This window comes from Scaptodrosophila lebanonensis, unplaced genomic scaffold (genome assembly GCF_003285725.1).
Source record: "Scaptodrosophila lebanonensis strain 11010-0011.00,11010-0021.00 unplaced genomic scaffold, SlebRS2 tig00000043-arrow-pilon, whole genome shotgun sequence".
Taxonomy (NCBI): Eukaryota; Metazoa; Arthropoda; class Insecta; order Diptera; family Drosophilidae; genus Scaptodrosophila; species Scaptodrosophila lebanonensis.
In genome coordinates, this window is record NW_022060545.1 from 6,038,632 (window position 1) to 6,094,978 (window position 56,347).

The following is a 56,347-nucleotide window of genomic DNA, read 5'->3' on the forward strand; positions in this document are numbered from 1 at the left end:
AAATAGAAATTCCTAAATAAATGATTACAAAAGTTTTTTAATGGATTAAGAAAATATGTTGCTCTTTGTGGATCTGACTTTGAATTATAGATGTGAAAATAAACAAAATTTTTTGTAAGTATTGAGTTCAATATAGGTATTGTTTTATATAAATATAGCTCAAATGAAGACAGTTAAACAAAGATTTACTTTTAAGATAACGACTTATATTTTATTTTTGCCTGATATTTACTGTGAAACAATAAGTAAATAGACCGCACATTCTGAGCTGAGCTAATATTGCTTTAACGCACTGTACATTATTTAATCAAAATTTTAATTTTTTGAAAGCTAAATCTCTGCATTTTAGACCCAGATAATCGCTCTGGTCAGTAATGTCTTACAGATAATTTGTCTGCTTTAATGGCAGACAAATTAAAGCAGATAAGTGTAAAGAGAAAACTCTGGCCAGGGCTCACATTTATTGCTTGGCCAGCAAGGCAACGGAAATGTGACATAAGCCACTCGTAAGTGTTATTTGGCAACCCGCGGTGCGGATCGCAGCAAGAAATTAAAAATCGCATCGTATTCATTATGGGCATGGACTTCAATCAACAATGTCGCTCAGCCAGCCTCCCTCCGAAAAGACGAACTGCACATGCTGTTAATTGAATTTATATCCACTTTCGGTTTCATTTCGCTCTTTCCACTTCCACTTTCCACTTTCTGCTTTCACTCTGCGCTGGCTGCTGCAGTGGAGGAGAATACAAAGAAAGTTGAACTGTGCTTGCAAAGTAAACGGCGACCACCTGCGGGCAGCTCGCATTTGCATTGCGCGTTTAATTAAAAATGTCGTTTCAATATCTTCAACGCATTTTAATTAAGCCACATCTTTGCGGCTCTCACGCACCACGTTGCGAATACGCAATCCCGCAATCGTTCTCCCTTTCTCTCTCTCTCTCTCTCTCGCTCGCTCTCACACACACAGACATACACAGATATACACACAGACATACAGCGGGCAGAGCAGTTTCATTTGCATTAGATTCGGAGCACACCCTGCGTGAACGCAATCTTCACTCAACGCCAGGTCCATAAAATTTATGAGCGCCCCATAATTTTTTGACTTGTTTACATGCGCCCTGACAAATAATGATGCGCGTTTTTATGAATATGAATGTTGTCCCAGGAGTTACAGCTTGTATGCTTATATGCTGCCTGATGTTCCGAGTGGGAGTAACTGCGGCTCATAAAATCATAAGCAACTTCAGAACACCCCGCGTGTTCAATTTGTTGCTTTTTTATATGGTCGGATCATGTTATTACTGCACACATGTTATGGTTCTTGTTGCAGACGTGATAATACTTAGTTGGACAGATAAATTTCTTGCCCAAGTACCACATTAAAGGGTATACTCAGAAACTAGAACTACAAGTATAAATGAGACATCACAGAACTGGGGAAAATGCCTGGGAAGAGACACAGTTATTAAGAAATTCCAAAAGGAGACATGGCAAGCTGTATGTTGTACATATATGATCAGCATGCTGAGGCGAATCGATAACTCATATCGGTAAAATATCTAGAAGAAGTAGTCTTGTATATTAAATAAACATAGTAGCTTCGAAAGAATCGATCGGTGGGGAAAGTCGCTCACAGTGGAATTTTTATATGTTTTTATTTGATTTTTTATTGAGTTTATTTCAGCTTAAAAACCATGAGCAGTATTAATATTTTGGGTGTATTTAAATTTCAAAAAAAGATAAATATGCCTACATCTATGTGCACTTCAAAATATTAAAGTCATGTTAATATTGTCAATTGCTCTAACAATCACTATTGAAACAAGAGAGAACGCTACAGTCGAGCAAGCCCGACAGTGTAATACCCTGTACCCAGGTAAACTTCCCTCACTGAGTTATATGCGCCCAAAGCAGCAGCAAAAACAGGCAGAAGAAGAGCGAACTTGTTGCTGCAGTTTGGGGGGGTTGTACTGGCGCGAATTTGTTTTGCTAATAAATTTTCTTAGAATTGACAGAATTGAATAAAATTTTGAACAACAGTAGACAATTATATATAAATTGTGTGTGCAAAGTTTGGTTTAGGTAGCATTTGAAATGTGGACGCTATTGACGAAATTCTGTAGCGGGGGAAGGGGGGGAAAATTCCAAAAAATAAAATAAACTCGTCCTTACTCGGACCTAGGAGAATCTGGATGCCAACTTTGGTTATTCTAGCTTTTATAGTTTCTGAGATCCTCGCGTTCATCCAGACGGACGGACAGACGGACAGACGGACGGACAGACGGACGGACAGACGGACGGACATGTCTAGATCGATTTCTCTCGTCATGCTGATCAAGAATATATATACTTTATGGGGTCGGAGATGCTTCCTTCTGTATGTTACATACTTTGCACAAACCTAATATACCCTTTTTACCCTACGGGTACAGGGTATAAAAAGTCGATAGTTTTCAATTGTTTTTCTTATTAAATGGGAAAGTGTAAATATAGTAAGTGTTCAAGAGAAGAATTTTCGAAATTTTGAATATATGCTCATAAACCACACTTAAACTCATTTATCGAGAGATCAGAAATATTCGGAGTTGTTTCTATGAACTAAATAGAAACCCATTTGAGTGAGTTGGAAACCGGTCTGCCAGTAAGTATTACAAAATTCTTACATTACATACAACAGTTCATTTTTTTTTGGCTCACATGCATGCTCTTATATGTAGCTAAGCCTCTTTTTAGTTGTTTTCAAACACTTTCATAAATGTTCATTCAATTTTATTTATTTATTTTTAGGCAATGGCATATCACCCATAACCTATTGGAGCCTTTTGAGCTAGCACTCGTATCGTAATCAGAACTTCTTGAATATACGAACATAAAAGTAATTATTGCTTCAATTTCTGCAGCAATCATTTCTATCACAATCGTTTAAGTCCCAAAGCTAGTAGAGGAGTATTGCCAGCCATGTCCAAATTAAAATTAATATTTCACTGTACAACTGCAATCCTATTGAATATAGAAAAAATTTGACTTATATACGTACAGCTGGATTTTTGTGTAACTTTTCCATCAATTGCCAATCAAATTTAACTCCGACTCCAATTTCAATGCCCCTCTGTATGTCGCGATAGCTTACGTTGTGTAACGGGAATAACATGAGTTTTATTACAATTTTTATAAATTTATAAAGCTTTTTTCGCTTTGTTTATTTGTGCATAAACTTTTGTGAAATTTGTTTAAATGGAAATTTTCCGATGTGCGAGCGGGCGAGCGTGCTTTCCCTATGAATTTTTATTCATAGCAGCCATTTTATATTTGTGTAAAAGGAAAACTTTGTCGAGACTGTGCATGTGTGTGTGCGTGTGTGTGTGTATATATCAGTCGTATATCTGTTGGAAAGCTAGAGGAAAATTCTCGCGGGAAGCATAAAATACATTTTATATAAATGGATGAAATTGCACATTAATATGCGCAGCAAACTTTCATAAACTATATGAGCAAGCGGAATTTTTCAAACAACTCGCTTCCCCTCTTCTCTCCACCCATCTAGGAGGGAGCTGAAGCGGGGAATAGTTGAACCATCATGCAAAGTCAAGAAGCCACCGCGGCAACCACGCATGGCAGCCTTATATGTACATACAAGTATATACGTGGAAATGTTTTCATTTCGATTTATGCTCCACGATTTGCTAATTGTTAGTTATGCATTGTGGCGCAACTCGAGTTGTCAGAGATGATGCGCTGGATGCGCATACGAGCATTTGGAAATTTGTTTTCCTTGCTGAGTGCCGTTAAAACTTTTGTTGTCAACGAGCACCCCGAATTAGACAAAATTTCCATGATATAAATGCACAGCACTTGTCACAAAACAACTTCACCGTCAATAAGTCGCCAGTTAAAGAGTTGATAGTTGATAATAATTGCTGTCTTCAGGCTAACTTTGTTTAAAAACAAAGCACTCAGAAAGTGCAGAGCACGAGCAGGCAATTGTGGCTTCAGTTCTGCTATATACTCGTACTTTATTATACGTATGTCAAACTTTGAAATAAAGAACATGGCTGCCTGCCAATGGAGACCAGCTAATTTTTTACTCGGCTGCCATTCAAAGTTCTACTACTTGTATGTGTGAACTGAAATGTGACACAAAATTGTTTTTCTTCGCTGATTTGTTGCCAATCAGATATGCTATTGAAATAGACAATCAATGCAATTTATTTTACGCTACTGAGTATTGCTTTGGATATCGAACGTTAAGACAGTTGACACACATGCCCTTCGAGATATAACTTCATTGCAGCTATATACATAGCTATCTCTGTTTGACGAGCACCCAGCAATATTTTATTTGATTTAAAAAACGTAATTTCAAATTGCTCATACAAACTACTGTCTGATTTAATCATTGTATTATAAACTGAACAAACTGATTATTAAATGTATTATCAAAGTTCCGCTTTCGTTTCCAAAGTTAGCAATGTGTGCCATTTTATTTCGTTTTATAAATAAGTGAGTGTTTTGCCTTCGCCCTCTTTCGCAAAAATTATTCTCGCAGATTCCAATATTTATTTGTTATTTATTTAATTATCAAATGTGAAGTAGATGAATTTGTATTGCTTAAGTGCATGATTGTTGTGGGCTATCTATACTTACTTGTATGCTCTTTTAAATGACTCATTTTAAAAGCTATCGAGCTGGTTATAGCTTATATGAGTATAGTTCTAAGCAACTTTAACTTAAACCGTTGTTTGGTGATACTGTCTGGCTAATACAATTGGCCCAGGATCAGGACTATCCTTAAAAAGCACAGCACTTCATGGTTCTATGTGTATATATATTTAATGTACAATAAATGGCATGCATTAAGCTAACATTATGGCCAAACAATTCGTTGAGATTCGTGTTTATTTGTTGTTACAACAACTGGCATTCCCCATCTTGTCTTTGTGTTTGCGCGAGGATGTCGTTTCTATTGCTTGCTTCCTACACATAACTCACATCCGCTTTCTGTTTTCCTTACTGCTGTTTTCATTTTTTTCCTTTCTTTTTTTACCATCCATCCCTTTCCTAGAGCCGTGTGGCAACGACAACACCAACAATATGTGTCATGTTACGCGCTACCCTAATTCCTTTGGTGGCAAACGACAAATGCGTACAACTTGAGGCACCCGGCATCAATTGTTGTGCTTGTGGCAAACCCCAAATCTGATTAGGCAGCACACTACGCTTTGTGTGTATGTGTTTGTGCGTGTCTCGGAGGGCGTTGCAAAATCAAACTACCATAAATTGCCAAAACTTGTAAGTGATATTACGGTTTGAATGGCTGGAGCTTGTTGTCAGCCTGTTGCTAAATTCAGCGGCTGTTGTGGGTCTTCGTGACAGTTTTCGAGTACAAGTGCCAATGCCAGCCAAATTGCCGCATGTTTTGAGCTTCTTGGGGGTATTTCCACTGCTGGTCCACCGAGCACTCTTGAGTGGCAAATTATGAGAATGCCAAGTGACAGAAAAGGGTGCGCTTGTAATTGATATGAAAGCAGAGCATGGGTTGTTAAGTGATACATCCACCTGGTAAGCCTTAGAAGTGTGCCTCAAATCTCAAGCTACTTAAGAAACCAGGGTATTAGTGCGCTCAGACAATTGCATTTGAAAGTGAACGAAATTCAAAAAAAAAAAGAAGGAAACTTGCACTTTCATAAAACAGTTTAACTTATGTATTAAGTTTCATGTTTAGCAATATGCTCTTGGAGCTGAATTGAAAACCTTTCCTCCTGAGCTTTATGCATAGAAGTTGCTTGTCACTGATATATATGATTAAGAATCATTGGTAAATGATTACGATGTCGGAAACAAAGCCCCATCGTCTCAATGGAAGCACCCAAGAGAGCCAAGGCCAAAAAACTAGATAATCGAAGAGCGCACCAAAATACCCCTAACCTTTTTCAGTCAGTCAAAAATAAACTAATTTTGCTATGTACTTGAAACTTTGAACATAAGTCCGGGACATGTGTACCAATACAACAACAAATTTATTATCGAATTTATGTTGCCCGCGAAAATTGAAAAGTCACCTTACTTTTTTAATACCCCACGTTGTAGTGTGCGGGATGTGTTGTTATTGTTCTAAGCAAGCCCCTAAATTTGGGAGCTACTGGTGAAGAGGGAGCGGGTGAACGAGTGTGCTCTACCTTCTCTCACGGTGCTATGGAGGATTCGAGGCGTGCACTTCTTGCGTTGCTCTAACTTAGCTCGTCGGACGGGGTGGGGTTCTTTCTCCTCCTTACCATAGCGGACACACCACTACAAGAAAATAAGTGCACTAAACAGAAACTAGCAAAACGAACAATGGAGTATTTAGATTTGTTCCCACAATCAGGACAGAATCGGACAAACAGACTAATGTAGAGTACATTGATTCTAGGGTATTAGATGTAGGTATACCCTATTCTGTACCCACCCTACCTTGGCATACCGGAAATAAGAATAATGGTCGGTAGCCCCTATAGCAAATTGATCTTACTTTAAGTTTGGGTTTGGCGATGACATCTTGATTAGTGATGGACCAGCGAAAGGAAATTTACGAATTCATATCAAAGTTAAAGGTATATAATTTATAGTTCAAAAACATTCTCTTATATATATATATAGGTATATATACTAAATAGTTTGCAGCACATCAGTATCTACCGTATGTAACATTCCAAGAAAAAAGGCTCATATGTACATTATTCAAAAAAAACATTAGAGAAAATTCATTTAAATTTCAACATAAGAAGTGGAATCGAACGTAAATTGGAAATAAGGTCAGATTTGAAAGTATGATGTCAAAAGATCAAATAAAAATGCAAATCACTTACCATGCACTGCCGTCGTTGAGCTCAAGAGGACTTGCTGGCACAAAAAAAATGTTAATGATCTTAAACTACATACATACTTCCTAACTTTAACCTTGTAGTGAGGCGAAATTTAGGTTCGATTACAAAAAAACTAAAGGAAGTTAAACTAAATCATTATTTAAAAATAAAAAAAACAAAACTAATTTTTATAGACGATATGATGCTTAGCATTAGATCCATTACAGCATCATGGTCGCCGCCAGTAACTTTTAGTGGCTTTTTGTGTCGCAGCACAAATTTAATACGATTTATATGGCCACGTTTCTGCCTCAAAGAAAAACTAACATAGAGTAGTATGTATGGGCCTAACACATAGTGGGGAATCTAGCAGCTTGTCTTTGGAGTGGCAATGCGGAGTCCGTTCTTCGGAATCTGGTCACATAAAAAGCTTGCAGTCGTCTATGAAAATAGTGCAGCCATCAAAGGAAACAAGCGTGGAGAGTTTCCGAGGCACTAATACTTGGTCCAGCAAAAAGGATTTCCCAAGCACGGTATATTATTATGTCCGATTTTAAATCAGCCAAAATGGGTTTCCAGGCACGAGACAGGTGCTCTGCCAAAAGGTTTCAAATCCAGCAAAAAAGGTTTTAGTGGCCCAGCCAAAGGGGCACAGGCGCGAAGCACTGTGAATAAAAGAATTCACTTGACTTTTCTGGCCGACTTGAAAAAACTTCCCTTACCTGGCCAAAATTCACAAACTGCACAATACTGTTCTTCCGAATGCTCTGTTCCTCGGCTTAAATAAACAGGAACCACTTGCACTTAGATGTTGTGTAACAAGAACATGCGCTTTAACTTTTTAAATATATGTGTATGGTATACACGCACAAAAGAAATATTCGTCAGCACTGCTCAAAAGTCGCTGTACTAATGTTCGATCGGCGCGCCGCTAGTTAGCGTGAAGCTGCACTTAGCCGAAGCCGAACTTACTAAATCAACAACAATGCTATGCATATGCGTGGGTGCAATAATAAGATAAGTAACAACGGCATAATCATACGATGCTACGGCTGCTTATCCAAGGTGACCTAAGAGCGCGATAACGTTTGCTAAAAATAAATGCAACACTTGTAAAAGCTTGCTAGACCACCAGCCCAGTAGGAAACTGGACACTACACCACAGTCAAAGCGGCAAGAGTCTTACTAGAGACGTCTTTTACTGAAAATAAAAGAACAGTTTCCCACATACAAGTACGTCACTTCTTTATTTGAATGTCTTTCAAGTGGTAAACGCCTAAGGTTTTCCCTGACTTGTTTACGAGTTCGTAATATGCGGGACTAATTTTGCGTTTAACCTTAGCTTCAACAAAAACAGGGGCAAGCTTGGCATTAAACTTTCTGCCAGCGTTACTCTGTACAAAATTGCGTGCAAAGACAGAGTCACCTACTCGAAGTTGCACGGTTCTGCTGCGCAAGTTATAAATCCTAGCATTTATGTCATGGGATGCTGAAACGTTTTGCTTCGCTTTCTGCCTAACAACCTGCAGCGCCTGTGGTTGCCTTAAGAGGGTATCGTCGGTCAACAGATTCAATTTACGCAGAAGCTCATAGTCCTTGCCGTTCATTACCATGTTTTGACCAAACGCTAGGAAATATGGTGAAAATCCAGTACTACGATGTACATTTGCTCGTAGAGCTCCACTTATCTCATTTAAGTTCTTGTCCCAATTAGCATGATCAGTTCCGATATAAGCTCGGATAGCAGCTAAAACAGATCTATTCAGTCGTTCGCTGGCATTCGCTTGTGGTGAATAAATCGCGGTGCAAATGTGCAATACCCCAAAACGGGTGAGGAAGGCCTCAAAACAGCCAGACCGAAACTGAGAACCATTATCGGTAAGCACTACTTCCGGTACTCCGAACGTATAAAACAAATAGTTCTCTAAATAGTCGCAAATCCGATTTGATGTAAATTTCTTTAGAGGGAACAAGAAATGAAATTTTGTAAAATGGTCAACAACGATGAGAATACCAATATTTCCGCTTTTCGATCTAGGGTACGGCCCTAAAAGATCCAGATATAACTTTTGGAAAGGTCTTTCCGAAACCATTGGTTTACCCAAAGGTGGTCGTAAAACGATACTTGGACTTTTAGTAGACTTACAAACCGAACAATCTGTAACATACTTTCTTATCTGCGTCACCATTCCAGGCCAAAAGAAATATCTCTTCAATTTTTCTACAAGTTTGCCTGACCCACAATGAGCTGAATCCGGTGAATCGTGTGATCTAAGCATAATAACTTTGGTCAGACCAGATGGAATCCACAATTTCCAAGAATCAAATTCTTGAGCTGCGTCACCTGTAGCATGTTCAGTGCGCTTATACACAAAGTTATCTACCACTTTTAAGTCGGGCAGTTTCGACTGATTTTCCTGAATACGCTGAATCAAGTCCAAATATTCGGATGAGCTGAATTCTTTAGATGTTAGGTCTACGATCGGACCACTTGTGTCAAATTCACAAATCGCTGGTTCATCGCGTCGAGATAGGGTGTCGGCTACGACATTTTGTGAGCCGCCGCGATGTATTATTTCAAACGAAAAACTTTGCAATTTAATAGCCCATCGAGCCAAGCGTCCTGAAAGGTCTTTTTGGTTCATCAACCATTTTAAAGATGCGTGATCTGTGACCACTAGAAATACTTGACCTTCGATGTATGCACGAAACTTACGAATGCCTCTAATTACTGCTAAACATTCAAGTTCAGTCACCGTATAATTGCGTTGAGCTTTCGTTAATTTTTCCGACATATATGCAATAGGTAACTCTATACCTTCTTCATTCTTTTGTGCCAAAACACAACCGAGACCATGCAGACTTGCATCGCATAGCAGAACGAAAGGTTTCGAAAAATTTGGTGTATTTAAAATGGGTGCTGAAGTTAATCTAGCTTTTAATTCTTTGAATGCGTTCTCCGCGCCCTCGTTCCAGTCTAACTCTTTGGTCGTCTTTAAGAGTTCCGTGAGTGGAAAGCTTACAGAGGCGTAGTTTTCTACGAATCGCCTATACCAACCTGAAAGTCCTAAGAATCTCCTTAACTGCTTGACCGTCCTGGGGACAGGGAAATCATTTATGGCGTGTATCTTGCCGGGATCAGTTTTCAATTGCCCATCGCCAATGATAAAACCTAAATATTTAATTTCGCGCATGCAGAATTTTGATTTGCCAATATTAATTGTCAATTTTGCCTTGCGAAGATAACCTGCAATCTCCTGTAAAAGAAGTATGTGCGACTCAAAGTCGTCCGAGAGAACAAGGAGATCATCAAGATAGACAAAAACTCTGGTTCGTAAATGTGCAGGAATAACATGGTCCATGAGTCGACAAAGTGTTTGAGGTGCATTGCACAATCCGAAGGGCATTACCTTGTATTGGTATAATGGCCTGTTAGGAATCGTGAACGCTGTATATTGCCTAGACTTCTCTTCTAAAGGTATCTGCCAAAAAGCGTGCTTCATGTCGAGACCTGTTATAAAGCGAGCTGGAGGTAATCGACTTAAGATTCCGTCGATATGTGGTAGAGGATATGCGTCTTTGCGAGTAAATTTGTTAACAACTCTTGAGTCGAGACACAAACGTAACTTCTCTCCACGCCGTACTAAAACACAATTACTGCTCCAGGGACTTTTAGATTCTTCGATTATGTCCATGTCTAACATTTTATCTACCTCATCAAACATTTGCTTCTCTATAGCTGGGGAAACAGGCCAATGACGTTGCTTAACCGCTATAGCATTGCCAACATCTATACTATGCTCGATCAAGTGTGTTCGCCCTAACCCTTCTTTCTCGTACGAGGGAAATTTAGCAATCACATAATCGAGAATGTCCTTCTGAGTGGGGTTCAAGACATGCATATTTGGAATTTCTTCGGTCTGATCATAACCGATGTCGAGTTCGGATACTCGTTCCCCAGGTTTCAGGATGTGAGTCAATAAACCAAATGACTGCCAAAAATCTATACCCAAATATACGTCTTGTTTAAGATCTGGTATTATATAAAATTCAATGGGCTTTGTCCTGCCACGATATGTCACTTCCGATGTAAGTTTGCCAATCACCGAACACTCTGAGTTGTTAGCCGTTTTAATATTGCCTGAACATTTTTGGCATTTCGGACTAAATCTGAGTTCGCTAGCCGCTTGATTGCCTATGCAACTAATTGTAGCACCGGAATCCAAAAGAGCGATATATTCTTTGTTCTCCAAAGTAAGTTCGGTAAATAGGCGATTATCTGAGCTTAGGAAAATTGCGGAAATAAGTCTTTTCCGGGTACAACGAATCTTTTTCCAAAAAGTTCTAAGTCGAAGAGTTGAGCGTCTTGGCTTAAGGTTCCAGTTCATACCGTTCACCTGAGCGAAATTGCGTTGTCGCGCTGCTGCGTACTTGGCTAACCTTATATGGAAAGGTAAAAATTGGTTTGCACTCGAATGTGAATTAGATGAGTTGCGTGCGACTGGAGTATTCAATTCCATGGGCTGATCGGCCCCAGTCTGCAAGCGACCAGCTGGGCTTAATGCCTCGGATGCGACAGGAAGTTGTGGGCCTGCGCATCCGCATGCTGGTTTTCCGACGGGTTACAAGTCGGACACAGGGGCTTGAAAATGTTTTTGGCACCACAGCCAAAACAAAATATTTTCCGTTGCTCTAAACAGTCATCAAAACGATGTCCTGGCTTATCACAATTCCAACACACTAAGGGTTTACGTTGAATAGCTGATACATCCTCATTCAAAAGCTCTTGAGCTGGAACTTCTAGCTCTGCTACACGAGAACGGTGCTCAAATTTTCCTCTTGCAGTACTCGATCGGACTTGTTTGTAGAATTGCTCATGAGTACGTATTTCTTCCCTAAGCCTAGCCAAGGTGGTAATACCAAGATGCATGAGCTCATAACGCAAAGAAGTTTTAGCGTTATGAATCAGAATACGGACAAGAGAACGCTCTGAAATGTCCTTGCGCAATCGACCTATGAGTTTCTCCACTGCGAATTGGAAGTCTTCGAAAGATTCTTGCTCGCCTTGCCGACGCGAATTGATCATTTCCCAAACATCCATATCGTCATCTATGTCGTCGAATTTCTTTCGAAATTCTACACAAAATTCTTCCCAAGTAAATTGAGGATTGGAACGATGGAATCGCCAAAACCAATCGTTGGCTCTCCCAACGAATAGCATGTATAAATGGTCACATAAAAGTTGGTAGTTTCCATTCAAGTTTTGAACAGCAAGTGAACGAACTCTGTACAAGAAATCTTGGGCCTGCATACTATCTTTGCCACCATCAAACCTTATATGCCAGCTTTGTATTATGCTGGACACCTTCTGAATAGGGATAGAAGAATTCGATAAATTCAAAATGTTTGCTCCGTCAGGATTACGATGAACCGAAGCCAACTGGGTTACTTCACCAGGACGTCTAAACCTAGTCCTTTCTTCACTCTGTTGTTCGCTCGGCTCACTACGGCCTATCTGTAGTGCCGCTAGTTGCGCACGTATTGTTTTTTCAATTGTGTCCGCCATAACTGAATTAATGGTCTGAATCATTTGATTCTGACTCGACTGTATGGCCGTTTGTACCAAATTTGCTACTTCTACGCGATCTATAGCCCTGCCTTCTGTAGTATATAAATTATCGGGTAATGCATCTCCTTGCACACGACTCATAGATCGAGTTTGCACGCCCCGCCTTGGAGTTGCTCCTCTATTTCTTGAAGCTCTAAAAGTGCCGTGTGCCTGGGAAAGTACTTCCGTAGCCACGTTAGCTTGAGTACCACTGCTACCACTGGCTTCTTGAAGTTCCACTGCCAAATTGTTATTTATGTAAGTCAGTTGTTCTACAGAACAGACTCGCTTGCACACTGGACAAATCGATGACGCTTGAAGACATTCCACTATACATCGATTATGAAATTTGTGTTCGCAAGGTGCAATTGCCACTAATTCGTTTTCACGAATGGTTTCCTGACAAATGCCACAAAAGGGGTCTAAATCTTGTAAAGACTGCGCTAAGTTTTCGTTACTATGTTGCACAGCCATTATTATACTAATAAATACAAATTTCTGATTAAAAAAAGACAATCAAAACTTTTGGTCCACCACTTACTAGATATCAAAACCATAGCCAAAAAAAAGGACAATCTAATCTACAAAAGTTTTCGTCTGCCTTATCTACTATTGCAATTAATGAATTCTATTGTTTACTTGCGATAAGACTGAACAGTGATGTTGGTCAGACCACCAAAGTATCTCTAGCGATCTGCAATTCCAGCCATCAAAACTCACATCAAATGCAAGCTTAGTTTAGATATTATACATTTTCAGCGTGAGAGTTCTCGGAGAACAGATTCGCTCTGGTCGACCAATCCGAAACCACCGAATTGCAATCGCAGTTCCAAGAGACGAGGTTCTGAGCTCCCAAACCACTACGCTGTAGACATATAAATCTACTGAACATTCAAAATTGTGAAACTATATTGGATGGAATATAAGAGCATTCAGCCTAGATGGCTTTCGGGTATCTATCTTTCGGGCATCATCTATTCGGACGGCACCACCTGTTGAGAACTGGTGTTGCTTTTGGGTGCCAGCGGTCATGCCAGCTGACAGCGATGAGCCCCACGTTGGGCGCCACTTGTGTAGTGTGCGGGATGTGTTGTTATTGTTCTAAGCAAGCCCCTAAATTTGGGAGCTACTGGTGAAGAGGGAGCGGGTGAACGAGTGTGCTCTACCTTCTCTCACGGTGCTATGGAGGATTCGAGGCGTGCACTTCTTGCGTTGCTCTAACTTAGCTCGTCGGACGGGGTGGGGTTCTTTCTCCTCCTTACCATAGCGGACACACCACTACAAGAAAATAAGTGCACTAAACAGAAACTAGCAAAACGAACAATGGAGTATTTAGATTTGTTCCCACAATCAGGACAGAATCGGACAAACAGACTAATGTAGAGTACATTGATTCTAGGGTATTAGATGTAGGTATACCCTATTCTGTACCCACCCTACCTTGGCATACCGGAAATAAGAATAATGGTCGGTAGCCCCTATAGCAAATTGATCTTACTTTAAGTTTGGGTTTGGCGATGACATCTTGATTAGTGATGGACCAGCGAAAGGAAATTTACGAATTCATATCAAAGTTAAAGGTATATAATTTATAGTTCAAAAACATTCTCTTATATATATATATATAGGTATATATACTAAATAGTTTGCAGCACATCAGTATCTACCGTATGTAACATTCCAAGAAAAAAGGCTCATATGTACATTATTCAAAAAAAACATTAGAGAAAATTCATTTAAATTTCAACATAAGAAGTGGAATCGAACGTAAATTGGAAATAAGGTCAGATTTGAAAGTATGATGTCAAAAGATCAAATAAAAATGCAAATCACTTACCATGCACTGCCGTCGTTGAGCTCAAGAGGACTTGCTGGCACAAAAAAAATGTTAATGATCTTAAACTACATACATACTTCCTAACTTTAACCTTGTAGTGAGGCGAAATTTAGGTTCGATTACAAAAAAACTAAAGGAAGTTAAACTAAATCATTATTTAAAAATAAAAAAAACAAAACTAATTTTTATAGACGATATGATGCTTAGCATTAGATCCATTACAGCATCATGGTCGCCGCCAGTAACTTTTAGTGGCTTTTTGTGTCGCAGCACAAATTTAATACGATTTATATGGCCACGTTTCTGCCTCAAAGAAAAACTAACATAGAGTAGTATGTATGGGCCTAACACATAGTGGGGAATCTAGCAGCTTGTCTTTGGAGTGGCAATGCGGAGTCCGTTCTTCGGAATCTGGTCACATAAAATGCTTGCAGTCGTCTATGAAAATAGTGCAGCCATCAAAGGAAACAAGCGTGGAGAGTTTCCGAGGCACTAATACTTGGTCCAGCAAAAAGGGTTTCCCAAGCACGGTATATTATTATGTCCGATTTTAAATCAGCCAAAATGGGTTTCCAGGCACGAGACAGGTGCTCTGCCAAAAGGTTTCAAATCCAGCAAAAAAGGTTTTAGTGGCCCAGCCAAAGGGGCACAGGCGCGAAGCACTGTGAATAAAAGAATTCACTTGACTTTTCTGGCCGACTTGAAAAAACTTCCCTTACCTGGCCAAAATTCACAAACTGCACAATACTGTTCTTCCGAATGCTCTGTTCCTCAGCTTAAATAAACAGGAACCACTTGCACTTAGATGTTGTGTAACAAGAACATGCGCTTTAACTTTTTAAATATATGTGTATGGTATACACGCACAAAAGAAATATTCGTCAGCACTGCTCAAAAGTCGCTGTACTAATGTTCGATCGGCGCGCCGCTAGTTAGCGTGAAGCTGCACTTAGCCGAAGCCGAACTTACTAAATCAACAACAATGCTATGCATATGCGTGGGTGCAATAATAAGATAAGTAACAACGGCATAATCATACGATGCTACGGCTGCTTATCCAAGGTGACCTAAGAGCGCGATAACGTTTGCTAAAAATAAATGCAACACTTGTAAAAGCTTGCTAGACCACCAGCCCAGTAGGAAACTGGACACTACAACGTATAGTTTAAAAAACTCACCAAGACATCTTTTTAATACTTAAATGTTTTTAAACGGTTCCTTTTAATTTCACAATTGGAGTCAAATCATGCTAACTTAACCAATTTATAAATATTTGCGTAATAGAATTTTATTAAAAAAAAAAAAATTTTTTTTCATTAAACAATATATTTAAATTGATGTTCGCACCTCGACTTAATTGACTTCAAAAAGACAACTTTCATTGGAAGCTGCAGTGCACTCCAAGGCCTGCTGATCAAATATCGTGCCCTCGGCACAATCGACCGGATAAGGTATTGGATAATCGCATACTATATATCGACTGCAATTATTAGGATATGGCAGTCGAGTGCCTAAGGTATGTCCACAGCATATATTTGGGGTATCGGGGGGTATGGTTGCAGCTGTAGACGCCGGTGTACTGGGAGTTGTAGCCGTCGATTCGGTACTACTGGGCCTAGATTCTGGAGTAGATTCGGGTGGAATTGATGTTGTAGTTTTCGTACTAGGGGTTGGGATTGTTATGGCTTGACAGTTAGCCTGTTCTGGCTCCATACACATTAGCTCGGTCGGACTAAACTCTAAGTTATTATAGCAGTCATAGCCGATGGGTATGGGATCAGCGCAGACAATGTATTTGCTGCAATTGTATGGGTATGGGACCAGGGTTCCATCCAATTTACCAGCACAAAGACCACCGGAAGGTGTCTCCGTGGTCGTACTCTCTGTTGTCACCTCTGATGAAGTTGACCCTTCTGTAGTACTGCGTGTCGGCGGCTCTATTGGCGAAGTTTCTGTCGGTTTCGGGGTTGTCGAACCCGCTGTGGGTGGTGTTGGATAGGTGGCAGTCGATGCAGCTGTAGAGCCTTCAGTCGATGTGAACTTGCAGTTGGCTAAGGAGGCTTCCACACATTTGCCCAACTGCTCGCTAAACTCGTCTCCATCGTCGCATTCATAGGCGACAGCTATAGGTCTATCGCATTTTATGTACTTGGTACAGTCATTGGGATAAGGTACCAGAGCACCATCCTCGACATCATCGCAGGGTCCCTTTTGCGGAGGAGGTCGGGTGGCTGGTGTAGTGGATTCCGTAGTGGAGGTGTAATCTTCGCGGCAGGCATCAGGCGGCACATCCGCACCGCAAACCCCTGTCCAAGGATCGTAGTATTCGCCACAATTGCAGACATGCATCATGGGAACATCGTTGACGCAACGAATGAACCATTTGCAGTTGTCGGGATAGGGAAATGTGTCTCGATCACTTTCCGTGCACATTGGAAATTGTGGTGGCGGCCTGGTCGTTGCTGGACTCGGAGTTGTTGCTGTGGTCTCGCCACTGTTTTCACAGTCACTCGCATCCCAGGTGGTACACTCCTGCAGCTCGAGACTGAAGTAGAAGCCGTCGGTGCAGTAGAAGGCAACGGGAATTGGCTGAACACAAACAATATATTTGCTGCAGTCCTTGGGATAATTGATCATCTCACCATTGATCTTATCTCCACAAATCCCATTAGAAGTTGGGGGAGCTGTGGTTGGAACACTCACTGTTGTAGGGCTGGTAGTTGGTTCACTCGTTGTGGGGAGGGTTGTGGTCGTATCAGTTGCCAGATCTTTGCAGGCCGTTGGAGAAACATCTCGCCCGCAATCTCCCGTCTTTGGATCGTACCAAGTATTGGCAATGCAATTAGCAAGGAAGTACGTGCCATTACCCGTACACAGAACGTACTTTTGGCAATCGGCCTCATAGGGATAGGTGTCTCCCAGCACACTATTCACGCACTGTTCATTGGGATTGGGCGTTGTGCGTTGAGTTGTGGGAGTGCTGGCCGTTGTACTGATCTCTGTGGTTACTGGCGATGTGGGTTTCTCGGTGGTGCGGTCTCCATAACACAATACATCATCAGCATTATCGCAGATAAGCAGATCCGGATTGAATACCAGAGGAGTCGAACATTTTTGCATGACCACGTCTTGGTTCATGCACAGAATGAACTCGGCACAGTTGCCTGCATAGGGTAATATCGTGTTGTCCGGCTTATCTAAGCAAATGTTCGGATCAACATCCGAAGGTAAGCCCACAGTTGTGCTTTGTGTTGATGTCGTGGAACTACCAGTTCCAGCACTTGTAGGTTCGGAGTGCGTGGAAGAAACGCTGGAAGGTGTGCTTGTGGGATAGGAGAGGGGATTGCAGACAACAGAGTTGGGAGTATCGCATATGTGTAGTAGGGGATTGAAAAGCTTTTCTGGAATACAGTACTGGATGCCCGTGCAGCCGTTGTGACACGTAATGTAGGCACTGCAATCGTAGGGATACTCATAGAAACCATTTCCCAGGGGCTCGCAATACTGCTCCTCCACACCCTCTGGTGCAGCCCCACACTCTTCCGCCTCAGTTGTCGTCAGTGTCGTCATTGGAGTTGTGGGCGATGGAAGCGGTAGCTCTTCGCACTGAGCCGTATCAGGTGTATCGCATATCAGTAGCAATTGATTAAAAACCTTATCTGGCTCACAGTAATTGAGTACGGGCCAGCCGTGGGTGCAGTTTATGTAGGCGTTGCAATTGTACGGATAGCGATGAACCGACCCATCAGGGAGGTTTGCACAAAACGAGTCCTCAATTCCCGGTGGCGGTGGTGGTGGATCGTAATCCGTCGTCTGCGTAATTTCGGAATCTGAAGAAGATGTGGTCCCTTTGGTTGGTGTGGGCGTAATTTGAGTTGTTGGCCTAGTCGATGGAACAACAGTTAATGGGGTTCCAGTGCTGGCCGTTGGGAGAGAAGTTGTCAGATCGTAGTCAATGCATTTTGTATTCTGTGGATAGTCACAGGTCTTCATTTCGTTATTAAACCAGAGGTCAGCCGGACACCTTTTCACAGTCGGATAGACACAGTCGCATGTCAAATACAAATTGCAATTCCCCGGATACGGCATAAGCTCACCACTCGGCTGACCACGACACATTACTTGGTTTTCATATCTTTCCTCATTTTCACATGTACCCCTGCCAACAAGTTCATTCTCCTCAATGGGTACGGCCTGCAATTGAAGTGCCAAGATCGCACTCACAAGCAGCAAAGACAAAGGAAACGAGCGCCCTACAAGTATAATAAAATTTATACTTTCATTTAAAATATAAGCACATTTAAAAAAATATTTCTACCTTGCATTTTGAATTAATGTCTCTCGAAGCAATGGAATTTAACTAATTTTACAATTCACCTATCTTCATTTCGCGCTTACTTAGTACAACGTTTGGCAAGATACTGAAGAACTAAAAAAGTATTTTATAATGAATGGTTTTTGGCAAATAGTTTATCATATCGGTAAAGCTCTACGCTTGATAATTTGTGAATAATGTGGAAATTTAATTACTTTTCTACGAAAACAGTCTTTGGCTTGTTCATATTTTTGCTTTTTTAGCGATAAGCTATTTCCTATCAAATAAATTTAATGGGTGGTTAGATGTGGCCTTTACATTTCTACAGAAGACTGAATAGTAATTTAAAAAGGCTTATGGAGATAAGAAACGTCTTCTAAAGTGAAACACTCTTGGTTTCTTTCGACCAAACTAAACCAGATATTTCCGCAGATAGAAGAATTAAATATTTCAACAGAAATCGATTCACAGTATCATAATATATTTATGTTTAATTTAATTTTTGAAGACATTTTGAAAAAAAATATCATTTTTTTAAACTCTTTGGAAAAGCAGAGCAGCCAAGGGCGTAAAAATCGAATTAAGTTGATTTTGTTAAAGTTTTTCTGTTGCTCATATGTATAAATTATTAATTTAACGCAATCAATTTTAATTCTTTGGACAAACCTACGTACTCCATCGACAGCAACACTCAAAAATCGAAGACACCAGTGCATATGACAGCCTAAAAACTTGTCTACTTTAAAACAAAATCGTTCTGTCGCTGTCGCACACATTTTTAAAATGCTGCAAGTACTTGGCTTAAAGTTAGATTCCTGATTCATTTTTTCAGGTAAATCGTTTCATATCAGCACGTGTTGACGTGTGTACGTCTTATTGCTCTTGTTATTACACTTATTGTTGTTGTTCCCAGTTTTAATGAGACAACGTGACCTCTGCTGCTGCGAGATTTATGAGCGCACTCGTCGCGTAAATTGCTGAAATAAAAAACGAGCATAAACATAAATGGCGCTAGGAGTTTACGCGGCGCCATTAAAATTAAGCGACAAAACATGAGCTGAAAACAAAACAAAATCAAACAAAAAAAAAGTTAAATTCAGTTCAACAGAAGCATAAATAGTGTGGTTCCTTGGTTTAAAGAGTCGAAAGTTCTCAAATTACTAGAAAGGCATAAGTCCATGAACTACCGATTCAGCCATAAAGTTGCATTAAAATTATTTTTGAAGAAACTTTAAGTTCGGGAACTGCCACGCCACCAACTGTGGCAGCCATTTTGAGGCGGCATGCTGTGAAATAAGTTTCTTTGCATTTTTTCTCTGTAGAAGTGGCCGCTATATCAGCAAAATGGCAGAGTACTTGAAGGCAAATTAAATATAGTATATAAAAAAGGAGAGGGCGAGTGTGCCGAAGAAAACTGCGAAAATTTATGAAAAGTTGTCGGGCTTTATGCTGCACGCTAAAATGCAGTAGTGAGGCAACATCAGCGGGTAGTAGTAGCAGTGCAGTCTGCATACTCGAATGCCATTTGAATTGTGTGCGAGCATGCCACATAATCAGGACAACTGTATTCCGTTTGGGGGCATCAACAATCATTCAGCTTGATCTGTTGGCTGCTGCTGTCAAGCGTTTGATCTGCAACAGATTGAACTATCAATTATACGCTGGCGGACGTGCCAGCATCGGTCGGCTGAATGTGCTGTCTAACATATGGTACGCACACGCACACGCACACACACATAAACACACGTTCACTCACACACATAGACACACAAGGCAGGTGGCAAAGTTAAAATGGACGCTTAGTTACATCTGAGCGCCTGCAGCATGTGGAGCCAGCATCGTGGCCATTGAGCAGCCACATCAAAAGGAAAGCAGCAAGGAAGCGTACGATGTGTGGTACGTGTGCATGCGACCTAAGCTTGCCACACTTGCCATGGTTGTTGCTGTTGTTGTTGTTGCTGTTGTTGCTGCCACTTCTGCTGCCGTTGTTTGTGCTGCATGAAATTGACCCGCGTGCGTGGGAAGCTTCTGTATTTTCCAGTATGTGTGTGTGTGCGTGTGAGTTTACGTATGCATGTGCGCGCTTGCATAAGAAAATTGGTGTGGGAATGGTGGAAGGGGTGGAGGAGGGGAGGGAATACTTTGCATGATCCACTGGCACGTTACTAAACGTTGCCGAATGGGGTAATGTGTAGAAGTGTGTGAGTGCATCGGACATTGTTGGTTGAAGCAAAATGTCTGAAATTACCCAAAACTAGCAAGGTTTGTTGCATATAGTATGTATATAGACGATTCCATCAAAACAATCAGGCAGAATCAAATGGGCTCAGAAAGCGTTCATGTATGTCCAATAATTTAATGGCGTTTATTTATATTTATTCCTTTTTATAATTCATTTGAGTATTATTTAATTAATTTTGAGTTTAAGAAAGCGTTAATGTATGAGCAATCATTTAATTGTGTTTATCTGTATTTATATCTCATTTAATTTTGATAAATTTGTAAAAGTATTTTGCAGTTTTAAGGGTTCTTAAGGTTTGTTGTCATAAATTGTTAACTATGGATTATTAATAGATTCATTTTATGCTGATTACAACGAACTAATTGAAATAAAATAAAACCGAAAAACAGACAAGAAGGCTTGCTTTTATGCTTTGTAAATAGCTTGCTGGACTGGCAATGAAATTGTCCCCCACCGGGTTGGAGATTTTTCTCTTCCTCTTTATGCTGTATGTAGAATTAATTTTCCTTCTCTTCATTCTATTGCTTTTTAGTTTGTTACGTCTATGATGTCTCTGAATCGGAGCATAGCTGGCCAAACGGCAAATAAAATTCTCCCGACTTGTCCGAGGCATTAATAGATGTTATTGTACTGTTTTGCTTAGGCTTTCTTATCATTTATGTTGTATATATAACGATGTAATTTTACATATCTTTATTTTAATAGTTCAAATGTAATATATATCATAGTTTTTGTAAAACGTATTTACAGCACCATTTGTTGTTGTTAGCTGTTTAAAAACAGTTTTAATTATTATTCATTCCATTGCTTTAAAATATTTCTTAGTATTATTAGCCTGTATAAAAAAATCCGCACTGTTGTTGAAATAAATCATAACCATAAGCAACTTCTTTGTTTATTTTGTTTGACAACAGCAATTTTTAGATAAGAAACAAGTAAAACGCTAAAGTAGCGCCAGCTCAACACTTGTATACCCTGTTCCCTTCCTTTCTGATCAACAGACGTTCAACTAAAACATCAGCTATAATATATTGATGAAAGAGATGTGAGAAAAAAAATACAACTTTTAATACAGCAAATTATTATTATTGAAAAACAATAAAATGTTGTATATAATAATGAATATTAATATCGCTTAAGTGCCTACTGTACGGTAAGTAAATAAAAACTGACACAAATAATTCGTATGTTACATTTCTTAAAAATATATCATTAAAATTCAGCTGGCTTTGTTGATATATACAAGTATTTATTTCAATCTTTTTAGCTTTGCAGAACTTAGAACTAAGTATTTCTAAGAACGAACTCAAAGCCAAATGTAAATGAACGTCTATGTTTGGAAATCATTGAACTACATGTTAGTTGTCGAGGCATTTAAGTAAATAGAACTCTGCCAAAGGGAATTTGTTTCTTTTTGTTGTTGTTGTTCTTTACCTATTTCAGTTAATTAAAATCCAATGATTTTACCCTCTACTTGGTTTGATTTCGCTTCATTTTTGGCTATCTTTCTTTGTTTTCTTGTCCCTTTCGATTCAATGGAAAGAAAAAAAAAAGAACTTTTTCTGCACACATTTTTGCAAGCTCCTCGAATATATTTGATGCATGCATGAACGCTTGTTTGCTTAAATCTGCAATATTCCAAATATTTGTATACCTTTTCCTTTATTTTGGCTTAAAACAAAATTTGTTACGAAATTCTTGCCACACGCAGTTCATTTTTCATATGAAAATATTTTCACATATTATAAAACAAAACCAAACAGACATGTGGATTTGCGGGTTATTGGCAAAAAAAAAAATAGTTACGAAACGAAAAAGGGCTGGTATAAATCGGTTTTGTAGTTTCTTCCATGTTTGAGTATAGCTTTTAGCATTTGTAGGAAAAACTATGTGGCAAGAAATGGCTGCCCTTTACTTTATTTGCTGGTGAACTGTAGAATTTTTTGGCATTACTCAATTAGTAGCTGATTTAAGCAGAGATATTGGCTTAGATATGTATACTTGCACATTGCAGCTCGGTTACCATTCTTTCTCTGGCCCAAAATTTAGTTGCAATGATAACAATGACGACCTTCATAAGGATTGTTGAAGTTAACGAAGAATGTTGATGTTATGCATTCAAATGCTTGGAACTGGAATGAGAAGCAATAAAATAAATGTCAGATTAATATAATATTCCATATTAAGCGAAAAGCTGCAATAAACAAATATTTATAAAAATAATTTGCTACAATTCTGTAATTTAATAGAATCATAAAACGAACTTTAAACAAAAAAAATTTACTCACTACCAAAACAAACCTCATCAAATAAAAATTATATTTAATGTAATTTATTTGTTAAAAGAAATATAACTGTAACTATATACTATACATCCCACATAATTCAAAAGTTCAGTAAGATTTATCTTACTTAACTTCGCGTAAGTAACAACATTTACAAGAGTGAATACGAGAGTCCTTTAAAACTCTTATATTAACTACAGCAGAGCTAACTCTCTTTCAAAATATTACTCATCAGGCTGCATTCTGAGCCTGCGCAAACATTCAAGAACAGCAGTATAGAGAGTTTTAGGTCTTAGCTTTTGACGAAACAATCATTTGCCGATGTTGCTGGTCGTCGGCTCTCTCTGCAAAGATGTACCTCGTGGTGCCTCACGACGAGAGCAAAGTCGAGCTGAGGGCAGTTGCCTTTCAGCAGACAGCGAAGGCAAAAGCCAACGGCAAGAGCCACTGTGTCGCTTTTTGTTTAATTCCTATACCTGAATTGTACGTAATTATATGGCGCGCTTTTAAATGCCCTTTGAAAGGCTGCAGGAGCAGCAGTTGCAGGTAATTATTATCTATAGCCATAAAGTTGGAGTTCATTGATTTTTTGGTAGCACTGCTATTGCTGGTGGCCCTGCTAAATGACCTAAATTTGATTATTCACTTTATTTATGTTTTTGTTTATAGGTGTGAAAATCAAAGCACACGGACACACACACTTGGAAAATGCACAAAATTGCGGAATTTCGTGTGAAACTGCAATTAAAAATGCCTTTGAACGAAACATATTAATTGCCAGCGGATGTGGCTGCAGGTCAAGCAACCTGCGAGCAGGAAACCCTAACGAAAGATATTTTTTAATTGAGCCAGGAATATAAGTGGAGAAAACATGAAAAGCAAACAAAAGCGAACAAAGCTGCATTTCCTTCCCCTCCCCTTTCACTCCATTGGCTTGGACAAAAGCGCAATGCTGCAGAGGCTCTAGACTCTAGACCCTGAACAAGAACAACAACAACTGTTTGAGAGATTAGCTGAAGTGTGCGTGTGGATGACTGTATGTGTGTATGTATGTATGTGTGTGTGTGTGTGTGTGTGTGTGTGTGTGCTGGAGGAGGAGCAGACCCCCACATGAAACCATCATTCACTCGACGGCGATGAACGAGAATGGGGCTTGGCTGCATGCAAATGCAGTGATTTATGCCCGAAGCAGCCACCATGCCTTGCCACTAGTTATGCACTCGAGGCATTTGTTGCATGCAGCCGGGGCATGGCAAGCATTGTTGATTGTCTAACGATGGCTAAGGCACACATACAGTGTGAAAGATTGCCAATCGAGGTGGACAAAAGGAACTCATATACTCGAACATTATAAAGAGTATGTCTTGGAGACTTCACAACTCAATATACTTGTAAAAATACCAAAGCAGCGCATTCACTACAGTTGATGATGAATTTTAATCTAATTAAAATTTGCTTAAAATTAAATATAGTTGCATAATGTTTCAGATAAGAGAAGTGCCATGAATTCACTTTTAGCATCAGATTCTTAACTTTTAATTATACTTAGTTGAATTCTTAAAGGCAAATCAAAAGTGCACAAGGAAATAATTTGATAAACTTATTAGTTTTTAATATGTTTGTTCTAATATAACTTCAAATATTCTAATTTTTTCATCTCCATCATTTTACCCACTTGGGGTACAAAAAATGAGACTGTGCAAAGCCAGCAAAGGGTGATGTTTGGAGGGCATGCCCTTGCCACTGATTGTTAGCCACTTTTCTTTGGTGAGTTAGCGTTAACGAAAACAAAAAGGCAAGCTCTAGCGCTTTTGTGTCATAAACTCAGCCGACTTTGTTATTTTTGCGCCTGCAATCACACTTCATTCTGTTTCCCTTTCATTATGTTAAATTAAACCGACACGAGTGGAATGCTCAAACATATCACCTCAGCTTTGAGCGTTGCGCCCCCGAGGGTCTAAAAACACATTCATCACTGCAATTTCCTTGACAACGCAAACAAGCTGAAACCACGAGATTGAACGGGGGTCGGTGGTGATGCTCAAAACAGCAGTTTTCTTCCACTTCAGACTCATCAGAACGCTGACAAAAATGCAAAAATGACAACCGACAGTCGCAGCCACAGCAGGGAAAAAACAAACAAAAAATTGCAAAAAAAAAAAGGAAAGAGAAAAGGACAAAGCGAGCGTTGGAAAAACACACGGAAAACGTAGAAAATCGCTGTGGGAAATGTGTGAAATTTCCCAGCTGTAGTTGCAGCAGCAACAGCAACAGAGACGCCAACGTCGTTGCATGCCTCGCCTCGACTTGTCTCGGCAAAAACTGTTGAAAACTTTTGGCAACGCGTTGGTTAAAAATTTAAATTTTCATTTGCAGCAGCAAATTGAGAAAACCTCTTCAAAAAAAAAAAACAAATAAATAAAAAAAAACATAAAAAGACGAACAAAAACTGAAAATGCGCGGCGCAGAATGTTGGGGTGATCTTTTTTTTGTTTTTGTTTCTGTTGTGCGCTCGCCACAAAGCGTTTTGTCTCACAGTTGCTGTTCCGCTATTACTGTTGTTGGTGTTGTTGTTGTTGCCCCTGTTGTTGCAGCCGTAGTTTCAAGTGCGAATTGCATTCTGCTTTTGTCGCATTTGCGGTTTTTGTTTCGCCCAAAATGGAGAAAAGAAAGGCGAGCGGAAGTGTATTTTGTGTTCACACCGACACCTGCTCGAGTCCTAACAGTGACACACGTCAGTAGCTCCAGTGTGTATATGCGTGTGTTTGTGTGTGTGTGTGTGTATGTGTGTGCTGTAGACAGCCTGTTCCAAAGTGCACTTCAAGCTGTGTATGCCCAGGCCTTTGGCATGGCCCATAGCTTACTGCCCACCATCGGTTTGAAATTTATGAGGGGCTACAAAATGAAGTGCTCTTGGCGGCTTTTCTCGTTTGTTGCCTTGCCACAACCACCGCATGTCATTTGCAGTTTTTTAAGGTTTTCCGAATATTTTCCTCCATGAAACTACTCACCATTACTTTGCTTTAGGTTTTTGTCAGCAATTGGGAAAAGAGTCTGAACATTAATTTCTAAACATTACCATACTTGTATTGTAATTGTTTGTCTATAATATTAAATACTGAATGCGGCTTATAAATAAAGTTCGTTGTTGTAAACGGTTTTCGCTCTATTAATAACTAGGATAATATCGTGTTTCTTTTTCCATTCAGTATGAGCGGCTTGACATAACAAATCTTGCTGCTGTAGAAAGAATTGAATTTTAACTTTATTATAATACGATGACCTTAAAATAAAGCATATTAATATTTATACTCCGTTTAAATGTATCTTCCTTCTATTCGTTTACTACAAGTAAAGTATTTTTCTTTGATCTTAATTTTTACATTTCTACATAGAAACGAAACCGCTTTTTTCATTACAAGGGATAGGAAAATTGATGTTTTAACACAGCTCTGTGAACGTTAGTAGGCTTTTGCAAATATATTTTCGTATAATTTGAAATTAGATATAATATCAAGGTAAGCCTTGACTTTTCACTTAATTTCATATATGTACAATCAATTGGCTAACTGAACAAATCGTTAGTTCAATTCAGAACGCTCGCCTTTTAATTTGTTTCCAAAATATTATTTTTTCTGTTTTGTTTTTACTGTTTTTTATATTGATTTTAATATCTAATATCTAATTTTTACTTTATTTTGATACATTTTATATTTTTAAAACAATATTATTTTATTGTTGAGTATTTTGGTGACCTTCCTCATAGTTATTTTTATTGTTTGGCCGGCTCGAGGTCAGAGTAAGAAAAACCAATTTATTTAATTTTCTTTTCTTTTTCCGATATATTTCGGTTACGCCACGGTAACCGTCTTCAGGGCAACTACAAAACATATAACATAATTAACATATTAAAACTATAACACAAAAATTTTATATAATTACTTATTTAAGCAAGTCTGCTCTGTTTGACTTGGAGTTACTAACTAACAGGTGTCTGTAAATATGCGCGCAATTTTCGGTGTCTGCTTTGTAGTTAATTCTGTATTTGTTAGGTGTGTTGATAATGTGTAGCGTTTCGAGAGTGAATCGCTTACTGTAGTGTCGTTCTTGTTGAAGTACTTTCGTTTCTTCAAAGTTGGGGGTGTGTCCAGTCTCTATGCAGTGGGTTGTTAGAGCAGTTTTTTGTGTCAATGTTTGATGCCTTAGTTTGTAGTCTGACTTGTGTTGTGATATCCGTGTTTTTAGTTTCGACTTAGTGGTTCCAATGTAAAATCTCCTACATGGGTTGTCGCTGTCTCCGTCACATGGAATTTTATAGACTACGTTATTCAGGTCCATTTCTGCAATTTTTGCCTTAGTCCTATTAAAAATGTTCCTAAGTGTATTCTCCGGTCTGTGCGCAATTTGTATATCCTCTTTTTGATAGCAGTCTGACTGGGTGAAGCGTTCTGAGAACCCAGATACGTATGTCAGAGATTTGTAGATTTTTGGTGCTCTTGGTTCTTTTTTCTTTGGGTTCTTATGGTTCTTGATTCACAGCATTACTTGCTATGGGTCCAAAGTACGCTTTACCAACTGACCGAAAAAGCTTTCCGCTCTTTAAATGCATAGCGGACGGAGAGGAGTTGGTACAAACAATAAAAAACAAAGAGAACCAAGAAACAGCTCGCATAAAACTCTCTTTACTAATTAAGAACATGATGACAAACAACCGAACTAACACAAGAGATCGCGCAATATTAGACACAGTGGAACAAACCAAAAAATTTCTGAAAACTAATGACAACATTTTAATATTAACTTCGGACAAAGGAAATAAGACGGTAGCCATGGACAAGGAGGAATATAATATCAAAATGACGGATATACTAGGAGACGCAAACACATACAGAACACTCAGACAAGACCCCACGCTTAGGCTACAGAATAAAAACAACAACTTCGTTGACAAACTACTCCAATTGAACATAATCACAAAGACTGAAAGGAATAAATTAGTTACAAGCACTGCACTACCACCCAGGATCTATGGACTACCGAAAATACACAAAAAAGGAACACCCCTGAGACCGATTTGTTCGTCAGTCGGTTCCCCTTGTCACGAACTTAGTAGATACATCGCTGGGATATTAAAGAACCTGACCAATACCTCACCATATAACGTTAAAAATTCCTCAGAGTTTAAAGACAAGGTCAACAACACTTATATAGTAGACGATGAGATTTTAGTTTCGTTCGACGTGGTGTCTCTGTTCCCGAGCATCCCAATCGACTTAGCGATGGATGTCATCAGTAAAAACTGGACCAGGATAGAAAGCTTCACTAAAATCCCAAAGAGAATGTTTATGGACATCGTACATTTCTGCATCCGTGAAACAAGGTATTTTAAGTATACGGACAGAATGTATATACAACTTAAGGGACTACCGATGGGATCCCCGGCGTCCCCTGTAATAGCGGACATAGTCATGGAGGAGCTTCTGGAAAACACAACATCGAAATTGATCCATAGACCAAGACTCCTGACCAAATATGTTGACGACTTGTTCGCAATTATTGACAAGGAACAGGTGCAAAAGACATTAGACGCCCTCAACATATACCACAAAGACATCCAATTTACATTAGAGACAGAAAATGACGAGAAACTTAATTATTTGGATTTGACTATAAATAGATGTGGGAATACGCTAAAAACAAAATGGTACCAGAAACCGACGGCATCGGGTAGGCTGATTAACTATCACTCGAAACATCCGAAAAATATGATAATAAATACAGCCAAGAACTGTATAAGACGGATGTTCGAGACAAGTGACAAATTTTACCATAAACAAATAGAGGAAGAAATTAAACGGATACTGACACAAAACGACTTCCCTATCAAATTGACGTATTCCCTAATCAAGAACCATAAGAACCCAAAGAAAAAAGAACCAAGAGCACCAAAAATCTACAAATCTCTGACATACGTATCTGGGTTCTCAGAACGCTTCACCCAGTCAGACTGCTATCAAAAAGAGGATATACAAATTGCGCACAGACCGGAGAATACACTTAGGAACATTTTTAATAGGACTAAGGCAAAAATTGCAGAAATGGACCTGAATAACGTAGTCTATAAAATTCCATGTGACGGAGACAGCGACAACCCATGTAGGAGATTTTACATTGGAACCACTAAGTCGAAACTAAAAACACGGATATCACAACACAAGTCAGACTACAAACTAAGGCATCAAACATTGACACAAAAAACTGCTCTAACAACCCACTGCATAGAGACTGGACACACCCCCAACTTTGAAGAAACGAAAGTACTTCAACAAGAACGACACTACAGTAAGCGATTCACTCTCGAAACGCTACACATTATCAACACACCTAACAAATACAGAATTAACTACAAAGCAGACACCGAAAATTGCGCGCATATTTACAGACACCTGTTAGTTAGTAACTCCAAGTCAAACAGAGCAGACTTGCTTAAATAAGTAATTATATAAAATTTTTGTGTTATAGTTTTAATATGTTAATTATGTTATATGTTTTGTAGTTGCCCTGAAGACGGTTACCGTGGCGTAACCGAAATATATCGGAAAAAGAAAAGAAAATTAAATAAATTGGTTTTTCTTACTCTGACCTCGAGCCGGCCAAACAATAAAAACAATATTATTTTATTTAAAATAATGTATGAGTGGCTACATAATATGCCAGAAGGCCAACGCTTCAATTGACAATTCAGGTCGATTTTTGTTAACAAATTACGAATTATCATTAATAATTATTAATTAATTTAACATTTAATTTATTATTAATTTTAATATTTTATTCATTATAAGTACTAATAGTAATTAAACAGAGTAAATACAAGAACAAGAACCTTGTTATTATTCTCAACCAAATAGACTGTTCAAGTAGTGAGAAGCCCTTAAATCCCTTCTTGAGAATCTTAATGGCTGTTCAGAAATGCTCGAATGGTCCGAAGGGTCGCACTCCGCCCGTTTGCGTGTTTATTATTTAATTTTAATATTTTATTCATATAAGTACTATTATTTCTATTACAACATACAAGTATTATTATTGTGCTTGTTTTGTCGCATAATATATAATACAGGTTTATACGTTTCTGGTTTTTGGTTTCAGCATTTTTGCGTGCACGATCTGCCAGCACCCGGAGTCCAGATTAGGTCATGCCAATGTTTTCACTTACCATTTTTACATTATGCGATGTCTTTTCGTCAACGAACATTTTTTTTTTTGGGCCCCCTTTGGAAAAAGCTGCGTACGCCCTTGGCTTTTACAGCCAATAAATATATTAAGCTTTAAATTTCACTCATTTCCAGTGATTTAATATTGTATTTAATTCTCTTCATTACAACAATGCTGGACTTGGCAAGGCAACTTCAAATCTAACATAAGACAACATTAAAATAGTGTATGGGATATTTATTGAAAAATAAACACAACAGAATTCAATTGCCAAATCGTTTCGGAAACATGTTCCTTAAAGTTCAATTAATAAAATGGAAACTTTTTCTAGACCAGAGTCCTTCTCTGGTATTATCACAAGCGGATATGGCTATGAAACTCGAATCAGTGCTTGGTCCTCTTCGTAGCATACTAATTAATTGAACTAAAGCTGAATTATATAATAATTAAAAGGTTTTGTTTTGTTTATATATCGGAGATGCAATTATTCGTAACTCCACAACAATGTAACGCTACCTAAATAAAAGTTAGCCAATCAAGGTATGCTTTTTATACCCTGTACCCGTAGGGTAAAAAGGGTATATTAGGTTTGTGCAAAGTATGTAACATGCAGAAGGAAGCATCTCCAACCCCATATATTCTGAATCAGCATGACGAGAGAAATCGATCTAGACATGTCCGTCCGTCTGTCCGTCCGTCTGTCCGTCTGGATGAACGCAAGGATCTCAGAAACTATAAAAGCTAGAATAACCAAAGTTGGCATCCAGATTCTCCTAGGTCCGAGTAAGGACGAGTTTATTTTTTTTTTTTTTTAATTTCCCCCCCTTCCCCCGCTACAGAATTTCGTCAATAGCGTCCACATTTCACATGCTACCTAAACCAAACTTTGCACACATAATTTATTTATAATTGTCTACTGTTGTTCAAAATTCAATTCGGTCAATTCTAAGAAAAGTTATTAGCAAAACAAATTCTCGCCAGTACAACCCCCCCAAACTGCAGCAACAAGTTCGCTCTTCTTCTTCCTCTTTTTGCTGCTGCTATGGGCGCATATAACTCAGTGACGGAAGTTTACCTGGGTACAGGGTATTACCCTGTCGGGCTTGCTCGACTGTAGCGTTCTCTCTTGTTTCTTAAAGAAAACTTGAGAGAGCGCTTTAATTTTAATAATCAAACTCGTAGTGCTTTAAGTATTCACATTACATACGTATGCATATCTATTTGTAATTATTTAATGCATGATTTTTTCATTTCTCCATTGAATGTTTTCTTTCGCTCCCTAAGGCCTGTTTGCTTATATTCTTTTAGGCCATATTTGACGTTAGCGCTTTACCGGAAGTGCCTCACATGCCAAAACAGCCTTACTGCCATTCCCACGAAGTGTTTGTCTGGCATTTACCCAAGCTTGTGGGCTGCGGAGGGAGAAGAGGCGTTGGAGCGTGATGAGTGCTGCTGTTGTGGTTTGTTGGCACTTCTATTTAAACTTTTATTGCTGCTCACTTTGCCAAAAAGGTCGGTCAGCTATGGGCATGTTAGGCAGATTGTCCCCTTCCTCATTCTCGTTCTCTGCTCATTTCGTCTGGCGTCAATAGTCACAGCAGGACATCCTTAGCCATATAAGAGTGTGGGGTACACATGGGTGTGTGTGTGTGTGCGTGCTTCCAACGCGGGTGTGAATATTAATGTTTAATATTTTATTTTTTCAACTTCATGGTTTTTAGTTTTTACTTCATGCTCTTGGGCGTACGGCGCTGTTGTGCCTGACTGCGCCCAAGCCATTAACCAAATGTGTATTATTATTTAGAATATTTTTTCCTTCTGGTTTTATGAGTTGAAAAAGCTTTTATGGGCTTGCCGGCGTGATGGCACGATTAAGCTTAAGTTTCAATATTTCCTTAAAGAACACAAACACCTCTTGAACGTGTGGAAGACGGTTTCAAATTTTATTTAAAAACAGAAAATTGGGTCACAAGCAGGGCTTTAAGTAAATACTCACATACATATGGGTGTACATATATTTGTACTTCCGGTTGTTCCATACTTGTATTTAAAATACTGCAAATGCGAGACGGTGACATCGAGTCCTATATGCGCTGTGACTCAGCCCGACGTTTTATTTGTCTATGGGGAATGCTCGTTCAGATGTGGACACGTTTCCCACTCACTCGCACACCCACGCTGTCTGCTTACCGTCTTCCTTATAACATTCTATTTTTATCGGCGCCTACGACTGAAGCCATCGAGTAGATTAAAGTTTAAATATTTAATACAGACGTGTGCCTTTTTTCCAGATCTGTGTGATTTTTTGAAAGCACGAGCAATGCGTGAAAATGTAGCGTGTGGATATTTCTTTAACAAAATCGATAGAAAACATTTTAAGGTAGACTTACAACATATCCTCTTTAATAGAACACCAATGCAAGTGCATATAACGAATATCATATTTTTTGATAATTCCGGAAGCTAGAAGTTCTGGCACCTACGTAAAAACTTAATTGCTAATTCTTTATATTTCTGGCACAATTTCAACAAATAAAAGAATTTTCGAATTGCGTCATAAAAAATCTATGCATTCGTTGAACATACAGAAGCCTTTTATATAAATTTATTATCACTAACAAGTTTATTAACACAAAAGCCGGTGGATAATAAATATTTCATGACATATGATATATTGATAAAATTAACAATAATATGCGGCTTAGTGTCGATTTTTTAAAAAGATAATAGAATATGTTTCATAATCTCGCACAATCCAGGGACTAAAACAGAGTACAAACTTAACAAATTGTATATAGAATATTTCAATGTTCATGAATCATTAAGTGCGCCTTTCGGAATTTTTAATAATTTGATTTATTTTTCTACTGACAATGGAATGCTGTTCCCTTTCCTCTCCATCTCCATTATTCCGCAAATTTCAAGTTCATTTACATGGGGGACTAAAGATTGCCGACAACTAAATTAGATTAAATTTATATTAATTTTAATTAAAATATACATACATATACAAAATATAAGTTTGCACACAGTCTTCTGACATAAATGTTCGCTTTCGCTACCTTAGGGTTAATAAAATATTTTCTTTAAAAAACGTATTTGCAATTCAATTTAAATTCGAAGAGCCATGAAAACTGCATCAACAGGCAAACAAATACGTTGTACTTTAAGTTAATGTGCATATTCATATTTTTTTTACAAATTGTCGCATTTGGCGAAATGTACAAATTTTAATTAAATATTTATGGCATGCATTGAATTTTAATCGCGCACCCATGCCGGTACTACATTTGGACATTTTTGTTAACCGCGTCGAGTTAATGCATTTTACAGCTGTAATGGATTCTCCCGAGGGTGGGAGAGGGGAAGGGGATGTTCAACATACGCTCATCAATTAAATGAATTTTCCTGCTTTTTACGACACACGAAGGCAATTCAAAGTTGCATTTTACAGCTGGCCAAGTTTGCCCGTAGTTGTAACTTTTAATGGCGCACAATAACGCGGAAGGACGTATAAAGGACATTTGACAAAATTTTTTGGTAAATTTTAATTTCCGCTTTTACGTGCACCGCTCTCAAAATTTATTGGCTTGCCGCATTAATGCATTAAATTGTATTCCACATTTTATATTATTATTATTATTGGAATTTTAATTGATTTTAATAGACAAGTGTGTTTGTGTGTGCGTCTGCAACGGCACTCGGATTCGCTTTCAACGATCATTAATCGGCTTTAAATTGACATAAATATAAATGTTGAATTGCAATTTATGCCACTGTACGACAGGACGGCCTGACAGCATTGTCCTTGCTGGCCGTGTTAATTGAAATGCGGGCCACAATTTGGCACACCAGCAAAACTTTCCACCTGCCTGCTAAATATAAATAATTCATGGCATTTGTAATTTTTGTTTAATACGTGGGCAGCTGTGTGTGCATGTGTGTAGAACAAACATTTATTGAGCATAGTTTACTCTCATTGCTGCCTGCATATGTCACATTATAAAATGACTATGAGGACGTTTTCGTTTATTAAACTGGAAACATTGCTGAAAAATGTGCTACAAAAAAGACAGATTCTACTGACAATGTTAACAAATGAGCATATTCATATACGAGTTTATAAACAAAAGTATTCCTTTAAATTTAAATTTGAATGCAAATTTTACATGTGAACAAAAAAACGATTTATATATTTGCTTAAAAGTTCTACTTAATTAAATAGGATTAATTTTGGGGCAATAGTGCAAAAGGAAGACTATTTACAATAAAGCAGTGGAGCTAGAAATTTTAAAACTTATTTTAAGCGTGCCTCTGCCTCTGCTACGTTGAATATAGACTGTTATTACTTGTATAATATATTTACATAAGTAAGTCCTTATGGTAATTGCTGCCCAGACAGGACTGAATTCTAATCATTTAAAATTTGAATCACCAAAAAATTTTATGTTTTGTGACGAGTGAATTAATTTATGAAAATATTTTTTGTCGCACTAGGAAAAAAGTAATAAATAATAATATTACTATCACACATACATATTTACAAATTTAATATGTTGTTCCTATCTCGTACAACATTCGACAACATTAATAATCGCTTAATGAGCATAATTTAATTTTAGCTTAAGACTTATAAGCCTATTATTAAAGCGTTAATTGGACAAACCATTTAAGTTTTAATACGTCTTATTAATTATTAACTTTTTCGCACAATATGCGCTCTTTAGGTAAACACTTAACTAAATGGCCCATTAAAAACCCATATGCGTGGGAGTCAAGTGGCAAATTACTGAAGGTTCACAGTTTCAAGCACTTATTGTGGCCCAGCTTAATGAGCTTGAGGATGTTTGGAGGACAGACTAATGAAATATTATTACGAGTATGTTTAGCTTCAGAAACAAGCATTTGTTTTAAATTATTTTATTTTGTCATGGAAAACCCAGCTGACCATTAAGTGAGCCAGTGTGGAATCGTAAGCATGTGCCCCATTATAATGTAAAATATAATTTGCTTTCCTGTTCTTTTTACTATCCAAAGTTGCCAGCTTGCAAAGTGGTCTTAGCCCAGTGAGATGGCAGATCCTTGACCTGAGTAAACACGCCTGCTGCTCCTTATCTTCTATTCGTGCCATGCAAATGCTCATCTGTATGCAATTGTCGACTAGAAGATTTTAAAGTAAACTCAAATACCAGTTTATATTCTCCGAGCGAAATTTAGTTCAAATATTATTTGATCTCCTGCGGTGCTGGGCGACATTCATTGTTTGCTTCTGCTTTCGGAATCTACTTCTGATTTTGAGTAGGAAGGAAATGTCGTCAGCAAAGGCGTCTGTCAACAGTTGAAGCCGGTCTGTCACTTGCATTGTCACTTGGGCATAGTAACAGCTGTACGAGTGTCTGTGTCTGTGTCTGTGCGTGTGTGTGTGTGTGTGTTGGTGTGAGTGTGGACATGATGGGTCCTGGTACTCGTACCTCACCAGGCCAAAGGCAACGACAGCAACAAAACCAACACCAACACCATCGTTTGGCACATATTCCACAAGTGTGCGCTTGTTTTGAATGCTAATATTTGCACTTTCAATTCAAGCAGGGCAAGTGACAATTTATCTTATGGTTGTTGGTTTCAATTTCGTCCCTGCCCTGTTGTCGGTCAGCCTGGTATTAAGTGTCAGTTCACCAAGCGTGTGTTTTCTTTGATTTACAAAGTGTACATACACGTATGAGTTCATATGTGAAAATGAATCTTTCTATTTGCATAGAGTGCTTCAATAGATGACCTACATTTAAAATTCATTTTATATGCGGTTCTAATTCCTGTTACAAATGCAAAACCATTTTATTTCAATCTTAATATGTAATATTTTTCAATGCCAATTACTCATTAGAATGGGTATTGCATATTGCTGTTTGGGATTAGATTCTGTTTTTATGGGCCCGTTGGTCCATATAAAAGCTGCAGTGTTAATGCCAAATCCGTTCATGGGCTTATTGTTCAAGTATAAATAAATATTACTAGGATTATCTGAAACCACGCTCCGCATATAATGATTATTTTGTTTTTATAGCCTGTACCCAAAGGGTGAAAGGCTATACTAGTTTTGTGCGCATGTATGTAACACACAGAAGGAGGCGTGGCAGACCCCACAAAGTATATATATTCTTGATCAGGATGAGAAGACGAGTCGATATAGCCATGTCCGTCTGTCCGTCTGTCCGTCTGTCCGTCTGACCGTCTGTCCGTCTGTCCGTCTGTCCGTCTGTCCGTCTGTCTGTATGAGCGCAAGGATCTCAGTAAGTACAAGAGCTAGGATAACCAAAATTGGTATCAAGGTTCCTATAAGCCCTAGGCAGAACGAGTTTGTTTATTTTTTCTGATACACCCCCCCACTCCCCCGCAATTCGTATTTTTTCTTATAACTTCCGTAATTCTCGGAATTTAAAAATCAATTTTGGTAGGTACATCCAGTTAGTACTAATGTGTCCGTGTGCCAAATTTCATCATGATAGGTCAATTCTGAAGAAAGTTATAGCCATAAGTAAAATCGCTGCTCATGCGCTGCCTGCAGCTCTGTCGGCAGCGCTGCCCGCAGCTGTTGTTGTTGTTGCTGCTTCTGTTCAACTTTGTGCTGCATACATACACGCATATGAACACGCATAGGTACGTGATGTAAATGTATGCTGTTTAAACTGAACATAAACATGTATTCTAATTTAATTTAATTAATTATTTTAATTAATTAATTCATTCATTTTTTTTAATAATTTAATTTTTTTTAATTTTTTTTTTTTTTTAATTTTTCCTTTTTGTGGAGAGTACAGGCTATTTTACTGTCGGGCTTGCTCGACTGTAGCGTTCTATCTTGTTTTTTTTCGTAATGTTAAAATCATTTCCTTATAGTAACTTTGAGAAAGCGAGGAATTTACAGTTACCCATTGTTAGGGATTATCTATGCATTTTCACTATAATTTATACATTAAATTTATTCATTAAATTTATTCATTAAATACTAATTAATTACAAATTTTGCCTTAATCCTAATGGAACAGACATATCTACAGCTTGAGTTTTTTTTTTTTGCCCAAAAATAATGACTACTGGTTAAAAATTAAAGTAAAACTCAAAATGAATCATTAAATTGTGAGCAACTGCATAAAATTGAAAAATAATTATTTAGTTATTTTTTGTTTCAGTTTGTTTAAGTCTAAGCCTTATCAAATCTTGTCACGGGTAAATTAAATACTATATATACTTTTATAGAATCTCATATGAATAGAAAATTCACGCTTCTATTTAGAAATATTTGTAGTCATAAATAATAATAAAAAATAACAAAAAAAAGTTTATTGGGCTTATTATATATTTATTTCAAAATTATATAAATAGGCTTAGCATAACTTTTAAAATTTCTAATACAAACTTTATGTAGTTTTGCATGCTCACATTTTAATCCACATTTGCATTTCGCAGAATATTTTTTCCTTTTTTTCCAACTCTTTAGCAGCATCACTTCTAATAAGTCATTGTATTAACTGTATAAACATTTCTAAATTAATATTTAATAAACAAACAATTAAATTTAAATTCCCGCGGTTGTTTATGCAAATGATTTAAATTAAAGAGGGATGTGCCGCTTAGACTGTGCATTTTGTATGATTTGCCAATACAAATATTATTGCACATACACTTTAAATGCTTCTCCCAATCAAGCCAAATCCACAAAACATGTTGTTTCTAAGTGCAATGATTTGTGTGGTCAAAGAATTTGGAATTTGTGCTCTTTCAGCCCAAGCAGCTTTTGCCACAAGATAAGTCCGAGGGCTTCGAAAGCATTTCATACAAATGCGCAAAACTTGGGGAAATAAACCATGCAACAGAGGCAAACTTAAGAGTTTATTACTTGTGCACACATTGAAGCACTTAGCAACACTTTAGTTGAAATGGTTTTGTACTACACTATCTCGACCATTCGCAAGCCCATTCGAGTAGAGCACTTGAACAACCTGGGGGGAGCAAGAGCGGCAGTCAGACAGATAGACTGACATACAGTCAGCCATTCAAGCGTCATTCATTGCTGCCTTAATTGCGGACAAAAGTTGCTCTTAAGTGTTGCAAGCTCAAGTTGACATTTGTTCGTTAATTAAACCTTTTTGTTGGCACTGCTACAAGCAAATTGATTTATCTTTTCAACACCTTAAGCAAACCCAAAATGAGTGCCAGACTGAACTTTCAACAAACGACGGCGACTGACACACAGGCACACAAACCCTCAAGAACACTTACGCACCCACACATATACATACACAGTTGGCCACGTACTTGCAGCCATGCTACACCTGGAGAAAAACATTAAGCCCATTTACTAATTACATTTACAGATTAATATATCCACACATGCAATTAAAAATTATAAGCAAAAGGCAATTTTACTTAAAAATACATTTATTTTCAATATAAAACTGCATATTTTTAAAAGCTTTAGAGACACAATTTTTTCTCTTGACTTTTAAATGTAGCTACCACCTTCAGCTTTAAAAATTTGGCGAATGATTGTCCAATTTTATAAAAAGTTCAGAAGAGATATACGGATTTTTCCACGAAGCAGTAAGAGCTTTAACTTAAAAAAAAAACTTATTTTAAAGGAGTACTACCTTGTTTATGCTTATACTTTGAATCTAAACAAAAATGTTTACAATAATACAAATAAAATGATTGTTAATTTTTTAGTAATACAGTAATTTATTCCAGCGACATGAGGAAATTAAAGCAATAAGACTTTTCTTGCTGTAGATATATCTAAAATTGAAATTACCAGCATCATTATTATTCTCAACCCCCGAAATTCTAGCTGGCTGCACAAAAATAGCACGAGAGCAAAGTTTTAGTTTATTTTTATTAGTTTGGAAAACAAATTACTGTTCCTCTTTTAAATTTAGTTCGGCGCATTTACATATAAATAATAAATAAAGTTTTTTCTGAGTGCACTCCTTACAGGTTTTCACCTCTTCGGCTTTAATGGCAAAAGTTTTTCACTTAACGTTTACTCATAAATTGATTTTTACTTTTTAACGACTTTTCCACTCGTACGTACGCTCTACTAATGGGCGGTGTTCATGCATGTCTACCACTTTAGTTGCCGCCCACTCACACAAATACACATACACGCACACACTCACAGCCATCTCAGCTGCTTAACACTAATGTGTGAAGTCTGTTGCACATCTGTTGCAAACTTGTAAGCCATGGCTGTCACTCTACATCCACAGGATGTCTACAACGTTGGACAAGGCACAGTGCTTTGATTGCTTGCGAAACTCCATAAGCTCGTCGCTCAATTTGTTTACAATATAAGACGAGGTACATTGGTTTTTCACATATCAGTAGCTTTTTGAATTGTTCCCTTAATTGTTGAAATGGGAAGGTTTCCAAATGCGCTTTAATTTTCTATATTTTTGATTATACCCATCTATAAACGCGAAAGGAAAATATTTTTGGTGTGAACTATGATGTTTCTAAGCACTACTTATATAATTTGAAAGGCTACAAAAATATATTATATCAAATAGTCTACAAAAATTCTGCTCGAATGATTTCAATACTTGTATTATGTATTATTTTTGAAGAGATTGAACACAAAATTTAAAACAAATTGTAATTGTATTCAAAATGATATTCTTATACTTACTTATATATATTAGATCTTAGAACTTATATATACATACCTGTATAGAGTATGATCTTAAAAGATGCTTCATTTATTTAAGTATTCCCTCCTAACACATCGGAGGCACTGTGCGACGGGTTGTTTCATTTTATCAGCGTGCACTTGGAATTTTCAATTAGAAAGTCAAAAGGCTAAGTTCTCACACAAATTACATAATATGCTGTTGGGCCAACACCCCCTCAAGTCAAAGTTGTAATCTGCGCTGGTTGAGGTCAAGTTTTGAGTTTTGAGCGTCAGTCAACGTGTTTGGTAAACAAATTATGTGTTAATTTGCGTTATGAAAAGTTGATCTGCTTTTGATGTTTAATTATGACTTCCTGTAAGTAATCAATGTGCAAATTTTGGGTTGGGCCCTATACTTGCATAGCATGTTAATTTTCTATGATTGGACAGATTGTGTTCCCTAAGGCAGGACGGACGGCAATACAAGTATTCAACCTTGAAGAATGCAACATATGCCTGGTAATGAGTGTATGCCGACAAAAAAAAGGTTTTCATTTTATTCCTATTCTCCCCTCCTTTTCTAGAATTTACAAGATAATCTCTATGACCTACTTTTTAGGTCTGTTTTAACTGGTAGACCAACGTACAATGAAAATGAACAATGTTGTAGTCTTAATCAGCTTCGGAACCCTTATATATTTAATTATGTATTAAAATACTTACTGGCGTTTGAAAAATCATTCAGTCAACAAACTATTAAACTATTTTATGATGTGTTCTTTTATTTATAATATACATTGTGAAAAGTTTGAGCTTTCCAAAACTCCAAAACTAAGACACTAGTGTGTTCAGGAACAGGCATATTTGTTATGATGATTAGTTTCGCAGTACCTATACATATAGCACTGGTGTTGTACTTCAAACATCAGATCAAACTTAAAATAGTTAGTTAATCTAGTCAAGCGCAATGAATAACATCCGTAATCGGATTGTTTTTCAAATACTTGGTCGGGTGGGTGGAAAGTCGTATGCAATTACATAAACATTTCGTGGCGAGCACACACACACACACACACACACACATATCTCTGAATATTTGTAAAATATGCATGTAATTTTGAATTTGCCATTTGCTTGAATGTTTTCTTGATTACATTTTCAGCTGCAGCCGCAAAAACAAAACCAACAACAATAGCAAGTAAAGTGCAACAAAAGGAGGGCACAAAATAATTGTATAAAGCATTTTCATAGTCTTTCATTACGTTTGTGTGTGTTCTGTGGCTTAGAAAGCCTTGAAGCTGGCTGAGAAAGCAGGCTAGAAATATATGTGGTCATAAAACGTCTTTGTGCAGCAAGTTCACGGAACGTATGAAATTTGTTTGCTGCATGTGGCATTTGCAAAAAGTGACATGCAATATAATTAGTGCACTTAAACAGCAATTAAATTTTGTTTCTCATCCAAAATCATGGTTGAATTTTCGCTGGCAAGGCTAAAAGTTTACTGCTTTGGCGATGCCTTGATATATATATATATATATATATATCTTTCTGTCTGTTTGTCCGCTTGTCTGGCCAACTTTGCCGGCGGCTGCAACCACCACGGCCAAACTAAAGAAAATTGAAAGTTTTGATTTATAATCTTGAAAGTTTATCCCACTCTATTCAAGTGCATAAATATTTTTCATGCAGCCGGGCTTCTGTGGTCTTTTATTTTATTTTTTCTTTCTGTATTCAACTTCTTGCCTTCGTCACCGCACTGCAATCAGATTAAAAGCATTTTGTACAAGTGCCGTTGGCAATTTCGGCATCCGCTCGTCCACCTTTCTCCCTTCCCTCCACTGCTTATCTGTATCTATGCTCGTTCGTTGTAGTTGTTCGGTTAACATGAGCATTATCGGCGAATCAATAAATTTTTAATAATTGCAGCTTGCTGGCGGACAGAAACTATCCGCAAAGTTCTTGACTTCCTCGGCCGCTATTTATGGCCTTAAAGTTTCACGAAGACTATGACAGCTACCCTTGCGCGGCTTAAAGTGGCTGCAACTAACGGCTTCGTGTGTCACAGTCAAGCCTGTCAGTCGCCTGCTTACTGCCGTTCAGCCTGTCTATTGTGCATCGCCGGATTTTGCTGTTGCTGCCTTCCTTGCTCCTTGCTCCTTGCTACTGCTGACGATATACTCGTAGTACGTTGCAGCCAGTAACTGATGCCTGACGTTGGCAGCTTGTGTGCGAGCTTTTTGTCACAAAATCAATACTTTTGACGTCAAATGAAGGCTCATTATTTTGCACATGCATGCATCGTGGGGTCAGAGAATTGTGTGGTTGATATATGTCATTATAGAAAATAGAATACCAATACAAGTGTGCATACCATTGCGGAAGTCCATTCATTAATAATATGCTGAAAGCCCCTATCAAATAATTAACATACAAATCTGAAGTATCAAAAAATGTATTACTACAATTATGATTCGAATAAAGATCATTACATGAATGATGCATCCATATAATTTATTCGTTTATTAGTCTTTTATTATGCGCACCCTTATTATGCCTTTTTAAATATACTTATAAAAGTATTAGAAAAAACTTGGAAGGCTTCACAAATATTGTATATTTACACTGATAAAAAATTTTAGTTATTTTTCTTGCTTCGCTTTTATAAATTCCATTCTATTATACTGGTAACACCTTCGAAATGTTTTAATAAGCTCAATAATGTAAGTTCCTCAAAATTTTAACTACTTTGGTATAACTTGTTTCAAATTTAAATTTCCATTACACTTATAGCTGCTGTCTGACTCAATCGAAGTCCTTTGAAGACTTCTCTTATAATAATTTTAAATAAAGTTTTGTTAATTTACTTAAATAATTAATAGATTCAATCTTTAAACGCCTACTACATTACATCATCACATAAAATATTTATTTTTCTGCAAAATCATTCAAACATTATATTTACATTAATGATAATAAAAGGAACTTGGAAATAGGACTGGCTTATAGTGTCTAACTCAATCGAAGTTCCTTGTCTACAATGATTCGTAGAATTCTCTTAGAGACATGTATTTTATTCATAATTTTGACAATTTATCTAATTATTGAATAAACTCAGTCTTCAAATGTCTACAAAAAATGTGTTTTTTTTTAAAAAACCCCATTCATACATTACATTTACTTTCACGATTAAGAAATGAACTTGGAAATAGGACTTGCTCATAATTATTGCTCATACGCACTGTTTGGCAAAGCTGAATCTCGAAGCGCTTCATACCAAGACCGCTTTCATTATTTATAAGTTACTATGCGCGATATGTTTTTGTAACCCCCCACGCCGTGAAAAGGCAGTTTTTCTTTCAAATTGATTGTGCAGATGTTTCATTAAACTCTCCCATCGATAAATCTCTTACGCGATGATTTCACATATGCGTCAATGCTAAAAAAAACCCTTCGGACGGATTACGATTTGTTTTTCCAATATGTTTAAGTTGGTAAAAGTTTTGACATATTTCACGCACACACAAGACAAATGGGTTTTTAATATCAATAAATTTTCAATAGGTTCTCCCCCTTACTAAGCCGACACATTTGCTTTACATTAAACAAAAATATCCCACCATCAGGTAGGATATTTAAAAACTTACCAAACGCAACTTTTTGCACATTTCAGCAAAATGCCATTAATAAAACAAAAGGCATGTAAATGTCACTTTTGTTGCACTAGCTATACAAGTTTTGGCTGTGTTTGTTTGTTTGGCAGCACAACAGCATAAATGCAGAAATAATTTTGAAAAATTATTCATTTTTGCTTTTCGGGCAGACCATAAATCACTCTGAGACGGTCTGGCTGACATACGAATTTAGGTGAAGCAGTAAGAATGTGAAAAAAAAAATCATTTATGAATATAAACAAATCCTCTTAAAAAGGGGGAACAATACTTGTAGTAAGCATCTGCCGAGTTACACATAAGAAGCTGCACTTAATGATTTCATCAAGAGCACATTTTATCTGATGCTTGCCTTAAGCCGCAAAAACAAAACTCTTAGGTTTAATATTTTAAACCCCCTAAAGCTTGCTGGAAAAATGCAAAACAAAATATTTTGTATTGCATTTTATGTCTGAGAATATTTGCAGCTTGCACTCGACCAAATATGTTAGCCTTTTCATGTTGCTTATAAACATTCCTGAAAACTTGCGCAGACCAACAACATTGGCACACAAAGGCAGACTATAAAAGAAGTTTGTCCAAACCATACGATCAGAACAATGACGTGAATGAGGCTATAAATCTCGATGTTTACATCTGAAAACATTCAAAATTATATTAAAAATGTGTTTCGTATGACAGTGACGGGACTTAGTTTTAATTAAATTGTCAACAGGACAAACAAGCCACAGGATGTCACAACACGCACCACACTCCTCACCCATCGCAGCTGTCGACGGTACCTGCAATATTTGTCATGTTGAGCGGCAGGAACTGGCATTAAATTCGAATTAGCAGAGCAACAAAGCATCATCATCATCATTGATTGATAACTGACAGGGCGAGTCGGGGAAAATCTCAGCCCTCTGAAGTAGCACGACAAGCCCATGAAAGTTGTTCTTTTTATGCTAAGCACTTGAGCGGGAAATACGATTTTGAATGTGCCCAAGATTTATCGCAATCGATGATATCATTTTTCATGCCCATCCTCATCAGCAGCCAAGGGATAGAAGCAAGTACGTGGGCCATCAGAAAACAGGTGGGTGAGCTGTCAGCACGGCCACCCAGAAAACCGCAAAGGCCGTGCAGTTCGAACTAAGTGGCGATTGAAGCACAACAAAGTGAAAATTTAGGCCGCGAGCAGTCACGAGGACTTACGACAGACCACAAATGGCGACCGCAATGGCTGTCAGCAGGGAACGAGGACAACTGCCTCGGTCCACGCCCGTGGGAGAGGGAGGACACCTGTGGCTTTTGCCGTGTTGGTAATAAATCAATTTGCTCGACATCTCGACATTGTCGCCTAATGGCGAGGGAAGCAACAAATCGGCCAGACAGCAACCTGCGAATCCTACTGGAATTCTAAAAAAACAAATTTGAGAGTAGAAAAAGAGCCATCTAGGCGCTTTCTATCTCTCAAAATTTCATTCCTACTTTAATTTCAATAAAATGGCAATTCCGAAACCCGAATAGTGTTTCACGCCCATTTGCACATTACATTGCCAACACTCCCTTTGACCGCAAAAAGCAACACCATCAATGGCCCAGGCAGGGGAGAGCTTGAAAACGACACGCTAAGTAAGCTCCTCAAATCCTTAAAGTTTTTCTCGCTTCTCGCTTACGTGTAGACTTAATGCTCACAATCGTATGCGCCCCCTTTTACTTTTGAGCAATCGCATTGTTTGGGTCCAAAGCCGTTTAAAGTTTCGAGCGGATAGTGTTTCCACCGACTTGAGCAAAAAAGGAGCCACCGAAATGGCCAAATCCATTGACCGGCGGCCACAGCAAGCTGGGAAATTGTGGGAGCTTCTTGTTTCTTTGGAGTTACCTTTGGAGGCAGCGGCCTTCGGTGTTGTTGTTATCCTTCGATTTGCCACAAGCTTCAACTTAAATCATGGCAAGCCAAGCAAATCGTTCGACTTGACCAAACAAAGTGCAAAAGTTTGAGTTCAATTTGCTAAACGAAGTTGAGGTATTTGTGGCGTGGAATGTTCTGGTTGCTTAACGTGACCGACACTGTCGAAATTAATAAAGCGCTGTGCCTCTGTCAGAGTTTATTTCGATATTTTAATTAATTTTCGTAACCCGTGTGTGTGATTCGTATTTGCCATCAAAAGATATAATGACTGCCAGCTGCAGCCATCACTTTGTCAGTCCCCAATGCATGCCAATTGAAACGACTCTTCAGCATTAGCATCACCCGAATTATGACCCACTTGATCATTGCAGCAGCCATTCAATCCCTTCGGCTTGCCCATGATGGCCGTTCAATTGGTGGCATAGTCAGGGGAAATGTGACTCAAAATTGCGTCCATTGCTCCCATTGTCTGGAAGTCAACAACAGGAGGTTCGCACATGTGCAGGCCTCGACTGAATTAATGAACTCAGGTCTTGAACTTCAAATCAACAATGCCATGCCCGCCGGCATTCCAATAGGAAGGATGGGCGTCCAGTTCTGCAATTGACGTTTATAGCTGTCGAGAGCTCGCACAATGGAAACAGCGACCACGACTCTTTCGGCCACGACTCATTCAACAACTCATTAACACGTTCTAGGACCACAATTACTGGCAATACGTACAGCGCATAAAATGATGAGATTAGGCTGCACACTTATTTTAGCATTTAGAGGCTACCCTTGTCAATTTAATTGAACAAAAGGAACAGCTTACAAGCTTATGCATTAAAAGTATGTGAAGGAAGACTCCATTTAGTATTCTTCTTATCTTAATTAAGTGCCCAGTAAGTGGCTGAGTGACAATTGAACGTCCATTATCTTAGTGCCTGTCTCCATCGATGGTGCGGCAGTTACATAATTTTAACACCAATCCCAACTGAAGCCTTGCAACTGCAGCTTTGTGCTGTCGACCTAATTTATGGTTTCAATGCGATACTGACCGGCAGTTTCCACTGCCAATGGTCAACACCGACCAACTGGCCACGCATGAAGTGGGAGTTCAGGGTTTCAGGCGACAGTCGAACTAAACTGGTATTATTCATGCTGATGCTGGGTGAATTGTGAGTCGGACACATGGAGCAGATTGCACAAAACTAACGCAAGTTCCATTAAATGGGAATTGTGGGCTCTTCTCTCATGCATCAGTCGAATGATGCAAGAGCATTAAGTAGAGTGAATAATAAAGTCTAATATCAAATTGTATTTAGTAAACTTTAACTGCAAATTACAATTTTCGTAGGCAACACACGACGAGTTTATTTCAGGTTTGCGATACAAGCCTTTTTTATCAGCAGGTTAAATCTTTAAGGAAATATAAATATTTCTCAATATTTGCTCAGCAAATGCATTCTAGTTTTACAATGAAAAATATATTTCTAAATTAAATCCTAACGAGATGTTTAACGTTTCAATTTGGGTTCGTTTTACTACACATAAGTAACATTAAATAATTTAACACTCTGCTAGAGCTGAATAGTTTATATTAGATTGCATTTTAAACCATTTAGTAGGAGAACCTTTAGCAAATAATTAAAAAATTCAATAATCATTTGTCAACATCCTTTCCTTTTTCAGTCGCTAAACTGTCATTTATCACTACGGCTAATTATGCAATATGAAAACGGAATTTCTATTTAAAGACGAATTCCATTTGCCACTTGGACCCGCCATCTCAGATCCTGCCTGCCCCGTCTTCTCAGTTCTGACCACATGTGCGTTTGCCTCTTGGCCTAAGACGACCCGAGAGCTTCTGACACAATTCCAGTTGTGCTCGACAATTTTTGAATAACTAATGAAGGTGCGAGAAAAACAACAACTACAACTACAACAACAGCACCAACAGTGTTGTATTGTGTTGTGAGACAAGAGCGGCCGAGTGCCTGGCCTGAATATGAAATTTGGATTTTCATTCAACTGTCGACATTCATCTTGCCAACTGTCTGTCCGGCTGTCCAACTGGCTGGCATTAGGACGGAGTGTCCGTCCAGTCTCTCCAGCCTGTCGGACTTATGCGTCATTGTCAAAATATTAACAGCTGGGACATTCCAAGTCTGCACTCTCGACTCATGTGAGCGCTTAAGTCCGCTTTCCATCTCTGCTGCTGCTTTTCCTCCTGGCTCCATGGCTGATGCTGATGCTGCTGATGATGAGGATGGAGAATAGAAATTTAAGTATTTTGAGATACATTTCCGCAAATAAATTTCTAATGCCTGCCAGCAATGGGGCGGACATGTGGGTCAAGCCTGAAAATCCTTTTTGATTCAGACTTGTTTTTGCTTTGAGAAGCTGCCATAATTTTTGCATCTGTCCAGTAAGTAGCAGCTGTCTGAAGTATATAAATTCAATAGAGAGTAAAAAGGCTGGCTGGGCTTCTGAGAACTAAATTTATAAATCGTCGGGTCATAGGAAATTGTTAGTTCAGCGTTAAGCTTTAACGTCATGTCATAACTATAGTTTCAATTTGAGGCAAAAAGGAAACTCATTACAGTTTAGGAGTCCGAGGAGAACAGATAAAATGAAAATCGTTGGAAAACAAAAACAGCGAAGCAGCACTTCTGCCGCTCATCCGAGTAGTTCCCCCTCCACTGACACAGCTCAATCCGCCTCTGCCTTGTCTTTTCCATTTCTGTTGCAACTTAACACTCTCACATCCAGTCATCCTCATCCTTATCTTCGTCCTCGGCGTCATTCTCGTTCACATACTCGTTGAGTGCAGTGTCAGTTGCAAATATCCGAGTATCGATTCCATGAATGCACGAGATGCCTTCGAATTGCGGCGGACGGGACGGGAATAGGAGAGCCATACGAGTATGGGAAAAATCTAAATAAATTTGCTTTCGAGCAAATTAAAAACAAACAGCAAAATCAAATATTAATGTTCTGTAACGCGAGTCATTGAACGATTTCCAAATAGCGCTTCAAAGAGATGTTGATTTTGTATCGACGGGGAGGCTTGGTGGCGATGCGACTGTTGGCTGCTGACTGCGTAAAACAAACAGAACAATTTAGAAAAATCAGCTCGGGTTTATTTGTGTTTCTGCGAAATACCAACAAACGTATCAACAAAAAAGGAATGCCTTTTAGCCACTTGAAGCCGGCGACAATAATTGTGCGAGCAAGGAAAAAAGAAGACAACCATGGCAATAAATACGCAACAAGCTCGAACCTCACACTTTTCTCCACTTGTCTCCATAAAAATGTCCACAAATAGTTGCACTCTCTTCTCGAGAATTGAGTCGTCGGCGTTTTTTGGAGTCGTTAAAATGCCGTCGCACAAAAACCTTTTTTGGTATTCAAATGTTATTTCTGGCTCAGCATTTGCGAAGTTTTTGTGGGTTCGCTAACGGATGAGAAACGTGTGAAAAGCGGAAGTGTTGTTGTCGCCGAAATCCCCAAATGAGGATGGGAGGGGTGCCGCAAGAACGAAAACTCCTCAAAGTTTTTTCCAAATTGTTTTTGTTTTTAAAAAAGGGAAGCCTGTTTGGTGCTTTAAATAGAAATATCAGCCGACAAAGGAAGGGGAAACAGTGATGGGCTGGAAATTGAAGCTGGTGTGAGTTTTTCATTTCATTTTAAGAAGTACTGCGATTGATGGATATGCGTAGTCGAAAAACCTATTCAATTTATCTAAAGAGTAGGCGACATACTTCAAACGCCTCTATGGAACCCAAAGCGAGTTAATAAATAATGCACTATTTTGTTGTATCTTGTTGTTGATTTTAACACGTATACGCCCTGATGACAAATTCAGAATGCACACAAAACAGATGAGCGCTTGCTGGTTTGTATTTACTTAATCGATGACCAACAAAAGGTCCTGTGAACAAGAGTACCTGCACCTGCACCTGCATCTGGTTCTGTGTCTGTTTCTGATTGTGATTGTGAGTTATACTAATAAATGTATTCACATAAAATAGAGTGTCGGAAGTGTTTGCGACAAACACGAGTGCAGAGCACACACACGAAATCAACAGCAATACAAATATTCCAACAATTATGCGAGAAGTGGAATAAAGAGGGGTGGTGGGCAGGAGTGTGGAGTTCGGAGATGGAGACCCATGAACAATAATTTCGATTACGGTATTTGAGATCGAGTTTGGGCAGCCGCAAATGCAATTAAATGTTAATCGATTGTGTTTGTAATTTGGGTTTCAACGCCGAGTTGCAGCCACGCCCACCAGCGAGCATGCCCGCCCACAAACTGCATCTGCATCTGCATGTCTGTGGGCTTGCATAATCGACTGTAGGAGTGGCTGTGCTGCTCCTGATGTTGTTATTGTTGCTGCCTCCTATTGCCGAGGACGACCTCTTATTGTTGCCTACTTTCAGGCGTTGATCTTGGTTTGGGTGTACTGTGTGGCTTTGCCAATTTCGAGCGGAGAGTTTGAGGCCATTTGTGTGGGTGTGTGTATGAGGTTGAATGTGTGTGGGTGTGTTTGAGGAGTAATTCGCATAACTAATTGAAAATAATTGTGCAAATGTCACTTGCATTTTATTTATTTGCCAAGTCAGGGCAGATGGACCTATGCAGCCCAAAGACCTCAAATGTAATTTGTTGCTTCCCCGCTTAGTTTAAAGAGCGACGCTCATGAAAAAATTAGGGAAATTATACTCAAGAACGACCAAAACAGTCTATTTGAGTTTTATTAGAATGTTTAAGCACTAGATCTATACCTATTGGTGACATATTTTCGATTGTATATTCCTAGAGTCCAACTCAACAAATATGGCAGGAAGAAAAGTCGTCAGTACAACTTACTTTTTACTAAGTTTCTTAGCTTTAATACACAGAATTGCACTTTGCTGTGCTCTTTAATCAAAAAACATCTTATTGTGGGGCATTGCGGATGCTGTAGGGGTCAATATATTCTCTCAATATTGCATATGCTTAGTGATTAATGTAATTTCAAATGGATACTTGGGAACATATTCAAGCTATTTGTCGATATTTGCATGTCAAACGCGTGGTAATTTTATAATTCTGCGGGATCCCGTCGCCTGCTGCTCTATGTATGGCTATTGCTTACCTTCTCGGCCAACACCCGAACGCATTATTTATGACTTGTACGTTTCTACGTTATTTTGTAAACATTTTTCAAAGTTGACGGAGGCTGCAACGGCTTGCCGACATCATAAAAACGTATTTTGAGCGCCTTTATGTTTTATTTATGAGCCACGCACACAAAAAGTTTACATGAGAGCGGGTCCTGCAATGCGTGTCGCGTTTTAATGTGATGGGAGGGGATTGGGGATTGGGGATCGAGTTTGAAGAGTGAGAAGAGAAAGGTGATATGAAAGATGCTTGTGTGTGTGTGCACTTGCAAAGCGAAGGCAACTTTTATGTGGGTAATTATTGTTGTGTAAGTCAGAAGCGAGCATATGTTGCTGCATGTTTTAAAATGATTCATATTTTCAAAAGCTATATAGCTACGAGTATATACTCGAATACTTTAAAAGCACAAATTTGCCTGCATTATCCGCAGTTCAATTCTCTCAAATTATCTGCAATTTGTTCGCAAAAGGTTAAAGGATTATATATCCTGGGGAAGTGCATGAAGTCTCTTCGGTCGTTTGTCTCACTTCTCGGTCTCAGTCCTCAGAGCAATCCTCCTGAGCAACTTATGCAAGCCACAAATCGCCGTTTAAATATTAATACATCAATCCACTTAATATGCGAGTTTATAACGTCGAATGATGTAATAAATATAAAAAGGCACACAGACGCAAAGATGATGCGCATATGCTCGAGTTATACTCGTAAATCCTCCAGTGAGGCAGTGGCGAACTGCCAATATCAATGAAATACGCAAATGGAAACCGAGACCAACGGCGTGTTTACTTCTCCACTTTCCCACTTCTCTCTGCTCCACTTCCTCTACATAATGTGGATTTTTATTTGATATGATAAGGGCAAGAGCTGGTCGATATGGCCTGGGCGACTCATATCTTGAATTTCGAAGCAACATTAAAGTTACTTTACTACAGAACTTGAAGTGCTCATAATATTTTTGCAATATGTAGCCAAGAACCAACCACAATATGCAGCTGTACAAACAAGGCGAAGGACAAAACAAATTTTGGCTTAAGCGCGCACTTCCTGTCCCACAAAGGAAGTGCCTTCCTTGCTAACTCGAACTCATAACAAAAACATAAACTTGTATTTCCGTCAAAGCCGCAGTCGCAGCCGCACTGAAACAACAGAGCAACAGAGCTAAACAAGAATAAACGAATATCAAAGAACCAAATTTGCATTAAAACTCAAGAAATCATCGGGACATACGGCAACAGAAGAGATATTTGGTCTTATGGCTGGGCAGCGGATATGGCGCTTCTCAACTTTGAGGCGATGTAAAGGACTTGTGTAACATTTGTTGTGTGCGCTTGTGCGTTATGATTGCACAAACAATGCATATACACATTGTGCAACAAAAACAGTATTAGCTGTACGCTGGGTGAGGCAAATATTACTCTGCAATAACTGCAACTGACATTATTTACGTATGCGGAATATTCAAGTGTCTTGGCAATTGTACGTGGCTCGGATGGAATAAAAAAAAAACCATGGAAGAGACCAAAGAGCTGGAAAAGAGTTGAAAGGCACTCGTACTGTTTCCTATTGGACGCTGTTTTTTATGAACTATGCTCGAAGAGTTCACGGGTAAGCTAGAACGAAGCGTGGCGGACGCCCTATGGTAGCTACATATATAATTAACATGTCGAGATATAGACGTGTCTGTCTCACTATCCGTAGGAACATCGACTGATTTCCTACCATAATTGCTGGGCAAACTTGTTTTGTAGAACTGTCTCATCCCTAATACGCAGAACCAGTTGATAAAAACCCATGTATAATCACAATACTTATATGTATTTAATGTAGCAGCCATAGCTGGTGGACGAATCTATGTTAGTAGTACTTCAGGTTTAAAGTGTAAAGTGTTTTCAAAATACGTTAGCTGCCATAGAACTATGTATTAATTCATCAATCAATTAATAAATCAATCTTACTAAAGCGAAAATGTTCTTGTTTACTACGATATCACAATCGAGGAACTAAATGAATTTGTATGCATACATAGAGTTTTGCTTATAGAATTGTAGATTAAGTTAATGAAACAATCTTTGTTAAGTGTAATATACAAAATTTGGCTGCCATCGAAGATTTTGCAAATTCTATTTAATTTCAATCAGTAAGTCTGTGGATGTTTTAATTCTTTGTCCTCAATTTTTTGTTCCTTAGTGTTATTCTTGTATTTATAGACTGGCTATTTCCAATAAATTTGCATTATAATTTGGCTAAATGTGTCGAGTCGAGCAGTAATTACAGTCAAGTTGTGTGTTCATGTTTATACTTTTGCGGTCAATAATTCGGTATATTGTTCTTGTCCTTACATTTATTTAGATATCTTAGACGTCCTCTTTGTTTGCCGAATTTATGAGAACTCTTACAAAAATTTAAATTTGAAATATCGTATTTTTTTCTATCATGTTTGTATTTGTTGTTGCTTTTGAGCTTTTCTATGAGCTATTCGTTTTTTTTTTTTTTTGATTCATTGTGCATTGGCCACCTTAACAATTGATCGCTTTTATGGTTGTATTTGAAAAATAATTAAACAAAATCAATTGTAAATAATATTCACTTCATTTTTCAATCTGCGATTTGAATTCATCTCGTTGTTCTGCAAGTATGACGTGTATGTCCAAAATTTTCCAATTTAAATTATAATATTATTAAGTCAAAAGAAGACAACAATTTTCTTCCTTTGGTGCAGTCCAACTGGATAAACAAATGTGCAACATTTTGAAACATTTTTATAACATTATATGGCGTAGCTTAATGAAATCGAGTTGAATTTTCTTTTAAAGTGATATGATGAAGAGGTTCAATAAATTCCTCACGGTAGAGTTCCGCATCCTTAAAATAAAAACAACGAAAAGGAGACGTACTAATTTGAACTCGACCTTAATTATTATTGTGCCTGGGGCTTGATTCACGCACCATAACGTATCTGCAAATCCAAATCAAGTTCAAGGGGGTTACTTGTAGGCCTACAATCGCAGCTCACACACATACACGCCCACACACACACAGACACATACACAATCACAAAGGCAGCACCCGAGAGGCCGGCATGCTACTCCGTGAATTAATTTGTGCCCACATTCTTGGCCAATGAGATTTATGCGTCTCGTATTATTTTTTTTCTGCCGCCACCCACGGACGCAAACCTCGACCCCAGCCCCCATCCCTTCCCCGACCACTATGACGGCTCTCCCTCGAAAACCAACTCCCAACATACATTGACACTACTACTACTTTTTTGTCGCGAGCGCCGCAGACGAACTTGAAGCGCTCCGGCTTGGCATCTCTAAGTGCGGCACGTGGAAGCCGTGACGAAGTTCGAAAAAAACTGCCAGAGCGTCCGCAAAACAAATGTTGTTTTGGTTTTTGTCGACACACACATTCATACATACAAACATGTTGGCGCTTCTTGGCCAAGTTGCACGTGTTTCGTTCGAAAGTTCTTGCGCAGGCGTCGCTGAACCTCGAAACTGAACGAAGCTCCCGAGCAGGACGATGAGGACGAGAGCACACGAAGTCTGACGGTGAGCAGCACATCGCCTTTTTCGGCCAGTAGCCGTTGCTCGACTGTGCAGACACGAGCCGAGCCAAGCGCTGGCCGAGAGGACTTGGCTGTTGCCAATGAAGCGCGCCATTGAGCAGCGCGATTCGCAATCAGTTTGACTTGAACTTGCGCCGGAAGTGGACGCCAGCGTCGCGTGTTGTTCCGTTCCGTTGTCCTGTACTCGTCGTCGACGTTATCGTCAACATCGTTGTCGTCGTCAACATTTTGTTGCGTGTGGCTTTGTGTGCGTTTGTGCCGTTGACCGTTGCTGTCATCCGCGTCCTCGTCCTCGTCCACGTTCTTGTGGGCATCGCTCTCGTCCTGCTCGCCGCTATTCGTGTGAGTTAGGCAGGCAGGCAGCCAGCCAGCAAGCCATTAAATAATTGCCATAAAATCAACAAATTAAGATTCAATTAAAATGCCGGAAATGCATTTGTGTGTGGCCCCCAGCAGAGGCCCCAAATGAATTCAGTTGTGCGTCAATTAAAAATATTTGTGTGACCATTTAAATCGCAACCAATTTAAATGCCAATGAAGGTGTGCAGTGTTCCAATAAAACAATAAATATACATAGTATAGTAAATATTATAATATAGCAAGCTTAAAAATTTGACTGATCCTAGTGGACTAGCCGCCCTTTCTAAATATGTGTGCTCCTAGTCTCCATTCTTGAGTGCGCTGCTATTTGCATGCTCGAAAATTCATTAAAAATAACAGAAAGCTACTCCTTCGCTCATCCCTGCCACATAAATTTCACGGCAATCAGCTTACGCTGCAAGTCATCCAAACTTCATTTGTTGTGCCGCGGCTGCACATCACTTTGTCCCACCCAGTCCTGGCCAGTCCCAGTCCCTGTCCCTGTCCCTGTCTTGGCCAGTTTCTTCGTGGTACTCGCGCGTGCACTCAAGCTGCCTCTCATTTTGCCGCGCTCTGCCGCGTCGCTGAAATATTGCTTCCATTATTTATGTTAAGTTTATGCAACATTTTCTCCCGCTGCTTGCTTTTACTTGCCGCCTGCTGCCTCCAGCATCCGCCAGTTGGCAACTCTTGCAGTTCGCGCACTTGTTTTTAATATCCTTCAGCTTGTATAGGAATTACCGAGGCGCACGTCTTGGCCATGACTAAAACATCTTCGACAGCGCCGTTCCTAGCTTGTGGGCACTCTGCACTATTACAATTCTTTCTTGTGCCCCTCTTTTATCATCAGCCTCGTTATTGCACATTTTGTGCTTGAGCTTGTGACTGAATACGCCATGATGCTGCTGTTGGCAAACAACATCATTATCCGCTGGTTCGTTGCACTCAGGCCCCTCGATATTGATAGCAGTGCATTCATAAATCAATTGTTTCCATTTCACAATGATTGCTTATCTGCTGTGACTGGCTTCTGTTTCACATTTTTCTCACTAATGATGAACATCCATTTACTCGTATACTGCAAAAATATAAGCAAGACAATTTCGCGTCTTTTTTCTTATCAAAACAAAAAGGAACTATCAATTTGAATTCACTGCTGCCTTTAGTTGCCTGTTGAAAAAATACATATTTATATGAGTATGGTTTTTTATTATATTTCCTTTCATCTTTTCAACTGGTTTATTTACAAGCATATTTTGTGAATAATTTATTAATATTACCTATGTATGTTAATATATTTTACAAAGAGAGAGTACAATACAATAATATATTTTTTGTTATTTATTTCTTTTCACAACTAAATTTAATTAGACTTCATTTTTGCATACTTTATTATATAAACTTTTTAATATAATTTGTTTAACTTATTTATTTTTATTTCATTTTTTTTTTAGATGTTACATTGTATAGATTGCTTCTCATTCTTGGTAATGTGTTGTGAAGTTTTGATGGCAAATTGTGGTTTCGAAAACTAAAAAATATTTCGTTTTTGTGTAAGTTAACTAAAAAAAGAAGCTTTTAAAAAAGGGAGAAATATTTATTTCTTTAATGAAATTTAAAATTGAGTTTTCAATTGGCATCCCCATCATTGTGAGAATCATCTCACATTATAATCATTATCAGGTAACAAA

The 56,347-nt window shown here is 38.5% G+C and overlaps 1 protein-coding gene across 1 annotated transcript; it reads right to left on the minus strand.

The window, feature by feature from the left end:
* Positions 1-15,643: 15,643 nt before the first annotated feature.
* On the minus strand, positions 15,644-18,615 carry LOC115622349 (mucin-2). The gene is made up of 2 exons (XM_030516263.1): positions 18,609-18,615; positions 15,644-18,543 (listed from the first exon to the last, which is right to left on the minus strand). Exons 1-2 carry the CDS (start codon positions 18,613-18,615, stop codon positions 15,644-15,646), a joined length of 2,907 nt encoding a protein of 968 aa, XP_030372123.1.
* Positions 18,616-56,347: the final 37,732 nt, after the last annotated feature.